Raw genomic sequence first — 72089 nt, 5'->3', positions numbered from 1 at the left:
AAGTTTCATCTGAATTTCCATTGATGAAAAACACAGACACACTATTTGTAAGGCGTGTCGAGTTACAGGATATCGACCACGGAGGTTCTCAAAATTAGAATATGGTAACATTATCGTGTCTACTACTGGCCCATGAGTGACTGACAGAGTTGTGCCTTTGGAGGCCCAGCCCTGGTCTAGGGGATCCACAGCATACACAACCCACCCAGCTGCATCGGTTTGCATTGGTTGGTTCCCAGCTCAGCACCAGGTCTTACCGGTCATCTTGTAGCCGCTGGCAGCCAACTGCCCCGCCATGTACTCCCCGTCTGAGTTGTTGTGGCTGCAGCCCCATGTCCGCATCCAGATCTTCTGGGTCCCGGGGATGAGGCTGCCACACACAACACAATATCAATAGGGTTATTATTATAGTCTGGAGAGAAGAACATTTTTGTTACTCATCTGGTTCAACCAAATAATAGAATTGTGTCTTTTATATAATGCATAAGAAAAGTTAAGCTCCAGTGTTGATCAAATTGGAGAAAACTATCTTTGTTGAGTAGATGGGTTTTATTAATCAATTATTAATTATTTTGTAGAAAAGCTATGACTTTTCTATGATGAAATTGCATAATTGTTATGTTCCAAATATTTCTGATTTTGAGAGAAATACAAGCTTTCAGCACTTCCTTCCTACACAAAGTGCAGGATTCAAATAGCAATTCCTCCGTTTGGCATTATATATGTGTTTGTTTGCTTCCATGCCCTATTATGATTACTTAATGGATAACATTAAATCCTCATTAACCTCAAAATGTACAGGCCAGACAAACAGATTAAATGTGTGCAAGGCCAGCTATATTTCTCTTCTCTCACTGTATCTGTGGTTCATCTTTATATAATGTGTGCTGTAGACAACTGTTTAAAAGATAATAAACAAATACAAATGATGATCAAAATAAATACCAGAGCATCTTCCTTACACTAAAATGTAAATACAAATGATGATCAAAATAAATACCAGAGCATCTTCGTTACACTAAAATGTATCAATCCACACAGCTTTCTGATTGATTTAAAGGTTGGTTTTTATGAACCTTACACCAATCCCTGTTTAGTGTACGGCCCGAAAAAGTAAAGAAGTTAATTATTCCAAAACATTGAATTATGCCAGCCTCATAATTTAAGATTCCTATCTCTTTCTACCTTAAAAGGTCCCACCACATGCCATCAGGTGTGAGTGTGATTACGGGCCGTTTTGAAAATCTGCCCCTTATGACATCAAAAGTGGGTGTGTCCCCCTAGTTGTGTGACGCATAGATGAGCAACGTTTGCTACAGTCCACTGGGTAGGCTGGTAGACTGATCTATCCAGCAGACATCTAAGTGGATCACTTGTTATGTCTTAAGGGGCAGACTTTCAAAACGCATTGTAGGGCTAATCACATTCACACCTGGTTGCATGTCATGGGACCTTTAAAATCAGTTTGGGTATTAAATCAACATCAAAACAATCAGACTGCGAAACAAATCGGACCTGTCTGCTTGGAGTTCCTCGGGGACGAGCTGGTCTTTCCTTTTCCTGGCTCTTGGGATTATACTCTTCCGAGCGTTCTGTCTATCCTGAGGCGTGGGGTCGTCCGCAGACACCATGTCCTCAATGTCGTCAATCATTGAATCACAGGCGGACGGCATTGTGGTCTGAAAGAACACACACATACTGAGGTCAGCAGCAAGCAGCAGCATCAACATCCACAGCCATTTTGGTCAAGTTATCATTGGAATGCTGTTTGAAAAACCCCAGATCAACTACCCTGTGAGCGTTATATAGGGTTTTCTTAATACTAATTTGAATACTGTCTGAATACTAATAAAGAAAAAAGATAGTGAAAGGGAAGGGTTTGTGAGAAATACAAGACGTTCATTAAATAAACATGAATTATTAAATATTACAATCTATTAGATATTAACATGGGCAACGGTAAGTTGTCCATCATGCATTCATATTAAGGGACCACGCTATCAACTGTGTGTGGCATCAACATCCAGTCTGTTTATCTACTCAGCTACAGTCGAGATGTTCCGTGCAGGCTATAAGATTCCCCCAATAGCAATCAATGCCATCCATTTGAGTTGCATTTAAAATACATTAAATTTCATTTGAATGTGCTTGAGAGTTGTGCTTAATTGCGATACATCACATATAGATACAGCACATCATAAGCACTGACAACATGATGCACACTAGGTGGAATAGACCAGGGAGTTGCCTATTCTATAAAGATCGGCTGATTCTATGTTTAACAATTACATAGCTAATGCCTCCTTTTACTTCCATTGGATTTTCTGCAACAATATTACGGAGGCTCTGCTAAAAAATGACTTGGAAGAAGTACAACTTCCACAAGCTAGGTGGCTACTTTCTTGATAGCTAACCTCAAGTTGACCCACGTGTGTACCTTTTGGACACGTAAGCAGTCCGAAATAGACCGTGTGCGGAACTCACCTGTTTCGTAATGTTGATGTTAATTACGTCGAGGAAAACTTTCGATGCTATTTTCTTCAGAAATACTAATTAATATGTATTTTAACAATCAAAACAGAGATGACAGGAGTCTCATGCCGCCATGCTTGTTTGGATACGATGTACGGAACGAACTGAGAGACAAACTGAGCGCGCCCGTGTTAGCGCTCTCAGATATAGGTTTTAGGTAAGGTAATGTCGTGCAGGAGTACGTTTTTTTAGTACTGTGAGAAACTATGTGGAATCAATAATAAATAAGCATTCATAAAATGCATTGCATAAACACTTTGATCAGAACTCTTTGATTTCCCTCTACCTAAATCTAAACCTAAACCTAAACTTAACCTCCGCCCTCACTTCCCACCGCCCTCACTTCCCACCACCCTCACCTCCCCCCTACCTCATCCTTATCCTCCCTGCTTACATAACCTCCCCTTCCCTCTACCCTAACTGTATATAATAACCTACAACCTCCTCTTCCCTCTCCCCTAACCTCCTCTCTCCATCCCCCCTCTAATAATAATAATAATAATAATAATGATCTTTATTTATACAGCGCTTTTCGAAACAGAGTTACAAAGTGCTTTACAGAAAAAAGAAAGACGACAAAACCACAATGAAAATAAATGTCTAAAAACAATTGTACTCCACCCTTACCCCCCTCTATCCTAACCTCCCCTCTCTACCCCCCTCTATCCTAACCTCCCCTCCCTACCCCCCTCTAGATATATGTAACGCACGCTATAAGCTCTCCAATCCAAACATCTCTACAACTGAGTACACCTGGAAATCTTTACTCAGTTTCATGGTTTAGAACGAAGCAAGTGAATTGTTGATTATTCAAACTCTAACTTGACATGTCCTCTCTTTCATTTAGACCTTCCAGTGGCCGTATACATGTACTGCGCAGCACTGTTTAGCTTTTAAAGGAGACATATTATACCACCAGGTGTGAGTGTGATTAGCCTTACAAGCCGTTTCGAAAATCTGACGGCTTGTAAGGCTAATCACACTCACACCTGGTGGTATAATATGTCCCCTTTAAGGGGACATATTATGCCACCAGGTGAGTGTGATTAACCATTCTTTTAAAAAGCAGTTTTAAACTCGTTCAGATGTTGCTGATCTATCCATCTTATGGTGCCTTCAAAACAGTCTGAGTTTCCGGGAATTTCGGAGGTTGGGACCTTAAGATCGGAGGAAGTCGCCTTGAACATTCTGAAGTTTTCTGGTTTTAGCCTAAGAACGTTTCCTGAACACTCTTATTTCGGAAGAAGGGAAGGTTTACGTAAAGACACGCAAGAGCTTCTGAACCTCTGAGCTGCTTTGAAGGCGGCATTACATCTAGGTGGACATTCCCACTTGTGATGTCACTAACACACAGGTAAAGGCGCGATCACTCTCCTGGTGATAACGAGACGGCCCGCCAGTGATGAAGCTCACTCTTACGCGTGTTCCCGACAGCGACCGTTCATGTGCAGTTGGGAAACAGCCGTTTGGGAATCGAAAAAGTTCTTCACAGCAGGGTTTTTTTAATCTGATAAAAAACAGTCAAAACTAAACAGAACATAGTAGGATCAGTTTCAAGTATGCATGCCTTTATTTCCTTGATGCCTATCACCTACTATCTTTTTGCTTTTTTTGATGAAAAGCACAGTATTGCCACTGTATGGTAGGCAACACTTGACCTTATATAGAGCCAGTACACAACGTTAAATATAACTGTGCAGTCATGCAAACAGATGTTACAACGTCACTCAATATTCAAGTATGTGTGAGATGGTTGAATCTTTTATACTCAGTAAAACATTCATGTTCCGCCATGTTCATACGCGTCACTAGTAAACCATACGTCACCAACTGGGCAACTCTGTTATGGTGCGTTCACATCGCTGGGTATTATCGGGAAAACATTTTCGCGGAAAGTTTGCGTGAAAGACACCTCATGACGCTGTCAAGAGTTGCCCAGCTGGTGAAGTATGGTTTACTAGTGAAGCGCATGAATAGGCGGAACATAAACGTTTTAGTCAACATAAAAGAATCAACCATCATGTCACATACTTTACTATTGATTGACGTGGTTACCGTCTGTTGGCATCGACTTTGCTCAGTTTTGTACGTTGTGTACTGGTAAACCAGCTCTAGATAAGGGCAAGTGTTGCCTTCCATACAGTGGCAATACTGTATGCGCTTCTCATCAATAAAAGCAAAAGGATAGTAGGTGATAGGCATCAAGGCATGCAAACTTGAAACTGATCCTACCAAGTTCTGTTTAGTTCTGACTTTTTTATCGGATAAGAAAACCCTACTGTGAAGAACTTTAAGATTCCCAACTGGCTGTTTCCCAAGTGCACATGATGTCGCTGTCGGGAACCCGGGTAAGCGTGAGCGTCATCACTGGCGAGGAGCAGTCTCGTTATCACCAGGAGAGTGAACGCGCCTTTATCCAAATTTGTCCCAAATTGCCGAAAGGAAGTAGAATCATAACAGCGTCATGAAGTGTCGTTCACGCATATTTTCAGACGGCAAGAAAATGTTTTCCCCATAATTACCAGTGATGTGAACGCATCATAAAAGCAGATTCTCAAACAGCTTGTAATGGCCAATTACACTCAAGCCGTCAACCCCTTTAGAAGGTGAAGAAAATGGGAGTAGAAGCATGCATAGGTTGTGGACAATAAAAATAACCTTCAGAGCTAGATTGCTTTTAATCAAGTTTTCAATTACAAATGCGCAAAGTAGAAAAAAATATTTTTTTCCAAATACATTTCAAAGGTCTCATTTAACAGCATGTTAAAGAAAATAAAACTTTTAATTGAATAACACACCTAGAACCAGTTTCCTCCAAATATACAACACCACACACTAACCTCATCCATGCACTCAAACCTAAAACCCGGAGATTAACCAGATTAGTTCATTTATTATGTACCAACTAAACCGATCAAAGACAAAAGGGCTGCTACAAGCGTGGTGCAACCTGAAGTGTGAAATGCTCATTTCGGGGGGGGGGGAGTTTAAATTAAAAAAGCATTCCTCTCGACCATTGATTGGCTGAAAGAGGGACTGAGAAGAATTCCCATTCTACACAACAGGCATATGACATTGACATTTGACCAATACCCAGGAATGTTCTTTGGGCTGTCACCCAAGTTTCACGCAGGCCTGATTTTATCTGCATCAAAACGTCCAATATTGCAATGCAATTTCACACCATGTAGCCCCGGGAATGACCCTGGAAAAATCAGGTCGTTCTGAGCGGGAGGGCTTCAGTCATCGGAGCCTTTCACCGCTGAATACTCCAACAGATCTGGCTTTACTTGGGACACGGTACTTTTAAAAGCACCACCTCATTTCATTCTTGTTCCAAAGCGTTACTTCAATGAAGTCACAAATAGGCTTTGTTCAAATATTTTGACCAGATTCCGGTCAACTAATCATGGGTGAAAAACAAGTAAGCCATAGACATCTTTTAGAATAGCGCACAAAAATGTTTTAACCGTCGGAAGTTCTGTATAAATAAAACGGTAAAGACGAAAGAGGGGGTTATTTTGACATCAAAGCAATGAAATATACCTCTGAATTGACAGATTTAAGCAGTCATGAAAATGTCACACCAACATATGGGATTACAGTGGATGAAGGCTAATGCACGAACCAAAACTCAGCCCTGATATGTTGTTTTTCCAGATCCCTTCCTGCTTTTCAGCAAGACAACAGCTGACGGCCCCACCTGACATTTCCTGTAATACGAATATTTCTATGGTCTAAAAAATATTATCTATAGATGAAACGTCTGAGGAAAAGAAAAGAAAATACACTTATCCAGATTTTCCTTTATCAGGCATGCACACACTTATGACCGTGATATTTCAGATTTGAAAGCTGAAACGAGCAAAAGTGACAAATCAAGGTCATCCAAGTCAAAAGTGCAATACGAAGACTGAAGCTCAAAAATGTAGGCCATTTTAAATTCTAAGACGCGCACGCACCCACACACATTCGGACTATACCTCCTTGATATCGTGAACATCAAGAGGCAGCCGACTGCATCTCATGAATAGAGTCAAACACTTGACCCTACAGACGGGTGTAGGGTCAAGTGAACAGAGCCTGACTTTCCTTCTACAACACACAGAACTGGGAGTTAAGAAGCCATACGGCCTATGGGGTATCCAACAATCTGGCTGATATGCAGATGCTCTTTCCTTCCAGCCCGTTTTGATTACATTAAATTCAACAATGTATTAAAAATTACACAAAGAACAAAAAAACACCTGTAAGAAATCTATGGCAGTTGTGGGCCGAATTGTTAAATCTTTAAAAAGTCACAATCTTTCTCAGAAATCTGTACCCTCTGCTCAACTAGTGAACCATAAACGGTTCAAATGTATTTTGACTAGGGATGAAGTTTCAGTGGGGGGTTGACAAATTATTTAGTATTTGTTGACATACCAAATGCGAGTCATCGTAAAATAAGGTCTCTGTGTGATGGACATGACCTGTTGAGAAACCGCTAAAAGTCTGGGTAGTTACTTTCCCAGAGGTACCAATGATACTTTGTCCCCAAAGTACCTCAAAGCCATATGTAGCAAAGCATGTTCTTTCCCAAATAAAACTTAGAAGCGTGGTTAATGAGTGGTTTTTAGTTTGCATAGCCTTGCTTTGAATGAACGGCAAACTGAGGTCTGTTTTGCCTGACTTGTGCCCTCGAGAAAATCATCCAGTACCGTAACAAGAACAGGTTCACGGTATGGAGTCATAAACAAGCAGTAGTCAGTGAGCCATTTTGTTCAAGCTAGCCTTGGATTTGCGGGCATTTATGTGTGAATACAGTCTACAAAACATCCATGGGACGCATCTGACAATAGCTGCGTTTCCATCTAAAAAGGTGATGCAAATCTTTAGAAAGTTCGCAAAAAAGTAATTCGAATTAGGTGCGTTTCCATCAAGTGGTTGGAGCGGAATAGGGTGATGACGTTACACGTTGATGTCGGCAGGTTTGCTATGGCCAGTCGTTATGCGGAAATCGGAAAGACTGTCAGTCCTGTGTGTTCAAAGTTCGCTACGTCACAGCTGATTCGCAAAATGTGTTTCCATCTCCCATTTTGCGAATTAACTCTGTTTTGCATTTCTCAAAAACCACCTCTAGCGAGCGGATAAACTTTTTTGCGAATTAGAGGATTTTGATGCGAATTTTGGTGTTTCCATCACCGTTTACTGATTCGATACTTCAAAGTTCGCATTCAATTAGGGGGATTGAAACGCACCTAGTGTCCTGTTCCAGGCCCTACTCGATTCCATCTCACCTAAGGATACCACCTGTCAAGCACAAGAGGAACAGAGAAAAACGATGCAGATGTGACTGAAACACAACATGAGTCTTGTCTTCCAACTGTAGAAAACATTCTATCGCAACTTTATCATTCAACTCGCACCAACACAACAAATAATTTAGTGAGGGAATCGATAAAACATTTGTCTGGTTTGAAAAGTCAAGAAAACGAGGCGTGTGAACAGCCGATAATGCCATGTTAGAGGTGGTGTCACTTCTCGTTTGAAGACCGTTTTAGGTGCGAGCAGGATATCAATTCTGCCCATAGAAGACATTGGACACTTCCTCGGCTAACTTCAAAAAAGTACCTTCTGATTGGGAACTGCATCAGGTCTCAGTAACTGATTTGGGACTAAGGTATAAGGAAGCACATAATTGTACTCGTCAGGCACGGGGGTGGCTAGAAACTACTGCAAACAACATACCACTACAGGATGTAGTCATAACACCAAACTATCAACTCATTCATTCGAACTTAGGAGGCGGTTACAGCAACTCATTGATCTTGCGCGGCACAATTAGCTAGTTTGGTTTCGGGTTCACAGCGATAGCATTCGTTATGTTTTTTTTCTCGTCCATGTTCGCTTTCAACACAACAGTCAGCAGTATCGGCTTTCAGACATAATTGGTATACAAGATAGGTAAGAAAAGTAACCGTTATCCCAACTGTTCTGTGTCACATGGCATCTCCCTCATGGCCAGGTATCCTTTAATCTTTTGAGAAGGACCGAGATGGAATAGGCTCTACGACGGGAAATACTCTCCTCTTTTGTCGGGTCGCATTCAAATTCTTGCTCCTAAAGGATAAACAAATCAACTGTACCCCCCCCATATAGTGAGACAACTGTCCATTTTCATCCAAATTTTAAAGATGCCAAATTCGGCAACACAGTGGGCAAATCGGTGAGCATTGTACAGGTGACCGAGTCTTCTTCCCTCGCATACTGGATCATTGATTTAAAAAAAGCTAGTTTCCAAGTTCCTTCCAGCCGCCCCTAGCTGCAGAGGAGGTCGTCCAGGGCCAGCGTTGGAATCTTGTCAAAGTCATAGGCGTCAAACAAGTCACTGATTCCCTGCCCCTCGCCGAGGCCCAAGAGGTAGTCGTCCTGGTCTAGGTTGGGGGGGCCCAGGTTCAGGAAGGGCCCCAGGGCTCCCCCGAGGGCCCCTAAGGCAAGCGGGATCTGGTCTTCCGTTTGCTGCAGAAGACTGGTGAAGGGGGAGGAGATGGGGGACAGTGTCGTGACGGAGACCGCCTCGTTCGAGGGGGGGGGAGGTGCGAGGGAGTTGCCGCCGGAAGTGGTTTTGGAATTGATGGGTTCTGGAAGCACAAGCACAAGACAAGGCATTTCCCAAATGAGTCCCAAATCCTGGGTCTGATAAGCATGGAGGTTGTACAGCCACCAAAGATACTCTTACTGCGATCTCTGAAGGACCCTTTTGATACTAGATGCTGGTGAGTGAATGTCACGTGTTCGGGTGGGCCAGTGATAACCATTCACTCATCCGCTCATTTAACATTTAACAACAGCAGGTCATTGCAGACAGATGTATGTACCCATCCGGTCATTGGCAGGTGACTACCCGGTCCACTTGGTAGTCAGAGGTAGCCGTATTTCACCACCCACCTTGAACAACCTTGACGAAGGGGGAGTTTCCGTTGATGTCCACGTTGCCGTTCTTGACTGGACTCTTGGGGTCGTTTTCCTCATCAGGACACAACAGAACTTCTATAGGGCCCTTCGTACTCGTCAGATGGATGGAGAGGCTCTGGAAGGGAGACCATGATGAGATGTTACATTAGTCACCTGGGCCCAGCTTTTCAAAAGTAATCCAGTTGGATTTCGGATCACGGATTGGATAAAATCTTTGAAATTCGTTTTTCAATTCAAAAGAGGGATTCCGAAATAAAATCTGATCATGTAATCCGATGTTACATATGATCTGGATCAAACCTGCCCTTTGGGTTTTTCAAAAGTTTGAACTCGGTTTGGGATCTATTTGATCCAAAAAAACTGGATTATCCTGGATTCAGTTGGTTGGTTATCCTGAAATTTGGTATTTGGATCACAGTGTTTCCATCCAATGTTCCTTTAAAAACTGACATATAAGTAAGATGGATCAGGTGATCCTGAATAGCAAAACATGGGATTTCAAACTCTGGATCAATATGATCCAGATTTTTTTTTTTTAAAGACTGGGATGGAACCCTGGATATCAAAGTTTAATCAAACAACAGACTGGTGAGAGCATGCAATTTATGCAATTGGCAATAGACTAAGCTTAAGATTTAACAAACAAGAGCACCAATGGGTTTCACCTTACAGCTACAAACAGCCTTGTTACCCTACAGTGGTTTATTCTTCAAATGCTGTCCAAGAACATTACACGAAAAAAAAAAAAAAAGGGACCTTTCAAGGAACTAAATGTGTCACTTTTTCAAACGCTACTCTGCATCAAGTCTAAACCCTCCCACCCTTTCCAAATCCTTCGGATATCTCATGCATTTCCAAAGGCAGTGGATGCAACACAAGACGCTATACATCTGCCCAGGACAGTGCGTTTACATACCTCCTCAGGGTCTGGAACCTCCAGCTTGGTTTCACTAGGAGCTTTAACCACTATAACCGTCTGGTCCCGGAGGTTTCCCAGTTCCCTGATGTCCTGGTAGGTGACATAGGCTAACGTGCAGTGGAATCAAGGAGTAACAACGGTGTCAGATCAGTGCGTGCGCATGCGTGTTTCTCTTTCGTCTGATAAATGTACTTATTGTAAGTTGCTTTGGATAAAAGCGTCTGCTAAATGCCCTAAATGCAAATCTAAATGTGCGCCCACACCTGACCATTGTCTTGAAATACAATGCATCTTAGAGGCTAAGTTAATTAATATTTCATGATGAGCGCACATGTTGAAAACATTGTTGTACCCGTTCTGGATAGTTTAAACTAGGGATGCACCATAAATTCAGCCACTGAAATGTTCGCCCGAAAATGGCCCAAAACATAATTTTCGGTTTCGGCCGGAGGAGTAAAAAGGCCAAAAAGGTTTCTATTTTTGATGATGTGAGAAAAAAAAAAGCAACCAGTGTGGAATGAGCCGGGTGCGCTTCATCAAAAGAGAGATTAAAAAAGAGCCGCACGTAAGTTTGTTAAGAACTAAATGACAATACACAGATGAAAAATGCGCCCAGCGCACCTGTTAAAACGAATGAATGTAAAAGAGCAAAAGCCACATTCAGTATGTTCGGTTTCGGCCAAGAATTTTCATTTCGGTGCATCCCTAGTTTTAACGGAACGTGAAGCATTTGGATCAATAGAAAGTTATTAGCAACCCATTGTCAACCAAGAGTTAATAAGGTTTGATGCACCAAATATGATAACATATATACAAATATACAACAGTATCGTCACACACATTGCATTTTCAAATCTGCAAACATAAATTCCTCGGATAGATTGAAGAAAATTGATAAACCTTCAGAAAGCACGAACAATGCTCCAGATTTTTTGACGGATGCGCTTCATAAATCAAGGCTGTTGTTTTTTTCCTTTTTGTAATGTCACAAAATGAAAAGGATATTTTTGGTTGTTTGGCATCTCGCTCATATGCCGCACATCCAGGCTGCATCTCTGGATGAGCTGCTCCAGCCTCTGCTCCTCTTCCCCCAGGGCAGAGACCTCAGACGTCAGCCTCTGCCTTTGACTCAAGGCACCGTCCACCTCAGACAGACTGCAGCCCCTGGACAAGAGACAAAATGGAGATTTTACGGGCCATCCCAGGAACCGCCGATACGGCTTAGTGGCTGTCTATACGGATTCTAGTACTATTTTTGGCTCGACTAATTTTCCTTACTTTGCCATGGTTGGATACTAACCAACTGCCTATATGTCTCGATTGGCATTAAGGAATTCAAACATAAATGATTACACACTTTGATAGGTATGAGCTTTGGATAAACTGGCACAAAAGGATAAACTGGATAAACTGGCACAAAAAACAAGGAGTACACAGTAGTGTGGCAAGTGACTGGCCACAACATGACCAAAATGTGATGATTGACACTCCAGGTCTTAGATACCCACATTAAAATCGAGGGCTAAAAATGCCATCTTTGGAAACTTTTCCAAATGGCCAATTAGCGCATTTTAAAAGAGCCCGTCCATGCATTTGCTGTCATGGGGATTTGCAAATCATTCATTCAGTAATCCATGCAGGAATCAAACACATGCAGGAACTTCACAACACTGAAGGAAACCGTATGGGACGGACAGGGGTCGGACGGACTTACATCCACTGGATATTGTTCTTGGATTTCTTCTTTATCAGGTGAATTCCCTCCAACACGTTGGTGATGTCATACAGTCGTCTTTTCTGAACCTGAATGCGGTAACGAGGCGATAACCAATGTAATGTAAATACATGCAATACAGCGGCCAATGGCAGCAGGCTTTGCATCCTTCACATTAATCTTAATACATGCAGACTACTGGTTAAACCTTTCCCACAATAATGCAGACAATAAAGAAAGATGTGCTTTATTTATACATTTGTATAATACTTTTGCTACCAAAAATGTGTAACATAATCTACTAATTTGAGGTTGAAACAATGACAGTGACTTACAATATTTAGACGGCCCTAATAAGAAAACTTTTACATTTAGTTGAGCAATAATAATAAATTGTATTTATAGTGCTCTTTTCATCTCAAAGATCTCAAAGGGCTAGAGGTTAAAAAACAAATAAAAACAGCAGTTTTGTAAAAAATAAAAAATAAAAAATAAATAAAAAGGCAATAAATGCCCCTTCTGCTGTGACCTATGAACCCACCTGCAGAGTCTCAGCTGCTTGGTTGAGATCCAGAACGCCATCCGACGACTGAGCGAGCAGCTCCACAAATTTCTTTGTGAGCAGACCCAGAGAGGTGTCATAGCGGGTCTTTTCCGTCGGAGACTTTGGAACTAGAACGCAAAAAATGGTGAGCGGGAAACTTGGACAAATGGTTTAGTTGTGTACACAAGTGTAAACATTACAGTCACCGAGAAGAGACATGCACAAAATGCAAGACTAAAATTTGTTAATGACCCCTTTAGGGATACGACTATTGCAATATCATTGTCAAAACATAAGTGACATCAAGTGTCCCGCATTGTGGGCAATCTTAAACAGGAAACTGGGCCGGAAACAAGAACCTGAAGGGGCATAGTGATGTCTTATTTTCTGTTTCATTAGGGAGATATTTTACTGACAGGAAATGATTTGCTTGAGTAACTGAGTGAATAAAAAGTCCCCTCCTAGGATTTCAGCAGGGTATGTTGAGTGGCCAGTGCGACACATTTGGATTTCAAACCTTTAGACCCTTTTTAACAGTTTGGTAGGGGAGGTCGGGGATGTGTTGCCAATTCAGGCCTAGAGATCACTGCGCCAAGCAACAGGATTGGTTGACCACATTAAGTGTAAGAAAGTGAATCACCCTTTTCACCCAGATTTGAGGTTGCCTGAAAATCAAACATTGGATATTGATCTCAAGTCTGACTTGTGAAAAAATGACAATCCAGGCCAAATAAGTAACCTAGTGTTCTTGACTTTACCGGTTAAGAGTCATTAGAACATACAGAATGGAATTATGCATAATAAGCAAAAAGTTCCCAATTATTAGGTTCTACTATCCAACGTTCAACAATGAAATGCCTCTAAATGTAACCTAGGGTCAAGATGATATCTGCAAGAGGGAGATTTAGATGGTGTATGCTGCCATCTACTGTACTAGTCATGAGAAACCAAGATAAAATACTCAGGCAGCCATTTTAAAAAAGCAGTCTGCTGAGGCTCTATGTTAACATTAACATTTAGTCTTTCCGCCCCAACCTTTCATCTATAGAAACCCTCAAGTGAGGTTTTGAACAATCAAAGTATGAATGCAATGTGGGGGAAACTACAAAAATTCATTAACTACAACCAAGTACAGAAAATAAGCTAAACGGAGTGCAGAGTAACTACAAGAATAAGAAATAAGGCTGGGTTTCTAATTATACAATCGAATGTGCCGTCACGTACTTAGAAGTCGATGCAAAGCATCAAAGATACAAGCCTATATACCCCCCCCCCCCCCCCAACACACAGACGGACACACAGTAGCAGATTCTTCCTACTTCTTTGCGGCTTTAGGTGTTTCCCATTGGCCACTGATGCAGCTCTTCCTCTGGGTGTCTTGGCTGGTTCTGCTAGATACTGGTGATCCGAATCGTCCAGTGCCAACCGCCTCTTCGCCTGTAAAAAAAGGTCACAAAACGTCCACACAATAAACACAAATATCTAAAGTATAGACATCTATATCAAAATACACTGTCCCGTCTACCCAGGTGTTTAGGACAAGTTGGAATATATCACGATTGCTACTCTTGCAACTATAATAGTCATAACTGCCAGCCCTCATATCGCTGGCCCAGCGAGTAGTGCCCATGTCCTGCTATTTTTGACGCAATTTAGTTCAGGATTCATGCAGGCCACATGTCAACAGCACCAATCGAGCTCATGGCAAACCTGGCTATGATTGTGCATGAATCATAACCTTGATTAAATTGATTATAGACAACGGACAGAGCATATAAATGAATGCACATGTAATAACCATGTCATGCACGTTTGAATGAAACCTGGATTCGTAAGGTTAATGAATGCCACGACTAGAGGACTCCTTGGACATGTGGCGTTCATGTGCTCACCACCCTAATAGGCATTCATGCGATCACCCCCCTAAGCCCAATAGCCATGTGTATCTCAGCTAGAACAAATAGGCTTAAATGTGAGATCTTTGTGAAAGCCAATCAGAAACATGCATTTGATTTTCCATGTCAAATTGGTAACAATGTATTGCACAGTTATTAGGTTAGGTAATGGCAAGATTGTACACCCCAGGAGTTCTCCATTTTGTTAAACCGCAGACCAATGAATTCACCTACCTTAAATAGAATTTTAAAAGTAGGTCATCAAGCCTGACTTCCTGTATTATTCGAATATGGCCTGGGCCATGACAGGCAGTAGGAAGGTTTGAAAATTGGGGACTTTATAGTCCATGATTGGTACAGGACATGTAGACGATTTATGGTTTCAAAATTATAGTGAAAGGACTTCCATTTTAAATGTGAACGGGGGGCAAGAGACCATTTCGTACCCAATGCTTTCATATTCCTGCAGAATTTAGGAGGCTCATAATCACAAACAAGTCAAAATGTAGATAGAACCAGTCATCATTCTGATAAAAGCAGACGAGACGTTTTTCAAAGTAGGCGACTTTAAAGACTCCAAACCCTAAAGTACTCCAACTTTGCATGAAGCCCATGTGAAGTCACTTTCCGATGCCAGCATCACAAAAACTTTATGATCAAGACCAAGGCCATGTCTGTGCCTCTCAACTATGCATAAGCTACTACTGGGCTTGCAAGCTAACTCGTTTTTTTTTCTTTTTTTATACACGTCCCTCCATCCAAGTTGGATGCATCTTCCGAGACGACTGCAGAACACAAATCTAAAAGTACTCGAGAAACCGCAGTGAATCTGCAGTGTTAGCTTATGCACTCGTGGGTCATTTTTGCATCATGTATATAACGTACGCTAGCTAGATTAATGCTGGAGCTAGTCGCCAACCACCCCACCAATCTCCCTTCCCCCCCCAACAAGACAGTAACAACAGGACTAGGCCACCGCTAGTCATCTCCGGGCTTTACAGCCGTCTGATCGCCAGGGCTGAAGCCCACCTCGAGGCACAGTCAAGTTAGCATTGTGTGCCTTTACGTGTAGCTTCATCCACAAAGTTACCCAACTTCACGGTGACCATCGCGTCGATCACGTCGTAGAAGCACTTTGTTAAGTGAGCTAACAGCAGTTAGCCACATCGCTAACTGAGTAAGCTTCTCCAAAACGAGTCCTGTGGACGGAGGGGCTAAGTAGCTAGCAGTGGAGACGAGCTCGGCTAACCTTAGCAGGCTACATTTGTTTCTTTATGGCTAGACAAAACTTCAACAAGCTGGTTCATTTACCGGTGGTCTTCCTAAAGCGGGTCGCTGTCCCGATCCATTGATTGCAGCTTGTTGTGGAGTTGAGTAAAGGTTGTTTATCTGAGGCTCTGATAAACATACATTGGAGGTCTGAGTGATGTTGCAAGGCGGAGGGGTAGTTATTATTTGGAAATAAGTTGTGTTGGATAAAGCGGGGTTAAGTCGATCTGAGAGGGTTGTTAAAATGATATTATTGTCCAGAGCAGAGCTTCCGACCCCCGCTAAAAACACTTTGTCCGGAGCCGAGGAGATCCCTCTTCTCATCTTGGTAGGACTCGGGTAACCCTTCTGCCTCCGTTCTTTTAAACACGTTTCACAGCTAATCGGCTGCAAAAATATAAAAAATAATCAGACCGAAGTTCAGATGGGAATCTGATTTATCGGCTGTTAATGCGTATTTTTCGATAGGCAATTGCATTTAGGCAGATGCAACGGATTATAAAGTAGCTCAACTCTCGACTCCTCCGTCTAGAAATGGCTTCAGGAAACGGACTGATGAATGAAGGGATACGGTTTACGCGCTCAAGAGCTCCCGCGAAACTCAGATTTCCCGGGAGTTTTTCAAAAATAATGTACAGGTCGAACGCGATTGGCCGTTCAGAGCCGCGACACCGCCTTTATTGATGCAGCTCTGGCCAATGGCGGCCGAGCGTTCACCGCGCCACGTGTTCATTGGGTGGTTGTAAACAGGCCGCGTCACTCTGGTCACGCGTGTGTGTTTCTGACAGCTCGGTAGATGGTGCCCTAAACTAACTTTACACCACAAGGAGATGATATGATGTGTGGGTTGTGTGTCACTCCGATGGTCACTGATATAACATACATGTAATATCATTGACTTTTAAAAGTCATTACATTTTTCCCTTTCTGAATTGGTTCTATGTGGCCAATATGATAACATCTTTCGTGTGTGTGCGTGTGCGTGCGTGTGTGCGTTTATGTGTGTCTGTGGGGGTCTGTGTGGCTGTGTGTTATCTCGTTGACAGGATGAACCACACACACATTACTCTGACCCCCAGACCATCATGTGCAGCCTATGACTGAAGTGTCTGTTAAACCCGGGAACGCGATTCAAAATTGAGTTGTGCTACATCATCGTATCTCTGCGGTCCTGATTGACTCCCATTTTCTAAGAGTGAGCTCCACGTTTTCGGTAATTTGGATGAAGGTTTGACTATGGGCGGGGAGGGCGCCGGTAGATCAAACGGAGAGATCCGGTCAGAGTGGCGGCCTGAACGACCACTGAGAGCCGAGGCGCGGACAGAGAGAGCGAGATCGAGGGAAACAGAGTGAGAGAGGGCTCCAGAGTACCACAGTCACTTAAAGGACGGTTTCACTTGTCCCCTTGGCGCCTCTGACAACCTCCTGCACAAATAAATTAATTAAACGATACGACACCCAATGTAGACGGATTCAAAGTAATATCTATAGGGGCTGAATGAAGCGATAAGCAAAGGTGGGTACCGTTTATTATCACTCAACTCAACCGTGGAGTGTTTTTGAGGAGAGGATGCAGGATGGGCGACCGGGTGGACGCGGCGTTTAAGACTACTGGATCAAAGCTGCTCCTGCCTGTCAGTGAATTCTTCGGGTTTCCTCTCGATCAAGTGGGTATCTGTTTCTACTTTTCTTTTGCTAGCAACAAAAGTGTTGAAAACTTTTCTCCTGCCCTCGTGTTTTTGTAAAAATGCAGTCATTTTGAGCCCGCTCTGCTTCAGATCACTGTTATTACCAACAACTAGTGCTTCAGGTCTGCTTCTGATACTAAATTGTGATAATCTCTCAGCCACCCGCCCATGGATCTAATTCAATTGAAAATCTGAGCCCTAACACTTTACATTTAAAGAAAAGCCCAACATCATATCTCCCCAGCCCTGGCTAAGAGAAGGGGGGTCAACACCCTGACCATTTTTCATTCGTCAGCCTAAACTTTTTTATTTTCCTAAATCCATACAGGTCAACTTTTTAGCCTGTCAGGTGTTTGCTCTTGCGGCTGCCTTCTGGTTCCGTCTCTACCTCGGGCCCCGCCACGCCAGTCCCCTGCTCAGGCATGCCGTGGCTATACTGTTTGGCGTTGCCTTTGTCATCTTCTGCTTTGGCTGGTGAGTTGTTTCTTATTAGACCACAGCAAGGCGACTAGGCGACCTAAAACCAAACTATTGTCATAATTAGATTTTATTATTATTATTAATTATATGCATCCTTCTAAATCCAAAACAGAAATTGTAAAATTGTGTGTGCGTTTCTGTGTGTGTGCTTCTGTGACTGTGCGTGGTGCTGCATGCGTGTCCCTCCCTCCAGGTATTCAGTCCATATAGTAATCCTCGTTATGCTGAGCTACACGGTCATCATCACATCGGACATCAGTAACGTACACCGGTAAGATCTTGTGAATGAAGTGGTGAATGTAGGAAAACCACACGCGGCACAGAGCACGGCCGTCTTCCAGTGGAACTCGTTTGACAGGCATGAAGGCCATAACATCTGCATGACTGGGACAGAGGAGAAGATGTTGTCTGGTTGAGTTCATACTGGTTCATTGAGTCTCAAAGGGCCCACTTTCCATTGAAATCTATTTTAGAGATGGTGTTCGGGGCTGCTATCATGCCTAGCAGTGCATATAGTGTAATATCAAAGTTTTAATTGAAGTGGTAGTCAGCACAAAATGAAGGACAATCTAAACAGAAATAATTCTTGAGCTTAGACCAATCCAATCTGAGCCGGCGGTTACAATTAAACCAATGCAATGTCTTCATGTGAAGGATATCTTTATTTGTATGTAAGTACATCACCCATGAGTCGTTCTTTTAAATATCTCCACTCACATCTCCCTGAGGGCTGCCTTTGTGCCTTTGGTCGAAAGTGGGTTTGTGACGCCAAAAGGTGCAGTCCCCGAACAAAGAAAAAGATCCAGCCAGTGATAGCCAGACTTTCTATCTGTGGTTCCCATTTTCTTTCTCATGTTTTATATCCTTTTAATCTTGTGTCAAATAGTATTATGTTTTAAAGGGATGTTTCCAGTACGCATGTGTGTATGTGTGCTGAGACATTTTCAGCACCTTCAACGTATTTAAAGGGTCAGCCATGCAAGTCAGTGGTAAGGCGTCTTGAAGCTAATGCTGGGAGGAACTGGGGAATGGACCAAGATAACACTCTGCTGATCTGTTTACACTGTCTAGTCGCTGCAGAAATTAACACTAATTCATCCAAAAAATGTAATCTTCAGTTTCATATCTGCATAAATAATTCAGTTTCCATGCACAAGGGAATGACTTGATGAGCAGTTAAATATTTGTGTTTAAATAATTCGTATTTTGTCGATCATTCCCAGGATACAACATTCTCACATCTTGGAATTTAACTGACTGATATTTTAACATTTTTAAGACTTGAGGATTGGTTCCTTGTTCAAATGAATACATTTTACGATTAAGATACAGTGTTTTACTGGTAAATCTGAGCATTCATAACCTTACTCGCACAGAACTAATACATATAAATATCTATGAATTGATTGAGTCCAATGTTGTTTACTCCACATAGGTATTCACTGGTGTTGTCCATGGGCTATCTAACTGTGTGCCAAATCAGCAGAGTCTTCATCTACAACTATGGGATATTGTCCACAGACTTCTCTGGGTAAGAAGATGCACTAAGTCACACACTTCTGAAATCCTTGTTGTGTCTTTCATTTCATGTCCTATTTGCCATCTCGGCACATCCCTGCGCATTAGTCCCCTGAAACTTTCAGGACAGTTTCTCTGTTGTCTCTTGATGTCCCTGGACATGTTCCCTGTCCGCTCGCACAGGCACAGTGGTTTGGGTCAGTCAAACAAGTTCACGTTGCTGCAGCTGCTTAACTATGACTTGACTTTTCATAGCAACACTGAAGTAGATGTTGTTGTGTTCTATAACGTTGGTGACTATATAGGCATGTGCAGTTTGGCTCTCTGCGGGGCAGTTTACCTATTTTGGTGCTAGGGTTTGATGTCTGTGCACTTTGACCCCTGTGGATGAACGTAGTGACTGTTATAGTTTATCACAGAGCAACAGATAACTCAGGCTAGGCAATGATTGTATTTGTTCCACTTTGGTTGTGTTGAGAAGATTTGACAGATTCCTCGACTTATGTCATCAATATACAAAGCAGTGGATGGATATCCGTTAAATATCCACGCGTTTCCCTCACTGATATAGTAATACACACACACTGATTAAGCTAATAATTAGGTAAAAATAATTCACTATTGCTCTGGACCTACACGTAGAAATGAGATAATCCTATTTACTGTTACGAAGCGTGCAAGAAGAACCGTGACCAGCAGATTCAAATGTTGGCATCACAACATGACACTCTTTATAAGGCTGACAGCACAAGGTCTCTGCTGTTGAAAAGGTGGCCCTCCTATTGGCTCCCAGTGCAGGACTCTCGTGACCAGCGAGGCAGCCGTTCTCAATATCCTCAGCACAGATGACAATTCAATACATTTAAGCATCACATGTTACCGGCACACAGTGGACAGTGGTCAGCTGATCCAGCACACAATTATACGACATACCATGCTATAACTGGGAGTGTTTCAGGTTGTTAGCATGTTAACAAGGAGGAATGTTACTAGTGTTCATCGCACACTTCACGACAAATTCTCACTTCATGTTAAACAACTTTTTTTTCTTTTCTGGGGGGAAAATCGATGCAGCATGTCTGACCTCACTTTCAACAGACCGGCGGCGACAATTTCAAACAAGTTTTCAATGCTGATGTTTGTTCCTTCCCATTCAACAAACCAGCCTTTTTGAACCCAGTCCACCAAGAGACTGCGTAGCAGCAGCAAGAGTAAAACCCCAGACTGCAGAGCGGGGCAGACTGTCACTGATGCGTCTGCCAAGCCCTTCAGTGACCTGGCACTACCAGCCACACTGCCTGCCTCACTCCGGCTGCTCCTTCGTCTGCACAAAAGCTCTAGCACACTGCCCTCTTTGTGAGTGTGTTTGTGCGTGCGTGTGTGTGTGTGCGTTGAGTGCACGTGTGAGTGTGTGTGCATGTGTGTGTGTGTGCGTGCTTGTGCGATAGAGGCAGGAAGGGGACAGATAAACAGATTGTATGATAACATATATGCCAGGGTGCTCATATTAACCAGATTCCCAAGATGGAAGAGACCATTCAATGGAGGGAGAATATAGATGGGAACAGATAAGGGTATAGTGTAGTGGACAGGGTTGTGTGTTCAGGGTGTGGTACCTGGGTCAGGGCCCTGTTGTCTGCAGCCTACCTGTAGAAATCCTTAAGTACGCTCCCTAACTTCCACCTGTTCCGAAGTGGCACCCATCTGAATAAAGACACCTTTAGATGCAAGTGTCTGCTAAGTAGGTACTTTGTAGTTGGCGACTTGTATAGGGAAAAGTAGAGTTGCTGAAAGAAAAAACGATGGTCTCCTATTGCTGCTTTAAAACAGTGGAAGAACTGAATCAAGGAGGCAAAATAGGGAAAAACATTGCATTGCTTCATCGTCAATTGGTCAGCCAATGAGGATCCAAGGATGCTCTTGTGACAAAATTAGTCTTTAAATGTATCTCTAAAGTGTGATGGCAAACAAGCTCCAATAGTTGGGAAGGGGGAATTTCACTATCTTTCGATTCAAATCTGTTTTTAGCAATCATGTGGCTGGTGATGATTAATTGGTTGATTGGGAAACACGAGCTTGGCCTGAAGTAAACTGTAAAAAGGCAAAAAAGGCCTTGCAGTTTCTGGTGTCATGCCCAGACTCTGTGCCGTCTCCCTCACAGAGTTCTGCTACAACATTGTAGGAGTGCTGGAGGTGAGATTATTAGAGTGGTAATACTTGAATAATTCATGGTTATAAGTAATATACAACTTTTCCTTTTCCTTCAGGCCCCTTATGATAGTCACCCAGAAGATCACCACTCTGGCTTTCCAGTTGCATGATGGTAACCCACACACACACACACACACACACACACACACACACACACACACACACACACACACACACACACACACACACACACACACACACACACACACACACACACACGCACAAACACACACACACACATAAACGTACACGTACACATACACATACACATACATACACACACACACACACACACACACACACACAGACATACACACACGTGCGTGCGGATACTTCAAATTCATCAAGTGGCTGCTCATCTCATTGACATTGAAATAGCCCCCCTCGTTTATGTTGTGATTCTATGTCATGTTATGGGTTTATGGTTATGGTTAGACGTTTCGTGAATTATGTAGTAACGCTATTCAATAACGTCAGAAGGCACATTTGCGAGGCCCTACAAAATTGTATCAGGAAAGAAATTCTCTGAATTTCCCGCAGGGAACGTAATGTTGTCTACCTGATGACCTTATCATGTTCATGATCTCATTAGTTGACCGAAATTGCTATTTTCTGGGGGAAAAAACTAAACTTTACTTTGGATAACATCAGTTTATTAATCCTGTGAGGGAAAGTCAATAAATAAACTGAAATCACATGAAGGAAAGCAGCCAGGGAAATGATAAGAATGCCAAAGAGAAACCTCTTAGAAAAGAGAACATGATGAATGATGACTACACTGCCCATGTCTTACAGGTATTGGCAAGAAGCCAGAAGAACTAACCTTGGATCAGAAGCGACTGGCTCTAATGTATGTATACCTCTTCCTTGATCCACCTCTGATTACTTTAGGATGAGGTCATTTCAAGTATAAGTCCTTTTATATGAGATTCCCTCTATGCATTCCCTCAATGCATTCCCTCAATGCAATGCATCAAGTTACGGATACAGTCTCAAGGGGTTACACAGGCCACACTTTACGCTTCCATTTAAAGCCAGTAAAATAACAGTTCGTTTTTACTCATTTTTTCTAAGCCCCAATGTCATGGAGAAGGAGATGCAGCTTTGGTGGCTAACTTGCATTTTTTAAGCAACAAATGCAAAAACATATGAAGTGAACCTGGAAAATAACCTTTGCATCTTTGCATCGCTTATGTTGTATCCATCATGCCATGCCATGCTAAGACTGACTACACCGTATTTCCAATTATTACAGCTCCGAAAAAGTTGATACTACAAACTGTAGAACTCATTCATTCATTCATTTTCTAGGCAATTATAAGAATTCCCAAATCCCTCCCCAATTAACTTGTAAATGGTACATTTCTTGAAATCAAACATGATTTGAAATTGGCAATTTTGTATTTTTTCTCATTTATTCTCTTCTTGATTTACATAATCCCTGTTCTGCGACCGTCCCATGTTTCCCTGCAGCCAGCGGCCGTCTCTGGTGGAGTACCTGAGCTACAACCTGAACTTCCTCAGCGTGCTGGTGGGGCCCTGCAGCAACTACCAGGACTACGTGGACTTCATAGAGGGCCGACACATCCACAGGAGGCTCAGGCAGCAGGCCGAGGGGGCGGGCAACGGCCACCTCAACGGCTCTGACCAGAGCCCCGACCTCTCCCCTCTGGTACGGACGACGGCACTCTGGAGACAAGTCAAGTCCCATTTTGAATTCAAGAGTGATTGAAGCAGCTTGCAGCTCTGGAGACCAGAGCTGCAAGCTGCTTCAATCAACTCTTGAGTTCAAAATCGGAAATTGACCCAGAAAAAGTTTGAGCGCCCGGTGCATTGCGCCTGGAAACCTTGTTGACAACTCTGGTCCCTTGTTGTGGTAGTTTTGGCCTGACCGTTGGAAAAGCTGAGTGTTGCCTGTTTACAGCATATTTTGATTATTGATGTGGTGGTAAGTAGGGCATATGATGAAAAATGAAATTCAATATTTTTGGAAGTGGGACATTTCGATAAAAACTGTTTAAAATGTGTTTGATAAGACTGAATTGATAGTATTTAACACGAATGCATTTGTTGTGATCCTAAATCAACATCATCTACTAATCTGCTCGGCACATTCATCCATCACTATCCTTACACAGTCCGCTATCTTTTTTCATTCACTAGAAATAGACCAAATTAAATGTTAAAGGGGTAGTTCGGAATTTTGGACATAGGGCCTGATTCCGAAGTGAGCATTGGTATTCTATATCACTGGAGACAGTTTTCAACACATTTCATTCAGTCCTTCTAGTTGCAGAGTTCGCTCGTGCTAGGCTAGCGCACGTCAACGGGCAATGCTAGCCTGCTATTAAAAACAGTCTTACCCACTCCACAGTAGACCCGAGGTAAATCAATTATAACGACAGACTATAAATCTAAATGTCTGTTTATAGAATAATGTTAGAAATAAAACCAACCTTGCATTGCATTGCATTTTGAGGGAATTGCGGGGTCTCAGCAGCAGTGTTTATATTCCCGTACGTAGGCTACGGCAGCGGCGGACTGATACCTAGGTTACCTGCCGCTGTCATTGCTACAAACACAGAGTACAGTGAACGAAGGTATTCTACAAGCGTATTAAATTAACAAGATATGGCCACGTTTGGAGGAGTTAGCGATGCATCTGCTTTTGAAGACGATTATGAGGAATTTGTTGTATCCAACGAACCGTACATGTACGAGCCGGTGTTTTGATGTCAAAGCCAGCAGCAACAAGCCACAGTTGAGTCCTTTCTGGATCTCGCACTGGAAATTGGTGGAAACTTTGTGGTGCCCATCTGTACCGTTTATTTCTACAATTTCTAAAAGCACACTGAACCATCATGTTGCCTAGTCGTTCAATTGCGCTTCTGTCCCACGCTTCTCTGTTTACGTTCTTCTGTCGTGATTCGGTTACAAACCTAACCAGCGCATAGTAGAATTCCGCTTCTGCTGAGAAAGTAGTCCCTCGATGATTCATGCGATGCAAGGTTAGTTTTATTTTAACATTATTCTATCAACACAGACATTTCAATCTATAGTCTGGCGTTATAATTGATTTACCTCGGGTGTACTGTGGAGCGGGTAAGACTGTTTTTAATAGCAGGCTAGCATTGCCCGTTGACGTGCGCTAGCCTTGCACGAGCGAACTCTGCAACTAGAAGGACTGAATGAAATGTGTTGAAAACTGTCTCCAGTGATATAGAATACCAATGCTCACTTCGGAATCAGGCCCTATGTCCAAAATTCCGAACTACCCCTTTAACCAAACATAAAAAAAAAAAGAGTTTCATGAAGACGGCGAGTTGCTCATGGTTATACAGAGACACAGGGCCGATGACACCTCCCTCCCTCCAGGGGGCAGTGTGTTCCAAGCTGCTGCTGTGCGGCGGCTGCATGCTCTTCTTCCTCACCGTCACCCGCTCGCTGCCCATCATGCACAACGTGGACCCCCACTTCATCAGCCACGCCCCCTTCCTCACCAGACTCGTCTACGCCTTCTTCTCAATACAGGCGGCCAGGCCCAAGTTCTACTTCGCCTGGACGCTAGGTAAAGGCACAGTAGTGTTACCCTGGGGCAAACACTTTTTCGGTGCGATGCAATGTGAGAGGTTTCTATGTGTGACATTTTGTTGTCTTGTTCTGCTAAATAGACGAACATATCACCCAACATTAGTAGATGGATTAGTTTGTTTAGATATTTTGGGGTTTTGTTGTTATATTTGCCCCAACAGCTATTCTAGTCGACTTGTAGTCACAAGTAGAAAGTCGTACAGGAAAGGCAATAGAATCGCTGGATGTTTTAAAAAGCACAGTTTTAGGCCTGCCTGTACATTAAGGAAGGAAATGATGCCTGAAAGATTAGAAATGTCTCTTGACTCAAGGGTTAGCCGATTTGCCAAGAACCACTAGGGGTGCAACACAAGGCAGTTTTCCATCCCTCCTTTAATGGTAAAAAAAATTGTCCCGCTTATAACATTGACATAAGTAGTCTCATCTTCTAAATAATGCATGTATTGTCTACCTAGATTTGACGATATTTCAACAGCATGTTCCCAAGTTATCTTCAGACAAGTACATCGCACAATTTGTGTTAATTGCATCACATTTAATTTGAACAATACCCCACCACCATAACGTATTCACGCATTTAACTGGCATGACATGAGTATTGATTGGTAACCTAAAATGTGTATCATTAATACCTCCTTTAAAACTGAAATCCTATTTTACCCTAATTTACAAAGTGGCTGCTGCTTTTCTTGGGTGTTTCTCCTTCAGTTAGCGACCTATTTCTTTTATGCCTTTAGCCGATGCCATCAACAATGCGGCAGGGTACGGTTTCAAGGGGATGGATGCCAACGGAAAGCCTTCCTGGGACCTGATCTGCAATCTCAACATCTGGGGAATTGAGGTATGTGGGCAGAAACCAGTTCATGTCCGAACTCCTCTGTAGAAAATGCAGTCACACTGAAAACAAACACCCATAACAACATGTTAAAATACATTGTCGTAATCTTGCAATGATCTTTGGCGCATATGATGTTTCATTTTCGTCAACTGGCAGTTTGAAATGTTGGAATAACATTATTGTTCTTGCAGGGTAGCATTTTAAGGTGCTTATAAGACACTATTGGTTAAAATCCCAAACCTTCTTCAGCGAATATCTCGAGGAGACATTTACACATATCCTTGTAACCCCCGTTAAATTGTTTTTCAGACCGCTACAAGCTTTAAGACATTCATAGACAACTGGAATATTCAAACCGGAGTCTGGCTCAAATCGTAAGTCATATTTTGGTTGAAGGTCATCATGCACTGATTAGAAGTTGTAATTACAGTGATTGTGCTTTGAGAAGTATTTTGTTTTTGTTTGTCGTTGGCCTCTTGTTGAATGAAGGTGAAATTGCCTGTGTCGTGGGTTCCCTCTTCAGATTTAACACCTCTCCCTTGCTCTACACCCTCTGCATGCTTGTATTATCCTTTATATCTAGGGTATACTAGGGATACCTGTACCTCTGAGCCTGAAATCAACAAAATGGGGCCATTTGTAATTTGGTGGTCCATATATGAGCCAAATATCTGATGTCATTTCTAAAATAATAAAGGGACATATTTACGTTTTGCCTATTTAAATGATGGTAACATCCTCAATGGTTTAACCTATGCATTGGTAACCTTCATTACTTGTTGTAATGTGTTGACCTGCACTGTCCTGATAGAGAATTACGTTATAAATATATTTTTGGTCCACCACTTCATTCAGTCAGTGAGTTATCGGTGCAAACTGAAACGCCGCCTAGCGTCTAGAACCAGGTCAGGGTCTGACCCGGTAATGAACATGCCCCTCCCTTACCCAAAACCCCCCAGCCAATCACCGGACTCCCTGCCCTCCTCTCTCTCCCTAGTGTGTGCTACGACCGAGCTCCTCACCATCCCATGGCGATGACCTTTGTCCTTTCGGCGCTGTGGCACGGAGTGTATCCCGGGTACTACTTCACCTTCATCACGGCCATCCCCATCACTGCAGCCGCGAGGGCCGTGAGTGGACGCGCTCGAGTTGAAGGATGATCAAACGCAGGATAAATACACGTAGTCGGTGGGACAAGGCACTGTCGGGGTTTTCAGTTCCACAATGACACGTGTTGGTTTTTGGTGGTCATGTGTTTATATGTGTGTCTGCATCGGACGGTTTGTTTCAAATATTGAAGTGATCACAGGTAGCATAATAATCACAGTGTTTAATTAGTTAGTAACTGGCTCACGTAACCAAAACAAATGAGTTGTTGGTCCTGATCTTTCCGTTGCCATCTTCCCTCCCTACCCTCCCTCCCTCCCTTCCCTTCCCTCCCTCCCTCCCTCCCTCCCTCCCTTCCCTCCCTCCCTCCCTCCCTTCCCTTCCCTCCCTCCCTCCCTTCCCTCCCTCCCTCCCTCCCTTCCCTTCCCTCCCTCCCTCCCTTCCCTCCCTGCCCTCCCTCCGTCGCCGTCTCAGGTGCGCCGGTGTGTCCGGCACCACTTCCTGTGCTCCAGAGGTGTGAAGCTGCTTTATGACCTCATGACCTGGGCGGCCACCCAGCTAGCCATCTGCTACACAGTCATGCCCTTCCTACTGCTGGCAGTGGAGCCCACCGTGGTTTATTACAGGTACGCTGCTGGGAGCGCAGGGACATGGAGCTCAGCTGGGATTTATGTTTCGTGCTTGGACCTCATTTGTTGTTCCTTATGTTTGTTGTTTTTGTCGTATGGGGAAATCTTCCTGCTACTTGAGCTTAGAGTTTCATTAACCCTGAATCAATTTTACGTTTGACTTGGGATAGTTTTTATGTGCATAGCCAAAGAAAACCAGTCTATTTAAATGTACTACTTAATTTTCTGGAGAAAAGGATGACGAAGAAAGTTTGTTTCATGCTTGCAGCACTTTTCCCTGTCTATTTTTCCTCAAGTACAGCCGGTCTCCGTCTGCCTCTCTTCCAGGTCCATGTTCTTCCACGTCCACCTCATCAGCATGCTGGTGGCGATCGCCCTGCATTCAAAACACACACCGGCCCCCAGACCACCACCCTCTTCCTCCAGCGCCCCCTTCCCCCTATCACCCTACCCGTCCCACTGCCAGGACCCTCATTCAAACAACAACCTCAAGGCAGAATGAACCCCCCCACCCACCACAACCACCACCACCACCACTGCCCCCACCACTGCCCCTCTCTGCCTCCCCAAACAGGGACCCCAGAGGTCCCCTCTTGGCAAACACAAACCCCTTCCCCATGAGAACTTGGGGAAGAAGAAGGGCTCTTCTGTGACCCGACACCACTGGGGAATGTGCTTGGGAAGCATCGCTGTAACCATTACTTGAAATGACGGAAATGTTAAGAATGGCAGACGTTGCAGTCTGATAGTAGGGATTCCAGCTTGAGTGCTTCGAATGTGCCGCTAATGTGCAACAAATGTTCGTCCGGGAGCAAACGCCAGCTCTGTTTCCCAGCATCCTCTTGGGGTTGAGCTTACCGATGGCGTTAAGGGTCCAGCTTTTTTTTCCAAATATGGTGCATTTTGTTAACATAAAGGAAGGGTGAATTCACCTACAATACCACTTTTGTTACGGTTGACGTCTATGCCAAGGGCCAGTCTGTTGTAGTACATTTCCTACTGTAGTCCATCCTAAGTGAACTCCTTTCATTTTGTAGTCCATCCTAGCTCCTGTCCATTTCTGCTGCCAATCCATATTGCAGTCAATTTTCTACTGTAGTCCACAACTTACTATAGTCCATTCCCTACTTTAGTCCATTCCTATTGTAGTTCATCCATATTGGAGTAAATTCCCTCCTGTAGTCCATTCCCTCCTGTAGTCCATTCCCTCCTGTAGTACTGTAGTAGGAAATGGACTACAGTACATCTCTCTACATGCCAGCCCATTCGAAAGGACAATGGGACAATGCGAAGACCTCTCTCTACTGCTGCTACTTGCTCTTCTATGAGTTGGGCGCTACACAGAATAGTGTCTGACATTAACTTATGAATACACAATGGTACGCACACACACACACACACACACGCACACACACACACCACAACACACCATGAACTCAAAAGACCATACACCCGGGAGAGTGCATGCATAAATTGCTCCTGCCAACAACAAAAACAAAAACACACACAGAGGAAGACACACACACACGCTTTGTGCGACTGAACAAAAAGGACTTGCACAGAAGAGGGAGACGAGGCTGTTTGTCTGCCTCCACTCGCCCCTGGTGTGCGTTTGCGTCATCCGTGCGTGAGCTAGTCTAGCACAGCCGTCCCTCGACGCCCCCCCCACAGCATACTCTCCCGGCTCAAGCCTCCCAGACTACTAACAGCCGCCCTTATAGACCTCTGAGGCTCCGGTTCCCTCGGTCAAATGTCTATGGGAAATAACATGGGGTTTTTGAATGATCGTACATAACAAGTAAAAGCTGCGTCACGTTTGACCGAGGGAACCGGAGCCTCAGAGGCGGGACTTATTCCTCAGAGGTGCATAAAGAGACACTCCTGCCTCCCATTGGCTGTGGCCTCTGGCGGCTAGGGGTCAGTCACCAGGTTAACACAGGTGTATCTCATCATATAATTATTCAATATACCGCATCTTATTAATTAGCGGTGTGTTCCCACCAAGTGAGCTGGCCAATCACCAGCAGACACTAGTGAAGAAGCTGCATGTTGTTCAACTTAATGGAAAAAAATAGGGGTGGAATGGTTCACAAAATTCACGGTTCGGTTCATATCACGGTTTTGGGGCCATGGTTTTCGCTGTGCCTAAACTTTTTTTTGACAGATACAACAAACCCATGAGTTGTTAATACACTCCTGGTTCAGCCAACTAACAGCTGATTGCTGATGAGGGTTCTCAGAGTAACTGTGGGTGTAATCTGGTGTGTGACTGGTGGATAAGAGAAGGAAAGGAGAGGACAGCGCACGCTCTCTGAGGAAGGGATTGAATGCCACCATGGTTATTAATGATAGAAAATCATGTTTTAAAACTCAGAAGACTACAGTAGAGTTAATGAGACGGACTGCAAACTGATGCTTGTGCCAATCAGGAGCGCTATGACCTCCGCTCAAATAAGGTTACAAGACGTTGTAACCTAATGTTACAACGTTACAAGAAACTATACACGTGTTTATTGTTTGACGGAATGCTACGCGTCAAATGCGTCATATAAAAAAACGAGGAAAAATTTAAATGTTGTCAGCGACCAGCACTGGATCATTTGATAGGATGTATGTTTTAAGCTCAGAGATGCATACTCGTCTGCACACAATATGGTTTGAAATGTTTGTTGAGTGGTTCAGCTTAGTGTCCGGAACATTGAGCTTTGTGTTTATGAGTTGGTGACGAACTGTGAGTGAACAGAACCATTCAACAGGGCCTTGACTAATAACTGATGCGAGTTTTCAGGATATGCAGCTATTTTAACTTAACAGATTAATATTTTTGTATGTTCATGCTGATAGGTTTAATACGAATGTGGATTTAAATGTTTAGAACTGTATCTAATGATGTCTAATAAAGTTGAATATGTTCATCAAAATCAAATTGTCCTCGAGGCCCCCGAGGGCCAAAAAAATGCAAAAAATGCAAAAATAAAAGGAAAAATGCTTGTTCTTGATAATTATTGAATCATTTAGATAATTAGCAGGTTTTATGGCGCATTTCACATTGCTGGGAATTAGGGGGAAAACATTTTCTAAATAAATAAATAATGTTTTTCTAACTAAAAGCTAGCTTAAAGGTTAAATTCGATTTTAAACCGCACACTGAGGGCATTTATACATTCATTTCTGTACTTGAAGTAAAGAACAGCTATTCCTAAGTTTCATAACCACTTATTCTAACCCCCACCATGAGAAATGAACATTGGAATTAAAACCTTTTGGCCACCAGAGGGATCAGCGACCTGATCAATGATGACCACTGACCACCAGGTCTGGGACTTTTTGACCAAGACCTTGACAGGCGGTCCCACAGAACAGTATTTAAAAAAAAAACAATCAAAACAAGACCATAGGTTTAGAAATTGTATTCCAGAACCCCCAACAGTATTGATTTATAAAATGTGGTATTTTGTATGTTATTGTGATGTACTTTTTATCTGTTGATTGTGAATCGACTGCATTGGTTATGTTCAAGCAACCCAAAACAAATTGTATTTAGGCCTATTATTTGGTTCAAATTAGAATCTGACCAAATTATATTTCTTATATGTTTTTATTGGGGGGCAGCAGGTGGGGCCCATAGGTAGTAAAGCACCGGGGCCCTTAATGACCTACATATGCCACTGTCAACAACTTGCCACAACTTATGACGACGAAAGGCGATTGACGTGCTCCGCGTAATTTAGCTTACGTCCAAAATGACTGTGGGCCGATCGGAAAACTAGGGCTGAAACTCACAGTGGTACAGCACAGTACTTTGGGTGTAGACTGCTCTGTCTGTTGGCAGCCAGACTTTTCATTTCACTGTATACCTGTATGCATGTGACAAATAAAATAAATTAAAACTCTTGAATCAAGGTCAAGTTACAAAGCCTTTTGCACATTTCTAACAGAGCCTGGGGCATCATGCAACTATATGCGGGGTTATAATATATAAAAAAATAAAACATGATATTATCCACTGGTCTTTTCGACTTGGAGGAATGGTGTCGAGGGGCAGTCGGACAAAATGTAGGAAACCTTCAACAACTGGTAGTAGATGTCCAGAGATGTCCAACGTGAAGCCTGAAGGGCTCCAACTTGACAGGGGGTACATTTTTATGTTAAATACATTATTAAACAATCAATATTTCTTTCCCTGGCACAATCTGTCCTCCACATAATCCAGCCTTGTCAATTATGAGCACAACTCATTAACATAGTCGTTTGGTTTAGAATGGATTATTCTGAAAATAGTCAAGTCCTTGTATCACAAGGTCAAAACTGAGAAGAGCATGCGCAGCAGATCAGTAATTACGGGCTCATCCAACTAATAGGCACAGTTTAATTAATAAAATCAGTGTGGCTTTACTGGCTTATGACGACTAAACTGCAACGCTTCACAATAAGGGTACACTTATCCATCATTGATTACCATTTTTTAACGCCGTGATAATCATTATTATATTACGTATAATATTAAGTATATATAATACCTTCGTTAACATGGAAACCATACCTTAGTTAACATGAACAGCATTAGTAAACACAAACACCATTAGTTAACTGTGAGTTAAATGTAAGTTAATTCTTATGGCATTAAATAAAGTCAGTTAAGGGTTAACACATGATGGACCCTTATTGTAAACTTCAGCAGAAATGTAACTATCGTTATTTGTGCAATATGTGCAATAAATGGTCAAAAAAATCCATTAAATAGGGTAGGCCTGGGAACCAGGGAAATAAATGGTGTCATAGGCATAGTCCACTCTGACCCACCCATTAGACCAAGCATTCGGCTTTTCTTAAACCAATGTAGGGCACTGAAATAACATGAAGGCTACAGCCATTGAGGACGGACCAGTTTTAAATAGATCATTTTTATATTTGAACTCCCCAATTCAAAAATACAACTCAAAGACTTTCTGGCAAGGCTTGTTTTATTTCACAAATAGGTGCCCTTTTAAATACAATTCATTGCTCTCAGTAATAATTGGGCTCTATGCTCCGTTGTGGTGCAAACTAATCCAGAATGGCCCAAGCTAAATTCCCCTGTCTGCTATCCGTCGCAAGGACTCCATCTGTTGGTGCAGAGTTCACACTTTACCCTGAAGCTAATGGAGAGCAAGTGTCTAACAAGACCTGTTTGGCTTCACAAACAACACTGCTCTTCTTGAGGCTTAAAACAAACATGATCACCTGTAGAAAGTCTGCCTTATTTCTTAGCCGTCTCCAGGACTGCTTTTCAGGACTATGTCGCTTGTGTTGGACTCAAAGCATGTGGGAGCGCGAGCATGTGCAACTTATGGATGCATGGAAACCATTTGTATCGTCAAAGTATAACTAATAAATAACTCCAATATCAGAGTTAGGCCATCCATACGTCATGAACGTGTCCAACATCAGATAAAGCTATTCCCTTACCTGTCACTAGAGGATCCTGGTGTCTTAAATAGTTTTACATCTCCTGGCTCTGTCCCTCACTGGTGCTTATCTGTGTGCGCCATTTCTCGTTAATTGTTTATGTTATCTGACATTTTAGGTCTTTGATCATTCAGCAGCAGTCATTCAGAAAGACAAGGGTGATTTTGTCTTTCTGAAAGAGATTAGGAGACTTATTTAATTCTGGGTGACTTATCCCAGTGTTTCTAATACATTGAGCAGGGGCTGTTTCACGTTGTGAGCCTCTGAACTAGGCACTGAACTAGGAAGATAACTGATTATGTAGCCACCAATGCATCATGGGAAAAGATTCCAGCAAAGTCTAGTTTTAAAAACATGTTTTGGGACACACACATCATGGTCCATAATCAGGTCAGCTGACAAGATCAGTGTAAAACTCACTTTTGTCTCTTAAACTCTGGAAAACACACAGGGAATGTTTTACAAAATAGACAAAAGGTCTTCGATTTTGTTTTAAATCTTTATTACAAACGATATACATGCACCATATAGTTCAGGGGGATTAGATGGAAGAGGCCTAACTAGTCAGTAATTCATGTTCCTCCTTCATTTATCATAGTGGATGTTCATCAACACCCAGGTCCTCAATAAATACCTTGTAACATCATGACTCTCTAAATGTAAATAAATATGTTTTTTCGCACATGTGCAGTGAGTATAGTATAGTTAAGCAGTGTATAGCTGGAGACCCCTCGGTCCTTCATGGGGGAGGACATGCAGGTCGACTCCAGAGCATCTCAGATTCCACTCAGTGAGGAATCAAGACGACAATCAAACATGAAATGATTATCTGCTTTACAAAGTGGATCTTGAGAACACTAGATCAAACTAGAACTGAACAAAACAAGACCTCTAATCCCGTACAAGACTTAAACATATTGAATATATTAAACGATTTAACGCTTAAAGAAACAAATGAAGGCAGAGATCCTTAACCTAAGGTGTTTATATATTTATGGGAGCATGAGGGATCATCGACATGTAAGCCTTGTATGTGACTCCAATCTTTAAGGTAGGACGTTTGCGTATAATTTTAGACGTTGGGTATCGTAGGAAGAATACAATTGTGTTATACTATCTGCCAAACAACGATTTGATCTAAAATGAAAGTTTGTTTTGGACTGATGTACAGCCTATCTCTACGCAATGACCCCCTCTGAGTTCTAGGTTGTATTGTTCTGCAGTCGAACCCCATGATGCCAATCAACATAATAAATAAAACATTTGGAAAATGAACGAGTTGTTTTGAGCGCATCGTTGTTTATGAAGCGCTGTGCAGTCAACAGAGCTGTACTTCCAACATGACCCCCGTGTTTATCCTTTCCAGTTTATTACCTTATCCAGTAAGCCAGGATATCCCCAAAAAAAAACGGTAAACACGATTGTGCTCATAAAGTACTGTCGTATTAGTGCCACCATTTTAACCTGCCATTTTAGAAGCAAACTACACCCTCCTGTTCAGCCTCCTGAAGAGAAGCATGGGAATTTGGAGCGCGGCCATACAAGCACTTCTTAATAAATGTCAGAGGGAGCAGGCTCCAGTAGTGTTAATCCCTCATGTCTTCAAACACCTGCTGCTCCCACACTCTTTATTGCTTGGCAACAATTCATACTCTTAAGTTGTCCCCCCTTCGGTTTTTCTTTTCCATCACTTTCAAAACCTATTTTTATTCTTCCATACCTCTGAATGTTTGATTGCGTATGCAAGGGAGGCTGTATTGTATAACAGTGCCAGTCATGCACATCATTCACTTCATGTCATTTAAGATCAAATATCATGTTTAAAAAAGTATAACACAGTATGGCCAAATGACAAACACATCAAAATCACTGAATAGAATAAATAAATGCATAAAAGCCTTTGTTTGATCAAGTTTGATCAGGAATCATCCAAGCAGACATTAGTTTAGTTATCACTCTTCAAATGGGGCAGCAATGTTTGGTCCTGTTCAAGACGTTGTAAAGGAAGCAGACATGCTTGGTATGTCGTTGTACTGTTTTTTAAGTTATTACAAAGATGGGTGCATAGTATCGATATGCAAAATAAATACTACCTGCTTCCGAGTCCTCTCTTTCAGTGAGTTGAGGTTCACAAGGTGCAGAAGAGGTAACAACGGTGTGTAGAGAGATGAATAAAAGAGTCACACACCATGGTCTATGGACCCATGTCACAATGTGTTGTCATGCTGTGCTTTTGTCCAGGTAACTCTGGTGTCAGGATGTACAGTCTCAAAATAATAGTCTTTGTTCAGTCAATACATCTTTGAAAATTAATATCTTTTTTTTTTGAGAATTATATCAGCCCTTTTTTTTTTTCCTTCCGCCGGGCTTCATATAAGATCTTGCTTAACACTTTTCAAAATGGATATATGTGGCTGTACATGTTTAAGGATTCTATCCCTCAATAAAAAAAAAGTTTGAAAAGCCACCGGTGACTATGAGCTAACTCCATGTGTGGAATGGATTCAGAGGTCTCTAGGCAGTAGAGACGGGAGGAGATACGTTTGTTCTTTTTTTATGATGATGATGATGATGATGATCAGGATAACTCCACAACCCCCAGGCGATGAAGGTCAGAGCCCGCGGTAAAAGTCCACCTGCCGCAGAGTAGCAGCAGTTGTCCGGGGAGCCATCAGTCCGAGAGGGAAGGGTGACGCCATGCTTGAGTCCCACTCGTATTACAAATCTCTTAACCAAGAATCAAACCTCTCTCATGGAATATCTCCGTCAATATCTCCGATTATATGTTGTTTTTTTTCCAGCAATCCATCTCCGGGCAGGATCCATCGATCCCAGACAAAAATGACCGTATAATGACAAAATGAAAAAATAAAAATGAAATAGTAATACGTCTCTTGTGCAGGCACGAAACCTCATTATTTGCCGACTTCTGCGAGAACCAGGGTTTGTGTCTCCGCGATGCCCGCCTTCGCTGCCTCCTCCCTCGCTGCTGCCTCCTCCTCCTTCTTCTTCTTCTTCTTCTCGTCGTCCTTGAAGAAGAGGAGGGGGAACATGCCCAGGATGCAGCCGATGCCCACGCCGATGCCCTTACCCTGAACAGGTGGAGAGGGGTTCACACCACGTTAGATAAGATAAGATAAGATACTTTATTTGTCAGACAGGTCTGACATTTTTCATGTCACACACCACAAACAGAAAACAGAAAAACACAAACACATAAACATAAAAGTCCCTTCACCTTCTCCTTGATCTAGAGCAGGGGTCAGCAACCTTTTCAACATGCAGTGCCAGTTTGACATTTTCTCGTTAATGAGTGTGCCTTAAGCAACAATATATTAAATATTAAGAATATTAAGATTTATGACCAAAAACATTTCCAGAAGATCTGGAATTGTTTTATTTCCATATAGTCCACAATCATGCATCCACATTTTAAATGTTTTTTTTGTTGTTATATTTGCTACATGGGCTTACAAATTATAATTACACATGTCCCATCTTAAAACACCACTTTCAGAAAGTCATTCAAAAACATATTTGCACTGTGAGTAATGTAAAAAACAAGAATAGATGAGAATATTGGAACCATCCACATCAATATCTTTAAGACATGTACAGCTTTGCAAACCAATGTGAAGGCGATGCATACAGGCCACTTGCAACAATATTTTAAATATTTTCTTCTCAATTGATCCCATTTCAATTTAATCATATTTGCACTGGGAGGAAATGCCCAAAACAGAATAAAGTGCAAGAAAAATCTGTAGTAATAATTATGCTGCCGTATTGTGCGGTGAATTTTTTTAATAATAATAATAAAATACAATTAAAAAAATCTTTTTTTTGTTATTTATTATGCTGCCACGTGCCAGGGGTGGCACTCGTGCCTAGGGTCGCCGACCCCTGATCTAGAGGTTGATTCAGTGTTGAGCATGTGGATTGATTGATGCACAAAAGAGTGTTTCAGGTTGATCTTGTTAGGACGGTAGGACAGATACAAGCTGCCTTTAAAGGGTTCCTTCACAGTGGCCCTGAGTTAGGACGGTAGGACAGATACAAGCTGCCTTTAAAGGGTTCCTTCACAGTGGCCCTGCGTTAGGACGGGGAACCTTGGCAAAGGTACAAGCTGCGCTTGATGGGTTTCTGCACACCTGGGCTTTTCTGGAGTTGGCTGCCATCTAAAGTTTGAAATTAAGTGTGCTAAAGAGAACAAGGCATTGGTGCATTGGCTGCATATCTAATGTGACTATCGATATAATAATAATAATAATAATAATAATAATACATTATTATAGTGTGTGTGATATAGTGTGTTTCATATAGTTTGTCTTTTTCAATCATATGTTTAAGAGATTAAACTTAAACAGATGACATCTATTAATTGACACGTTAAGAGCTTTTTTTTTTTTTCTATTAGTTATCTACTGGCAGCTTTTCAAAATGATTCATGAAGTATACTTTTACAAGAACACAGCCATGAGTTAATATTAACTTCAATTACAATCCAGAACTGCATGTATAGGAACAGTTGTACATTCATATCATGTTGCAGATCCTAATTAAACCAGCTGAATGACAGTGTACACTGTAGCACTAGCAAAGTCACACCATGTAAGAAATGTAAGCTCTCCTTTTCTGGCATAATGAACACCTGGTTACAAGGGCACTGTTATGTGGCTGCCCTGATTCTGTCCAAAATGCTGTGACTTATTTTGATGTTTAAAATGCGTTGCACTCGTTTAATATACTCTTCACATTAGTTTCAGTTGCTGTAAAATATCAGAACCCACTGCCGTTTGATCCTAGTACGTGCTGCTTGCAATGCAATACAAGCATTTCAGGACCTTTAATGACTTCCACTGTTGTGATTGTTCTTATGACTGAAAACGTGAAACTTGAAAGGCAAATGCTGCTTGAAAGGACATCAGATGGTTCTCATTTAACGGAGAATACCATGAGTTGAATTTGAGTGTTTTCCCCAAAAAATATAGGTTTTTAGTTGTATGAATTATACTCTTTGTGTTTATTTGTAAGAAAACATTTCATTGATTTGTGCTGTTTTGTGAGTGAATCTTGTATTTTCTCAGTGAAACTTGCTGTTTCCATTTTTATTGATTTAAATGCACCCAGGAGACATTAAACGCAGTGGCTAGTGACCTCACATGGAACTGAGCCAATCAGAAGGAGCCTGCACCAACAATGCGGTTGGAGCTGCCCCAGATGTTTATCAACTTTAGTTAGGAGGGGGGGTTATTTTAAGGGGACTCTGTGACACTCATGTCTGTCACTGCACCCCCCTTCTGAACCCCATCCTGCAACATTAATCTATTCTCTCACATATTGTTTTCCATTTGTTCCTCTTTATACTTTGAACTCTGCGAGCTATTTTATTCACCATTTTTGTATTTTATTATGCCCTACATTTGATCAATTAAATGATTCATTACTTTATAAATAGATTTTGAACTCATATTCACTGATAGACTTCATTTTATAATGATTCGAATAAGCCGAATAAACCTTGGGGAATGACATTGAGGAAAAAAGAAAAGTATAAAAAAAATCGATATCATGAGAAGAAAACGACAACAACCTAGAAACGTACCAGAAAATCAACAACATCAAACAAGCACTCGACTTGAGAGGGAAAACCGAAAAGAGCAGGAGCTCAGAGCTCAAAGACTCACTGCGTGAGAGCTGACTCTCGTCTGCCACATGTCTGCCTGCTTGGGGTTGAGGTCTGGGATCTGCATGCCCAGCCGACAGGCCAGCACCTCAACGTAGCCTGCCAGGCTAGGGAGACAAGAGACACACACAGGAGGGGAGGGAGTGGGAGAGTGACTAATGAGGGAATGTGTGCTGAGATATAACACGCCAAAACCGTCACTTCTCCACACCGAAGGCGAAGAAGAAGAACCTTGAGCGTACACATCAATCATACTGTGGATAGACTCAATAGATACAAACAATTTAATAAAACGGATGATATTTACAGTAATAGAATATAATGTACTATAAAAATAATATGAGTGTTTCTCTAACTGGCTGATGTTTAGGTATTAAAGTGCCTCTACGACAAACACATAATATTAAACCTTAAGCATACACACATCAGTCAAACTGTGGATAAACTCAATAGATACAAACAATCTGTATTTTAAAAATGTGAGGTTTGCGATAGACTACAGCATAATGTCGTAAAATGGCTGACATTTACAGTAATAGAATATAATGAACCATTATAATAATAACACGAGTGCTTCTCTGGCTGAATGCCTAACGCAGAAACACAAAATATACTCAAATTGTCATTTGTGAAGCAGGCACAATCCCTCAAATGAACACATACATACACACACACACACACGCACACGCACACACACACACACACATAATTACATTTCAGAGCGCCGCAAACTAAAAGCAGCAATCGGAACGGAGACGCCGGCACCAACAGCTGGTCCACTTGTGGCCCGTGCCTGTGGGGCTGACATTTTAAATGCCGACGTTCTGAACAGCGTGACGTCCTTCCCCGCGGCACAACAAGGCCCCCCGAGTTAACAATCAGGGGCCTCACTGACAACCCAACACCCAGGCGCCCTCATGAATATTGATATTGGAGAATAGATGCCGTCTCCCGTCCCCCCCAACCCCCCCAGCATCTGAGACGGATACAGCGGGATTTGCATGCACGCATCAAAAGGGGTGGAGGAACGTCCATCAAGGGTGTTATTGTAGACTTTTGCTGTTACTTTATACAGACGTGTGTGCATAGAGGTTATAAAAAAATCCAGCATTAGACAACGAGTAGAGAAAACAATCGTAGATCAGCTTGCACTGTCTGAGTAGTATTTAGGCCGTGTGGCTCGTCTGCACGGATAAACACAAACCTCACGCATTTAAACAGATGAGTGTGCTGAACGGAAATGTAATTAGGTTCCAAGAAACCATCTCCGATACGTCTGTCAGGAACCGATAGGGTATATGTCTGCGTTATTACTGGGTGTTCAGTGTTGAGTCAGCTGGACCTCTGAGGAGTACTAGGAGGGGTCTCTCCCCCCTACAGAGCCACTGGGGTGTGTCATTAATGTCTGGCTTAGCGCCCAAGGTGGAGGGGACGATATCTTTATTAGATCTCTACCCACAACCGCATCGTTACTATACTGCATTACCATACAGTACACACAGTCCTCAATCATACAACAACCATACCAGTACCATACCTCTACCACACAACCACAAACCATTCCGCAACCACACATCAACAACACTACCATACCGCAATCACACACCAGTCCATAACCCCACCACAACCACACCACTACCATACCTCAATCACACAACTATAGCACAACCACTAACCATACCGCAACGACACTACAATCACACCACTACCATACCTCAATCACACAACTATAGCACAACCACTAACCATACCGCAACGACACTACAATCACAGCACTACCATACCTCAATCACAGAACCTCAACACAACCCCACCACAACAACATAACAACAATAATCCAAGCCAGGACATCACAAACATACCACAATTCCTAACCAACAAGATAGTGTTTGGCGGTAAGCACACACATGCTATTGATCATTTCCTCATGATTAAAAGGAAGGCCGTCATCATTATTATTTCACGGGCTGTAATTAGGTATACTGGAGTGTTAGTACTTGAGCACCCTCACACAGACAATGGTTAACGGTGTTGGGCACAGCATAACGTAGAGCAATGTTAAGGTGGAAAAACAGCGGGCTAGCCGACACACACATTAAAAGATGAAATATTATAATGGACGCAATTGCAGGCGAATATACTTGCTTACTTTCCCACGGATTGGTGTCTATACAAGCCGCCCACTGGGGGGAGATCATAATGGATTGTTGGACCAATGTTCAAATATTGTGTTGGCTCTGGGTGTGGATATTAACTCTGATTGTTGTATAGCGGAGGGAGGGAGTGAGGACGGGCTCACAGATATAAAACTTTATCATCAATGGAGAAGGCTGCTGGCTCACTCATTGCAATGATGCTGAATCAGACACACACACGCGCACACACACACACACACACACACACACACACACACACACACACACAGAGACACAGGTGTGCGTGTGATACGGACACACACACTGTTTTCATAAACTCACTCTCACACACTAACACATTCTGACACACACACACACACGCGCATGCACACACACACACACACACATGCATACACACACACACACACACACACACACACACACACACACACACACACACACACACACACACACACACACACACACACACACACACACACACACACACACACAATCACAAAAGAGACACACACACACACACACACACAAACTCACACGTAATTTGCAGAACACAGTGTGAGGCCCAACCGTGGCTTTGATACATTTCGCCCAATATCTCAGAAACCCGAAGCTGAGAGAAGACAAAAGTATTGACTCAAATTCCATCTCCTAACTTATGAGCAGTTAGATGTCCATGGGTGGGTTTTGCTTGACGCATCGTACAGATTTAAAATGCTGCAGTTTGAGGCTTGATATTGAAGACGGTTGGGACTCATTTATTGCCGTTTGGCATCAGTGGTCAGCATGATCACTTCATGGTGTAGAAGGTAGTGTGTGTGTGCACCTTTATCCATGTACGTATATATATGTAAAATGTTCCCCAGGTTTACTACTGGTTTAGTCTCAATAAAATGAATATTGCATGACATTATTTCAATGCAATATGTTAACATGATGAAATTACATGGAACACAAGGTCCAAAAATGCCCAAATATGCATACATATGAACGAAACTTTCAGTAGGATATAAAGGAACGCATAGGCAGGCCTGCCTTAACCTGCCATTGGGCCCTGGGGCTGAAGTTTCGTAGGCCCCCTGAGAGGGGATCTTACAATGAAGATGTGTAACTTATTTCCGACATTTTGCCGTTGTTGGGGGGGGGGGGGGGGAGTGTGGCTGTGGTGTAAAGGGGCCACTGGCCCTCTTTTTTCTTGGCTGATGATAGGCCTCTGATCTTTGTAAGCCCCAGACAAAAAAATCACATTCTCTTGGGCCTTCGCCGATCTGGGGGCCTATCATGGGCCAGTATAATATATAAATAAAAAATATATATATTTTTTTTTTTTACTGCAGCTCATGATAGGCCCCCCGATCGGCGTAGGCCCTGGGGCTTCAGCCCAGGCAAGCCCGTGCATTAAGGCGGCCTTGCGCATAGGAATGCATAATGTATCGTTCTTCAGTAGTTGTTTTTGTGTCACTGTGCGTCTGTTTGGCCTGTGCTGCGTGTGTTTGATCTGTGCTTGTATTACATGCGTCGGTGTAGAGTTAGTTTGAGTGTGGGTGGGTGTGCAGGCACGCTTCAGACTTAATTATTCACTGCGACCGGTTAACCGTAAAGTTATTCAGGGTTTTATTTAGCTAACGTTATTTCACATCTATTTTTGGCAAATTAGCATTTCGACGAGCGTGTCTTAAATATCGTGAACTAGAGCGTCAACGAGGAGGGATCCATTAGTTAGACAGTTGCTCAGACGAACCAGCAGGGGGCAGTGTGGTGTATTATGCTTTCATACGAGACGGACTTAAGAATATAAAAGGCCATGACGCCGCGTCATCCATCCATCTTCTCAACCTGCACGTCTCTCGAGGTTACAGGGTGGTCAGGGGCATGGGGAGGGGGACGACCAGAACAACGATGACATTTAGAAACAGCGCCATGAGATGTCCATTTTCCGGCTTGTCACAGCTGTGGCCCACTAATTAACGGGCACACCCAAGTGCTTGTTTTTTACCTTGAAGCTCACGCGGGAGTCGAGTGGAGACGGAGGGTTTTCCAGCGTCCCGGCATTTACGCGCACAAAATGCTTCAGTTCATGTAGAAAAGTTTGCATCAGTACGCTAGATCGTTTTTTAACAATTGTTTTTATAGAATACATTTTTCAAACGTAAGTTATATTAAACAAATATTAAAAAGTCGTGTTTTTGTAAAACATTTTTTTAAGAGTCCATCAAACACAAACAAAAAAACGGACAGATGAGTTAAATTAAATGCCAGAGCATCGTCAAATTTATGCAAACCACAGAAGTTGAACAAATTATGGTCTGGGAGGAATCTGGTCTCTGGAGCTCCAGGTGGCTCTCATGGCTAGAGTCTCCTCGTCTTGGCGCTCCTCTAATCTAGTCCAGCCTCCAAGGACTCTGGTTCACCTGGGGATCTGCAGTCTGACATGATGGATCGGCCCCACACCATCCACAGTCATCATCAAGAGGCACAGCCCTGCATACCGATGAGTAGTGGGTAGTGGGTCCACTTCAGGCCTTCAGGCCCTCTTTTTGTTTTACTGTTTAGTATTTATGACCATTCTTATCCTTAAACACAAATTGCTGTCGTTTTCAATTTGAGGTTGGCATGATGAATAATTTATCAATTGATTGTGGTGGGTGAGAGACTTTGATACTCCCTCTGGCCTTGCACACTAACGCAGACAGACAGACAGACACACACACGCACGCACGCACACACACACACACACACACACGGACACACACACACACACAAACACAAACTTGAGCTGAGGAGCCACATTCATCCAGCAAGTTGCGGTGGATGAAGAGACTCCTACGTACTGGTCGTGGGAAGGACTGGCCTAATGGACCTCCATCCAGCCTGAGTGCCACTCAACAAGCCCCTTCGGATTTATACCGCAAGGGTGACCCAGAATGGGTCTGTTTGTGTCGGCCTGTAGGTCTAGGTGTAGGGCTGTCTGTCTGAAGGTAGCTCTGTGGTTAGAGTGTGTGTGCGTGTCTTACCCCAGTCCTGCAAGATCCGACACCAAGTTACCCAGGGCAGCGGCTACAGAGAGAGAGAGAGAGAGAGAGAGAGAGAGAGAGAGAGAGAGAGAGAGAGAGAGAGAGAGAGAGAGAGAGAGAGAGAGAGAGAGAGAGAGAGAGAGAGAGACAGAGACAGAGAGAGAGAGACAGAGAGAGAGAGAGACAGAGAGAGAGAGCCAGAGAGAGAGAGAGAGAGAGACAGGGAGAAAGCCAGAGAGAGGGAGAGAGTGAGAGAGCGCGAGAGAGAGAAAGAGAGAGAGAGAGAACAATAAACAGGATTAATGAACGGCTCACTAAATTGTGTATGCTGTGAGGGAATCCAGACAGGAAACAAGTCATTGTTTATCACTTTGAAATCTAGTTTTAGACTCAGTTTCTAACCTTCACAGCTATGGGCTATAGCTTTGAAGGTTAGAAAAATATAAAATAATTAGTCGAGACCCAGGCATGTAGATATGTAAGATTCAATCAGTTGTTTTTTTCCCCCTCTTAAAGTCTACATTGCCAGACAATCCAGCTCGCTCTGATTAAATTTGGTTTGTTCTCTATATACTTAACTTATATAAATATATATAAAATATGAGAGAGAGAACGTCTGAAATTATCAGAATTCAAGAAAAACCCATAAAACATCCTTCAAATTATCTGTTAATTTCTTACCAAGACAGTAGGCTCAATCAACAAGAGCTCAAAGTGTTCCTGGAAAGCTCTGCATGTCTGAAAGCATCCATAACTCCAAGCAGTCTAAGTGGCACAGTCTGTGGCACAGATGCTGTGGTCAAAGAGTGATGTACAGATCCTCTAACCTGACCCTTTGAGTAGAATCTAGCATTGGCCTCCTGGGATACGGATAGCTTCAATGCTAATAAAGCTCCTTCAGCCATGGGGTAGCTAATGGAGGAGGTTAGCTCGGTTGTGCGGTCTGGAGCTAACCTCCAGCCCACCAGGCCGTGTGTGAAGTCATTGGAAAGAGACACAGAGGGAAGGGAGGAATAAAAACGTGGAATAAATACCTACTCGGAGTACCGAGTGTCTGAATACTTTTTGACTGGTGTAGAATCGTTAGCGAACAGGTGCATCTTCTTTATCTACGCCCCCGAAGGCTTAGTTAAAACGACATCCTACCTCTGGGAATTAGAGTGAATAATTCAAAGAATAAAATGAGAGCAAAGACACACCGGGCGGTATCTCTTGGCTCATATCCTTCTCTCTCCTAAACACACACAACACCCACACCCAATGAAATGTACTAATTGGAATGCAGATGAGTTCTAGCAGCAGATGCAGTCCTCTCTCTGTCTGTCTGTCTGTCTCTGTCTCGTGGTCTGTCTGTCTCTGTCTCGTTGTCTGACCCAGGTAGTCCTGTTTCTTTTCCCCGTCGTGGACTCTTGAATCTCCCGGCAGCTGCTGTTACTTGGTTTGTGATTTCAAGAAAAAACATTTAATCTTTGTCGGGTATCAGTGGAGCTAAACACTTACTGGCTGCTGATAAAAGCTGAAAAATAAAGACTTCGATTCTGAAATGAAAGTGTAAAATCGGATAGAAGTGTGCATTTTAGATTAAAAAACATCCATCATGTACGCTGTGAATAGTTAAGAAAAGAAAAACACATAACCGAAAGGCACAACCACAATCAATACATCACTACATCATCCGGTAGTGAGTGGGCGAGATCTATTGGACCGATAACCTATAGCCGGAGAGCTTTGTGACTTCACTGTGTTTTCGCACTAGTAATCACCTTTCCAGCCGGCCAGGGCTTGAAGCTTGAGGGCTTTGACTCAGCGGCGTGTCTGATTCAATACAAACCTACAGCTAGCCGAGCAAAACACTGACACACAAACACAAACACACTTTGAGGAGTAATGGGAGTGTCTCATGACAGTTTGCCAGAGTGAACGGTGGGACATTTAACGTGGTTAGATGACTCCATCACTCGCACTAATCAAACGGTGAGGGCAAGGGAGAGAACAAGATGGAGACAGAGCTACCTCCATCCTTCTCCTGCCTTTCCTGTTAAACAACACAGGGTTGGAGGAAGGTTGGCGTTTATGTGAGAAAAACCTCAGCCACAAATAACTAAACCGGGCAGATAACACAAACACTTAAGAGTTGTTTGTCGACCGGATGGATTGGATTGTGTTAGTTGCTGCCCAGTAAAAAATAAATTCATAATACTATAAATAACAGTCTGTCTTAAAAAATGGTGGTGCATTTCTATTGCTCATTATAACCGAGAGCTGCCAGGGACAATATGTAAAGGGTTATGCAAACACATTGGATCCCTTGTCACCCTGGTTCTAGATTGAAACACAAAATCAACTTAATATAATAAGAGTAAATGAGCTTTAGTAACAGCACATTATCTATGCACCAAATGCATTTTGTAATTTGATCGAACAATGAGGCGGTGAGGACATGATTGGGTCAAACCAGGCGAGAGGGTCTGTGTGTGTGTGTGTGTGTGTGCTTGTGTGTGTGTGTGTGTGTGTGTGTGTGTGTGTGTGTGTGTGTGTGTGTGTGTGTGTGTGTGTGTGTGTGTGTGTGTGTGTGTGTGTGTGTGTGTGTGTGTGTGTGTGTGTGTGTGTGCGTGTGTGTGTGCGTGTGTGGGTCTGTGTGTGTGTGTGTGTGTGCCTGTTATCTTTGCACCATAGGCTGTGAGGACATGATCAGGTCAAACCAGGGGAGTGGGTCTGTGTGTGGTTGTGTATGTTTTTGTTTGTGTATGTATGTCTCTGTGTGTGTGCGTGTGTGTGTGCGTTTGCGTGCGTGTGTGACCTGCGGGAGGCACAGAACCCAATTGCCGTTGAATGTTTTCAAAGGAAGAGATTTCCCCTTCATGCCTCACTCTGCTCATTTTGTTTTCCATCACCCATTCATTGTTCATCTCCTCGACCATCCGACCGTATATCTCCCATCACTGGCTTTATTTATGAAAGGTAGTGAAGAAAATATAAAGGCCATCATTTCCTGAAATGTCCCCTAACAACTCTCTACTCAATGCCAACATATTAACCTTGAGGCCAGTCAGGATTGTTCTCTGATCTTCTCTCCCCCTTCGTTAACTCCCTGATGAGGCAATACGCTGTAGATTAGTCCTCCCTCGATGGCCTAAAGGCCCGCTATTCAAACGAACATCAGTGCAGTTGCTATATTTCGGTATATGGCTGCTGGTTAAGACCGTCCATCGCTGCGGGACTGTGTGACTGAATGATTACACAGTTCGGTTGTACTTATTTTCTGCTGAAAAAGCCAACCTTCAGCAGATAGTTTTCCCTACGTGTGTTCTGGCTTCATGGTTTTGGTCATTCGGCAAGACAAATGGACAAAAACCTCCTAAACAGACTTAGATGATGTGAATCCGGATTTCCCCACCTTTCGATTTTATAACTAGCAATACAGGGATTGGATATATTAAATCCCATAAACCATAGGGGATGACATTCCATAACCTCAAGCCACGAGCAAACTAATGTATGCATGAGATGGAGATGAAAATAAATTGTAAATCCATGCAGCTGATCTGGAGGAACCAGGAGAGATTTAAAGACTTAAAGGTTCCGAGCAAGAACCCACTGAAAATCTTCAATGGTTTTTACCCAACGTTTTCTACCACCACTCGTCTGTCGGATCCAATAACTGAGCGCTCAGTCCAAATACGTCGGCTCTCCTCCGTTATTGAACCCTGGCCATAAGCCTCCACTTGCAATAATCCTCCATACCTGCCTTATTGTTAACCTAGGACCTTTCACAACCATGACATTCAAAGGCTCATCTTTAAACCCATCCCCCTCTGTAGGCCAGCTCTACCGCTGGAGAGTAGGAATGCAGAACACAAAATGTAAAGGGTTGCAGATCGGGAATTGAAGTCTTAAATGATTGCCCTCTCGGTTCAATGGCGTATTCAATCAGTGGTGGTGGGAGTCACAGCTCCGAAAAAACCCTGATGTTAAATGTGTTGGTGTTTGTGCCCCAGAGCACATCATTTCTGTGTGACTGACTGGCTGTAAGCTATCGCTAAAGAATGGAGTCAATAATCCACTTACTCTGAATTCTATACTTCTCCACCGCAATGAAAGAAACCAATAAGATAACTCTATGAGATAGTGTGTGTGATTACAGTTGTCTACTTCTTTTCCACAAACAAATTGTCCACTGGGCCTAAAAAAATTCCTGCAGATATTGGTATTAAAAAAAGACTATAGACCACTCTTTCACCACTTAAACTCACTTCACGCCAAACGCCCAAGGGTGTACTGCAGTTGAATGCCACTGCGTACCCTTAAGAAGGCTTCATTGACAATAACATTATTAATATAATGTAATAGGGTATTATGCATGCGGTTATCTTACCTGCCATAGTTGAAATGCCAAGGATCACTCCAATAGACAGCTCAATCTGAGTGCCCTGGGGAAATACAACAAAGGGACAGTCAATTTGACACGCAAACATTCTCTCTTACACACACACACACACACTCACACACACACACACACACACACACACACACACACACACACACACACACACACATACACTAACAGGCACACACACCCACGCACGCACGCACGCACGCACGCACGCACGCACGCACGCACGCACGCACGCACGCACGCACACACACACACACACGCACACACACACATACAGACTTATTGAGATCACATTGGCTTCATTGAAATGCGGTTCATTCTGTGATATCTAAATAAATTGTTTCATTAAAATGGATTCTGTTTGTTTTACTGCTACATTCTTCAACGGTGTCACACCGGGATCACCCCTTACTATGTCTGGGCACCAAGAAGACAACGGCATTCAAAATAAGAGACTGCAATCAACATCTGGCATCGTTAGGCTTCCTATTCCGTTCCGATGTGCACTTGGCATCACAACAGGTCTCCCTAAGTGCTCTGAGCAGACAGACTCGTACCCACAATCTGGAAATCATGCGTTAACTAGGTTCTGCCTCAGTTCTGCTGTGGTACCGGGGGCCCTTCTCCAATGGGCCCACCTGCGCCCCATTCAGTTCTACTTAGGATGAAATTCAATTGGAAGTGGCTTCAAAAATGTGAGACCACAATTCTAGCTCTAAAGTGCACATTACCTGCGCATGAAAAATGATTGTATTTTTATTTGCGAAGCTAAATCCCAAGGTGCATAGCTGTTCATTCATTGTCATCCAATAGAGAGGGTCTGGTACTTACAGGTTCTTTATGCAAAGGAAACATCCCAGGGTGACATTTTACATTGAGCAGACGCTTTAATCCAGTTACAGACTTACAACGCTTCATATACCGATAGCGGAGTGAACCATGGAAGGCCACAACCAGCTCTTCGGGAACAATTAGGGTGAGGTGTCTTGCTCAGGGACACCTCAGCACTCAGCTGGGAGAAGCCGGAGATTGGACTAGCAACCTTCCGGTTACAAGCCAACGCGCTCTACCTCCGGGGCTAAACCATAATCCAATCGATAAGCTTGTGTATGTTGCCAATACACGTCACACCGATAGATTTACGGCACAAGATTAGTGTCCACATTCCCCCTATACTGACTGACCAGTTCGAACACAGCCAGGATCGTTCTAATTGTCATGGTTACTGCTACTGCTTCTGTGTCCACTGAGCCCAAACACCTTCATAAGTGGTTGATCAAACATTATAGATAAATAACTAGGTGTGTGTATGTGTATTTGTTTGTGTGTATGTGTATGTGTGTGTCTGTGTGTGTGTGTGTGTGTTTAATCCGTACTGTTCTCGGCCTACTCATCTGCTTCGTCGCAACAAGTGTGTATCGCGTCGTTATAAACTGATTAATATGCCAGATTAATTGCCCAATGCTTGCTGATATGTTATGCTAATTAGGTTCCCACCCGGGGTACATGAAACGTGATTTGACAAACAGCTATGTGGGGATTGTTTGTCAGTGAGGTTGATTTGTGTTTCGGCGGAGCTCAGCAGACAATGGGGTTTATTGGGGTCTCAGAAGGAAAATACACAAGGAGCCTAATGGAGACAGAAGGGCTGAGTAATCCTAACGAGAGGTTCACTGAGAGAAATAAAGAGACAGCTCTGTGTGCAGATGTAGAAGGCGGTGGGCGTGCCGACATAATGAGAGGCACGGGGGGCAAGAGATAAAACTAAATGAGCAGAGGGAAGAAGACAAAAGACGCCAGTCTTTTTGTTCTCTAAATGGCTCCGAGCTTCCTGTGTCACGCTTTTGAGTTGCCGGTGAACACCGAGGTACTGAGCTGAATGGGACGGGGGACGGGGGACGGGGGACGGGGGACGGGGGACGGGGGCTGAGAGCACATCAGGAGTTGAGATACTTACAGCCACAATCATGATGGCATTGTCCAGGAATCCAAAGCCCACGAAGGGGATTGCATTGTGCAGCAGAACTGGAATAAAAAGGTCAAGCACATTGAAATCCATTTAGAAATAGCATTGCAATATATAGTTATGAATATGCATAAAAGCTGTATTGAATGTCAAAACAGTACAGGAGTAGAAGTCACAGCAGGTAAACATATTGGGGATTTTTGGTGATGGTAACCATGGCAACATAGGAGGGACGTTGCCCTTGTGTCGGTTGAACGGAAAATGTCTCTGGGAGAACTTGATTAATTTAGTCTCTAGAGAAGTTCCTGTTCAGGAAAGTTAACAGGATGAGGTCATCAGTAGGTGATTCTCTCTCTCTCTCTCTCTCTCTCTCTCTCTCTCTCTCTCTCTCTCTCTCTCTCTCTCTCTCTCTCTCTTTCTCTCTCTCTCACTCTCTCTGGAAAACTGAATTAGAGGTGTCTGTGTGAAGGAGAGATAACTGAAAAGTCTGAAAACAAACAAAGGGTATTGTAAACTTTTGGGAAAGTGATCTAATCATCTCAAAAGTTAATCACACATCACAAAGAGATGTCTTCATGTCAGAAGTGTGTGTGTGTGCTTGTGATTGGATTGTTGATGCCGATAACAACACAAGCAGCTTATGCACTGCAACTCATAAAGTTGTGCTTCAGTTGTTCATCACTCACAATGAATAATTTGTGACGGTGTTGCTTACAACTGGTGGAAGGCATTAAAATATCATTACAGACACCAAGATCATTCAAGCTTGTAGAAGCCTGAAAAAAAAGGTGCCAGTTAATACTGGGGGCCAATCAATTTGCGAAAGTAAACCAAGTTAAATTTAATGAATCAAGTGGACAGCTTGGCTACACCAAGAAATAATATATGAGCCTTGGCAAAAGGTAAGGGAACCTCAAGTTGAAACATGAAATAAGTAAAAACAAAAACAGGAACAAAAACTTTAGCAATAGTTATTTTAATGGAGTTTACAGAGGCAACAATGGCTTGATTATATGAAAGATCAGGATGTGTTCAATGTGAAGGATGCTGTTGCCTATCCTCAAAGAAAAGCCAATATTAAGATGAACGCAAACATTTCCTAACATTATTTACACTTTTTGTAACTCTACTATTTAACATGTAGTTTCAACACTAAATAATACATAAAACCACAAATGACAACCAACACTGCAGAGCTCCTGAAAAGGTTGGGGGGTGAGCATACACACAAACAAGCAGCATAGCAGGAGCCATCACACACAACTAATCGTCTTCACCAGAACAGGTGTCAACAACATCTGTCTCTTACCGTATCTCAACTGGGCCCGGGTTGGTGGCGCTACCTCCAGCTGTCCTGAAAAATGGAGAGAGAGCGCGAGAGAGAGAGAGGGGGGGGGGGGGGGGGGGGGGGGGGGGGGGGGGGGGGGGGGGGGGGGGGGGGGGGGGGGGGGGGGGGGGGGGGGGGGGGGGGGGGGGGGGGGGGGGGGGGGGGGGGGGGGGGGGGGGGGGTGGGGGGGGGGGGGGGGGGGGGGGTGGGGGTGGGGGGGGGGGGAGAGAGAGAGAGAGAGAGAGAGAGAGAAGAGGGAGAGAGAGGGGGGGGGGGTAGAGAGAGAGAGAGAGAGAGAGGGGGGTGGGTGGGAGAGGAGGGGAGAGAGTGAGAGGGAGAGAGAGGGAGAGAGGGTGAGGAAGAGAGGAAGAGAAAGGGGAGAGAGAGAGGAGAGGGAGAGAGGGAGAGAGAGAGAGGGAGAGAGAGAGGGAGAGAGGTAGAGGGAGGGAGAGAGAGGAAGAGAGAGATATGGAGAGAGGAAGAGAGAGAGAGAGAGAGAGAGAGAGAGAGAGGAGAGAGAGAGAGAGAGAGAGAGAGAGAGAGAGAGGGGGGATAGAGGGAGTGAGGAAGAGAGGAAGAGAGGGAGGGAGGGAGGGGGGAGAGGCAGAGAGAGAGAGGATCCATTAAAAACCTTGGCGTCACCTGTTCTGTTTAGGTGTCTGTGTGTCAGCGGGGGGTTGGGAGGAAAGTCAATTTAAATGTCACTTTTAACGACCCAGTCCTGAAATGGCAAAGCCGAAGACTCAGGGGTCTACTTGAAAGCGAGAGAGGTATAAAGCTAAGGAAAGAGATAAGAGAGAGAGATAAAGAGCAAGAGAGAGCGAGAGAGCGAGAGAGCGAGAGAGCGAGAGAGCGAGAGAGCGAGAGAGAGAGAGAGAGAGAGAGAGAGAGAGAGAGAGAGAGAGAGAGAGAGAGAGAGAGAGAGAGAGGATCAAGGTTTGAGCCCTTTTCCCTCCATCCTTGTTCCCCAAACAGCCCAAAGAAGAAGCCTGTATCATGCCCGTATAAACCTAGCCTTCCCTCCCTACTGACCTATCCAACGGTCTGAGAGTTCAGCTTCACAGTGTAAGGGAGAATCAACATCAAAGGATCAAAAAGCAGCGTCAGTGTGAGTGTGTATGGGCGCGTTTGTGTGTAAGACACTTGCAGGTCGTCGATACATGCTTAAGACGTCCTTACGCGCTTACGCGGCTGTTCATACACACTTCCAAGTGTGTATGAACGCATAAGTGCGAAAGGACACCTTAAGTATTGTATCGACAACATGTACGTGTCTTTGAATGTTTAAGTGTTTAAGGATGGGTCAGTGTATTATCACATCTCAAGTGTGTATCGACTTGTGAGTTTGTATGGATGCAAGCGTTCGAGAACTAAGCATTAAGTAGACTGAACGGGTACCAAGAAAGCGTGTGAGAGAGAACGAGGGAAAGAGAGAGTGGATGACTGAAAGGTTGTCGCGCCTGCAGTATCTAGCCACAGAACAATATCACTAAATTCACCTAGAGCTACTGACAGAGCAGAATCTCAAAAATATAAATATGACCATATATGGTCACTTGAAAAATCGAGAAATAAAAGCGCGTAGCAAAAGCCTAAAACCCCTTTTTCCCAAATCCATGAGTGTATTCCACCTCGGGATTGCAGCTGAGCTACAATTGTACAGATATTGATGTGCCGGGGGGGGGGGGGGGGGGATATATCACATTTTCAAGCTTATTAGCTTTACCCATCCCTCGGGGGTAGCTCCTAAACTGGGCAGTCGTATTGGTCTGAAGTAGTAGAACCAAGCCTCATATCGCTGACGTCATAACGTGGGGGGGGATCAACTTATTTTCTGATGAAAACACATCATCAATCATCACCGTGGACACGCAACGGACTGATTTGTAAAGGTCAGCGTTGAGGGCTCCTTCGTGATGTGAGCGGACACGAAGACGAACGACGGGGGGGGGGGGGGATGAGGACACAGTCACACAACACATGTATCTCCATTAACCTTTACAGGACGCAGGGATTCAATTTGAGGAGAAGTCTCGGGTGGCTGGTCCGGTGAAGTTCGGGAGGGGATACAGAGTAGAAGGAACACTGTCAGAGTTAAGGGGAGAGTGATCTATGGAGTGGGGAGGAGTCGATTGAATCACGGCTACTAGCCCTTGATGAAGTGAAGTAGGGGATGGACACTCCCTGGAGTACCCTGGCTCTCACACTTAACCCCAGGCTCTGACGGCCTTCCACTGAGATTAAGTGCTAGAGGCGGAAGGCAGAATTGAGCCGGTACCCGATTTATCTTTTTTTTTCAGAACTTTTAACCAAAGTTAAGGTTATAAAGTTTTGTAAGACTTTCGTCCTCAGATTCCAGCAGTTTGCTGGAAGAGGTGGACTAAAGTGACCCCTAGACTGAGGATTACAGATGGTGGCTCAGCATGAATCGGTTTAATACAGTCGATGACATGAATCTGTGTATATTTTTGTTGTACTGTATCTCTATATGGTTTGCGCTGCACGCAAATTACGCAAATTACTAAATGCGAATAAAATCCTGATACTTCATGATATAATATATAACCCTGCTGGGATATTATTACACCACAGGGAAGGGGAGCAACGCTGTGTCATCTGCATGAGTGGTGGCGTGACCGCCGTCGTATTAACGCGGATAAGGTCGTCATTACACGGCTGAGTGAATGTCGAACCTCTATGGAAGACTGCCCCGGTCCGCAGAGGACACAGTGAAATACTGCTGACTGCTGTGCACACACAAACAGGCTGCATAGCACATAAACAACACACACCACACAGTGTTTTGATATTTCTTGAGTAAAGGCTTGACCTTTGCGGGACATTTTTAAAGTACGTTTATTGTAACTGATGATGTTTACATGTTGCCCTCTGTGATTTAGCATTATTATTTTGCAAAGACTTTTCTATAGACTTTAACTTTTTTTTTTTACAGCCCCCTAGTAGATGGGACCAGTTGAAAGATTAGGTGTAGCAAGAATGCTGAAACATTGAGTCGAATCTGCAGTGAATGGGAAGCATTTGTTGGCTAATTAGTCTCTCCAAAACACTAAAAGTGCATTAATGTCCATGAATGCTTTGGTACGTGAGCAGGGGGACATTCTAGTCCCCCAGTACAGCTCCGGTGGGAGTCTAAGAAGCAGGGTACCCTTGCAGTTTGACTGAAACAAGAAGTTGTTCCGTTTTCACATTATGGGCCTTTTTCTGTTTTCGCCATAAAATGCATAAAAGATGTATGCAGGAGGGTTTTATCCACTTCTGTGTACACATGGAGGCGGTTAAGACTGCAAAAACATTATGTACTTTCAACATGGTCTCTCTTGATTTGTTTAAAATTGTGTTGTAATAGATATGAATTCCTTTGAGTGAACTGCAGTCTGCTATAGCTCAGTCTGGCAGTTGGTTCTATGTAATTAACGGCCAGATTGGCCGTCAAGTGCTCTGGAAATGATTTCAAATTCAGTACCGTTACAAGTTACATCCTTCGGAGAGACGGTTGATAGTTGAATTAAATAAAGTAAAGAAATTACAAGTCTATTATACAGAGAAGCCGAGACACCTTATCCCTGCTTGTGGCTCCGCTCTTATATTCATTTGAATAACCTTTAGACATATTTTAAAATATAACCACTGTTTGTCCTGAACAGCCTGGGGCCACTTGCTTATGACCATGGCATAAAGGGACTACGACGCTCAATGAAGCGTGCAAGGCAAAAACACAATGCAAGCGATGGAAAATGTGATATTAATATTTGATAATGTCAGAGCAGACACCATGGGGGGGCACTTCTGAACCTTAGAGCCATTCTGACTCCATCGACGTATATTCACATTTTCTGAGTGAATATGGCAGATAAAGTCCCCCAGTACAATCACTCTCACACATTCTCTCCAAACTGGTTCCAGCACTGAAGGGTGATGGCTACCAGCTAAGCGGGAACCAGTAGGGTATAGTGTTTAACTTCAGAACAGCCAAATGATTTTTCTCAGCAAAGAGAAAAGAATCTTAGAGGTTTTCTTTTATATTTTCTCGAAAAAGAAACCAAGCACAGCGTCAAAAAAGAGGATCTCTGAGCTTACAGTTCATTGTTTGTTTCACTTGGACTAGCAGTGTTTGGTCAGTGTTCAGTGTCAGTGGGGAGATAGACTCCAGGCCAGCGCGACAGAAAAGCATTTGGAAACAGAAGGAGACTGGTGATCACAAACCACAATACCATCTGGTTGCTATGGAAACTACACCAACCAGAGAAACACTCTAAATCGCAGGGTCACACATGAATTAATCCCCTCGAGAGGAGATTTAGACATCTTGTTGTCTGGGGATCATTCCTAGTCGTACAACCTTAGGTTTGATGTCCAAATCCACGACTTTTAAAGCAGTTTTCACACACTTACACTGAATTTAAATGCTGCTCATTGTTTTTTTGGGAATTGGCACTTGGTACTCACTCTGCAAATCAGTGTTTCGTCACGACGTTATGTGACATGATTATGGCAATCCGACTTAAATTGAACCACAAACCTACACTTTTAAATCAAGAGATGGCAACAATGATACAGAACCACATTGCAATTTGTGACAATTCGATAAACAGATCTGTATTCGAGCACCAAAAAGGGCAACACATTTTTCATATGTTCCACTAATTTAGCTAATTTCCATCAGCCAGTGCCAGCACTTAGTGGTGGACACACCAACTTTATCAATTTTAGAATGAGAGAGTCTGGCCTACTTTCTCGCCACAGAGGGCCTAGTGGTTCATAAATCACCCTGGCCCAGAATATCTCTGCTTCACCTCTTCCTCAGCACCATGCCACAGGACACATGCTGGTGAGTCCCTGGCTAATCTCTGTTTTTTAATTAAAATCCATTTGAGGTAAAACATGGGAGTGAACAGTTGGATCTCTGCTTTGTTCCTCTCTCTGGCTGCCATGTTCTCTTAGAGAGCGACCATAACGGCAGCTGTCATGGACGGATGCTATTCCCGTTTCCGGCAGAAACGATTTGTACAGAGTATTGATTTCCTTGTGTCCCAACCCCCACTCGCTCCCCCCTCCCCCCATCCCCGGTCAGGGGAAAGAAGAAAGAACAGAAATGGCGTGTCTTGAGGAGACACTAAAGAGATGTTCGCCCCTGAGGACCCTGATAGAAGTTTGATATAATATGTTTTAATATATGATTTGGTTGTAAGGGCTTATGATGAAGAATATGACCATATACACACATATTCATCCATATACCATACATCCGTACATCCACACATGCACACACACACACACACACACACACACCACACACACACAGTTCTGGAAAACGGAGACACAAATCAATCCTAGGCCACATGCTACCACATGTCGATCCCAAAATAAGAATTTTGACTGATATTGAGGCTTACCTCTCCTGACGCATTAAGCAAGCCAGATGGCTTTTAAGAGGACCGTATCTAGAGGATCGTCCCTGGGACTTTCTTTTGGATTTCACATTAATAAATATGCCATGCCTCATTTAGAAATTGGCATGTGTGCCGAGAAGGGCTTTGGGGTTTTCTGCTTCTTGATTAGAGTTCACTTTACTATAATTTCCTCTCATTTCGTATGGTGACATTTCGTTTTATGTGATAACTAAATCATAGAGCCCTAATGCTAACACTTGGTGTCACTTTTTAAATAAATGTATGATGTGTAATTCTCCAGTGTTTTATATTTCTTCTTCATCACACAGATTATTAATATTTTTTTCAGAGGGAATAAATTAAATGTGCAACCTTCTACTGACTACTACAGACTATGGGAAGGGTAAAGCTGAATGGGGGGGTCAATATTTTACGATGGAAATACTTCCCCAAACTTCTAAATGCAAATTTCTCGCTCAGCAGTCTTCAGTTGAAGCCGTTTTGTCTACTCGGCTTCGTACTGCCAAATGGAAAAATGATTTTGGCAATCCCGCTGCACTTGCTGACACAAGACCTATAGCTGCCAAACACATTTTAGATCTTCATTTTATGGAACCATACTGCAATGTAGCACCATAAAGTATCCAGTACATATATGTGTCTTATGAATATGAAATATAGACTCAAGCGTCGATTCCCTCGAGGCAATATAGATTTTTATTCAAAATGATGGACACACATTTTCCCCTGATCTCCCTACATTGCATAGACGAAGTAGTGTTCAGCTTTACTCAGGGGAATATATTCAACTTTAAAGAAAAGCATCTCGGAATACCACTGATTTGATTTGATCATTCTGCTGTGTACAACCAGCCCTGAATATAAATAACGATACCCGACTCGCCTCCCCCCGAAGGCAATTTCAAACTCTGAAACACAAAAAAGATTCTTTACCAACTCCTCAAATAGGTTTTCCACAAAGACAATGTAAAGCGCCAGACCCCGTGACCCCTCGAAGCACGCAGACGGATAGTGTATCGCACTGCTCCGGCAATTAAGCTAAGCATTTTATTCATGTTGGGAGAGCGAACAGACTGGCAGGGAGAAAGAGAAAGAGCAATCCCCCAAGTACTAATTAGGCTTGCATGCCGGAGTCTGAAAGCAGAACAAAACACACAGAAATGATTCCCCATGAACCATCCCTCCAGTGATCGACTAACCAAAGAGGAGGCAAGAGAGGAAGGGAAGGTACGAGGAGGAAGGAGGATTGGTTTCCTATTCTCGCGCCTGAGGAACTCTTAAGAAAGCTGCAGAATTTTTAAGAATGCTTTAATAGGGTTTGATAAGATAAAAGAAAATTCAAGGCATTAATATTTTACTTGGGTGAAGTAGGAGATTTACTGGTTGCTTTTAACATTTTAAGACACCAATTTCACACACTTCACGAGATAACGCACATTAGCGGACAAGCGAGCTATAAGGGTTGCACATAGTGACGTCCCAACGCAGTGACCGCCTCCATCTTGGAGGCATAGGTTTAGGTATGTATGGTATTATTTGACATTATGGACTGATATTGTTGAATTTGAAACTGCCAATTTATTTCAGCTGAGACATGCAGTAACAACGTTTTGATCAGCCAGGGTTACGGTATACTTTTATTGGAAACAGTATTGACATCAAGAAATCCCATGACACATTCTGAAGACAAATGGCAAGTGAGCTCAAAATAATCTCTCATTACAAAAGCAAAGGGAAATGGGCAAAGTGTCGCGGGTTTAAAGGTCAGCGATGGAGGCACCATGTTCTTGTTATTGGTAATGTTATTTGAGTTGGATTTCACAATGGACTAAAATCCAAAAATAAGTATGGAGACAGCCAAAGAGAAAGATTTTAATATAATCAAAAATACTTTGCCTGGGGTCAAAAAGGCCCCATTTAAACTTGGGAAAACAAAACGCCAAAAGCTAGAATACTCATTACGCATACGGTAAGTACTGGTGTAGACTCAGTCCCAGTCTAAATCGAACTTCTCCGAAGTACACACCACACGGGTGAGTCAAATGGGCCAAATATCCCAGGGGGAATTACTTGAAATTACCTAAAAAATGAATAACACCAAAACTTGTGACACACTGGAACCAAAAAAAGTCACATACTCTTGAAAAGAGTATGAAGTATATTGCCACTTTCCTTAAAACAATCGGGGAAAAAACAAATATGTATTTTACACAGATAAGCAAAGAAAAGCCTCTATTGGGTTTTGAACCCGGAACCTGCAGTGAGGTAAACAGTTAGCGGGGTGCCAGTGCCACCATGGCGGAGTGTTTTATCATCCAACAGCTGCCATTTCTAACGCAGTCGCTCCATGGAGCCCAAAAAAAGATGCTGTAAGCTCAACGCATCCGGCTGCGGCGCTACAGGCGTCACCTGACCACAGTCACCAAACTCATTACTCCCTCCATCTGTCAGTCTGAGCTTTCCACTGCGACTGATAAACATTCCTGCTTTCAAACCGTGCCTGGTTTCAGCCCAAATGGATATCGCTGCCAATACTTCATCTCGGACGAAAGGAGCTTCTTTTGTTGTGCCATTTTTCCTTTATCATTTATTTACTTTTTATTTTTATGCGTCTTGAAACGCCATTAAATGTGGAATCATCGATACACAACAACCAGACATAGGACATTGATACCCTTGAGTTACATAATAGTTACCGCTTACTTTATATGATACGTATAAAACCATATACCCTTGACATAAATGCACAATTCCTTGGTGTAGCTTAGTGTAGCTTAATACCAGTGTAGTTTAGCAACAATATTTACTGCTAATAGCTTTATTTAATGCTAGCCTCATAAAATCAATGCTACCTAAGTGTCAAATAGGGTCAGTTACACATTAAAATACCCCTTGTTAATACTACACAACCTTCACTTGGATAATGATTTAAGACTTTTTCTTCGACAGCATGACCGATGCCTTTTTCCATTCATCCAGGTAACAGGAGACCTCATAAGACCTTGATTAATGAAACGTTCCACAGCATCGTCTGGTTTAAGTCTGATTTAGTTATATTCCTGTTCCTTGTTGTTGGAAGATCGACTGACCATCTGTTGCCGGCCAGATTACATTAAAGTGTGCGTCTGATGTACCAAGACCAAGAAATCCGGATGACATAGGTTACACAGGTTATATTAGCAATATTACCATCAACACCACCTGTTGTTATATGACAAATCAAAGGAGAGATACACACAGTAGTGGCACTGGTACCCCTGGGTTCTTTTGAGGACGCAGACTCCAGTGAGAATGTGGACCTCAAATCAAGAACGAAGAGGAGACAAACGTTTCTTGGTCAGTCTTAAAGAGGGCAATAAATTGTACGGTGCTGTCTTGAGTCACTTAAGGGAAGAACGGAATAAGGTCAAAAAGATGAGTTGACTCTCACCCTTTTTCTCACCTGTTTTTCTCTGCTCTCAGGCGTGCAATTTCCTTAGCCAGACTTTACTTTAAAAAAAGAAAAAAATAGCAATACGTTTTCTAGGGGAAAGCAATCAAGAGTAGCCAATAACCGCATGGTCCTATACTGAGCTCCTAACATCAATGTTTCACGATGAATTAAAGCTTCATTATGGATTGAGAGCAAAATGTTGTGCATTAAAGGTCCCTCGGCATATGTCCAACTACTACACTGCATCCCTTTTACACATGCACACGCGCACCCACACACACACATACGCACGCTCGCACCCACGCACACAAACATACTCACGCATGCGTCGTCAGGATTTGCAATGAATACTTTAAGGGATTTGTACATCAGTTTGAAAATCACCGTAGTTGAATTTGCAAATAAGGTAGGAAATGCCTCTCAAAAGAATAATAAAAAACATATCGCTACATCATCCAACATAACGAGAGCTCATAATTTATTTAAGGATTGAAAAAGTCAATCTACAAGCCACTCAACTTCTCATCCATCAATTTAGGTTCTGACGCAGTGTACCTTATGGTGGTGATGTGAAAACTCTCAGGAAAGACAGACTGACGCTGTGGGTGTTAAATCCATTTTAGTGGTTGCTGACAGCAGCTTTTATAGTTCTGATTTGCAGCAGTCATAGAAAAATGCTAGCTTGAGCTTGTTCCTGGAATCATTGTGCTTCCTCCTTCCGAGGAGATCCGAGATTAAACCGATCTGGGAAAGAATGCTAAAACACTCACGAGAACTATCGAATAATGACTTCAGTTCAGTTGATTTTACATTTAACCTTTAAGTTAATTTCTCGTGACCAAAACTTTCACTTCTGCTTACGCCAATAATAATTTGACTTCATAAATCTATGAGTCGCCATTAGAGGATATTCAGGAATATATTTGTCCTGTCAGCGTTTTCACGTGAGATCATGAGTCATATGATATTGTTGAACGGTCTCTGCATCCCGTGATTGGAAGTCGGCCAATCGATGGGTGTAAACGGTCTGGAAAACGTAATGGCGATGCCCTGTGTGACCGCGCTCAAGGTATTAGCAACTCATCCCCCTTTCAGTGACCTTCAGAGAGCAGGCACTTTTCTTTTTAAACAGTCCACCTTCCCTCATTATTCAGCCTCATGTCTCCTCTGCGGTCCCTCTCTCCCTCCCCCCTCCCTCCCCACCAATAGCGTTCAAGCAGGGCTCTTTTCACGCCTACACCTCCCCCTGTGCGACGGTGAAGTCGCTTTGTCATTGACAGAATACCTCCCCGGTCCCCGAGGTGTCCATTAAAAATCTGGGACGGCGCGGTTGAAGAAGACGAGGATGACACCGATTCCATCGTTATTGCCATTATCTAACCAGTCTTAGTGAAGCTTCTCTTCACTGTAATTGCAGCTGAAAAGTAGCCGCAAAGGAACATAGTGGCAGCTTCCCACAGCCTTTTAGTCATCTCTCTGCATGTCCTTTCGGTTGGAAGGCAATCATTAAGAGAGCCTCAGCACACATTTGGAAGGCATCAAAGATCAGCCTGGCTTTCAGAGCGCTCTCCATCGGCTATCTCCAGGGTGCATCCATTATTTCCTGAACAGCTCTTGAGAAAGCTGTTTTCTTTTTCATTTCGCCCTATTTTTGTTCTTGTGGAATCCCTTCCACTGATACCCCCGCCCCAGACGTCTTTGGCTGGTTCTCTTCATAGAACCATGCAAAAGCAATGATTGAATGTCCTACCTCAACTTCGAACACATTTTATTTCCAGCTACAAGCCACTCTGTATTAGAGCCGTTCATTGGAGCATGCTGAGTTATAACGTCCCAATAAATAAATTTGTTACTGAACCTGTTTTAGTGTGTGCATTTTAGTGTGTAGTGTGTGCAACTGGTTGAGTGTGCCAAACCCAGATTTTTTTTGTAAAGTGAATGGATAAAGAATGAGCTCAGAGGTTTTGCTGTAACGTAAATGAGCGGGGTAATTAAAAGGTATTTTTCTGTGTCATGCTGTCTTTAAAGTCGAAATGTGTAACATTTTAACTAGCTCGTAGCTCATAATAATTACCTGGAATTAGGTGTAGTCAATGCTGATGGAAAGGGATTTCAATAATGAGATCAATAAAATTCCATCGTATAGTTGCTTTATTCTAAATCTTCAAAAGGCTGGCCAGCCAGTAGCTCTTTCAATAAATACAAGAATCTTCCTATTGACACGCCCTAAACTGCTCCCATTTATGCAACCCAGCCAGTCGAGTTGCAACCGTTCACATCACACAGTCTCACAGCTACTTAGTGGAAAAAACACTGCTGTTTAGGTTTGAATTCTGAAAATCTCCCGACTATTAACTGGGAGGGGCTCATCTTACACATTGCGACTTTAAAATGATTGTAACATGCATTTGAAGGTCTCCTGTGTTAACCTATGCCATTGTATGTTGAGTGTGGTTCCCTGAAGCAACAGAGCTTGGTGAGGCTTCACTCGGTGCTGTGGCTTCAAATGGGTCCAGTGAGGAGGAACGGGGTCAATAGGTCAATCATACAGTAGGTATGGGTGGGAGGAAAGGTATTCATGTTGGTATCAGGATTCTGTCGTTCCAAAATCCTTGCATCATTAGGTTGACTAACAATGTACAGAATGTCAGTGTAATCTTAGTTAAACATATTAATGGTGCGGTCCTTCCGTGGGCGTTAGAGTGCATTCGCCTATAGCTGATTCTCATCAAGTACATTCTGTTCGGTTTGTCCACTTTCATAGAGAAAGCAATGGCGGACAACGACAGACACATAGAATCCCAACCCACAAGTTACACCCAAAGCTCAAACCTCTGAAAACATAAAATTGCACCTTAATTTCTTTTTAATTGTGTCACAATATTTACAGAACCATGATTCATTTAGTACCTCTAATACTACTATTTCCATAAACTAGGCTGTCAGCTAACTAGCCAGTGTGAGGACAAAGCTGTCGACCCGTAGCCATTAAGTCAGAGGAAACATAATTCCATGAGGGACCTCACAAGGTGAGTGTGTCAGCAATATGCACAGGAGATACAGCACACACACACACACACACACACACACACACACACACACACACACACACACACACACACACACACACACACACACACACACACACACACACACACACACACACACACAAACACTAACCGTGAAGAGAGATAGGGGGGGAACAGACTGTCCTTTCAGTTATATTTCACTGTCACCTTGTCAATCATCAGCAACGAAGATGCTGCAATCTTTGACACATGAGAATAGATTGCTTTGACGCAACACAACTTGAACGCAAACGTGTTCAAAAGATTATTCCTGACTTAAATGAGACCCGGTTCTGTGCGGCGTCTGTGATCACCACCTACTGTGAATAAGATGACGAATAAATCTACTTATTCGAGGCAAGACGGCTCGAAAAATGAAAGCTGGATTTCGTTATTCATCACAGATTCCTGGGACTTTTTCCAAAGTTATTCCAACAGCACACTGAGTGATATTTATTCATGTTCTGTCAATTTTGGCCTCCATCCTCATTAATATATTCCGGTTTGATTCTATGTTTGCTTTGGTGGCGCTTCTCTAACCTTGATATTAACAGAATATGATGAGAATCAAAACAGGACAGCCCAAAGCATCTGTTCAGGAGCGTACCATCTGGCCACCGTCTCGCTCTGAAAAGTAATAACGTCCGGCGAGGATCGCGTACCCCGACATGGACGATCCAAAAACGTCTCGATGTGACGATGAGTCATCCTGCATTTTCCGGATGATTCTCAGCTAATCCCCCATTATGTACTAACGAGGACTGGGGACAATCATTAATCTTCTGATTGAATGTCCTGTCAGCAGAAAGAGAAGAAGAAGAAGAAGAAGAAGAAGAAGAAGAAGAAGAAGAAGAAGAAGAAGAAGAAGAAGAAGAAGAAGAAGAAGAAGGAGGAGGAGGAGGAGGAGGAGGAGGAGGAGGAGGAGGAGGAGGAGGAGGAGGCGGAGGAGGAGGAGGAGGAGGAGGAGGAGAAGAAGAAGAAGAAGAAAATAATTGATTCCTGTGGATCAAGAGAAAAATTACAGAATGGGGTATAGGATGGGGATGGGACTGGGACCCATCCGTATGTGTTGCCATGGTAACCCGTTATGAAGCAATAAGTCATTCCCCTTAAATCGACCAGTGCAAAACAAACTCTTCTGAAGAGTCCTCTCAATAAAACAAATACGGTTTTGTACCATTATGAACTATGAATATTTAAATGACAATCATTATGTGCCATGATCATATCCATCATCATCAAATCTCTAACTTCCTTGATAGAACCGTCCCAGCCTTCTGTCTTCGAGTACACATACTGGTCCATACTATTACATCAAACTAATCATCCATACTATACTACAACACTCATGCATACAGTTTGTACCATTTGTTATGTTTTATATGGGCCTATGTCTGCCCACCCAGCCCGGTTTATCTCTCCTGGAAGGAAGATTAATCTCTTGAGTATGAAAATACTCTTCTAGGCAGTCAAAGCAAAACTTGAGTTGGACCATCTATTACAGCGTACATCAAACTACGATCAATTCCATGTTTGTCGGCAGTGACATCCTTCATCTAAGGGCTGCTGCTGCTGCTGCTGCTGTGGGCCAGAACATGGTGTGGGCAGATCAACACTGTATTTAATCTATAATTCTCAGTCCCCATACTGCTCCCCGTTCATAACACACTAAATCATGTGCAATGACCAGTGACCATCCACATTTAATCATGTGTGTCCCTTAGCAATGTTCCAGTTGTTGTGTGGTTCATGTATCCCCACTAGAGAGAGATTATATCCTGAGATGAATGTATCTTGTGAGAGGAGTTAACACAGATTTTTGCCAGGCTTCTGAAGGTATGCAGACTTTCTTTGTTCGAGACTGCAGACGATAGAATACTGCATTGTTTTTACTAGTCGTCCTATCCACCACGAATAGAACAAATGTCCGTACCGAATGTGCAACCATAACACAGGTGAGTGCCCACACACACACACACACAGACACGCCACACACAAACACACACACAACAAACAGTCGCCACACACAAAAACACACACACATACAAATGCACACATACAGACACACAGAAGCACATACACAGACAATCAGACACACCACAGACACAGACAGACACACGTACATACACACACAAACAGACACACGCACACACACACACACACACACACACTAACACACACAACACACACACTAACACACACTAACACACAATAACACACACACCTCACACTCCCAAAGTAGCTTGCTGCCGAGAAAAGGGATATTTTGGATCACATGTTCTTTTGGCTGATGTGACTTTTTGCTTATCTCGCTGCTCTGTTTGTACGCCACTTCCATAACAACCAAGACCTTCGCTTCCAGGGTGGAAATAATTGCCCTAGGTCAAAGGTCAATAATAAAGCGCCGTAATTGCTCAAAATGGATAATGAAGGGAAGATTTGGAATAAACTCAGACAAGCATGGACCCATACAATCACATGTAGGCTTCGACAACGAAAAAAAGGGCGAAGTCTTACTTTAAGGCCAGGTTAAGACCCCATGTGAGTAAGGCATTCCAGTGGGAGACAATGCTCATGGAATGTCTGGTGGGTCGCAGTGCTTGCCGTTTAGTGCGTTCCACACCCACATTAACGGGCGTGGCACCAGAGACACGTGTATCGAGTATGGAATTTGAGTACTGTACCATGTGCATTTCTGAGATGAGTGTTACAAGGGATTCATGTTGAACCAGGGCTTGACTCACCCTTGTATAGGGTGAAGGGTGTATTCACAAGTTATGCTGAGAACAGTGAGAATAAGCTGAAAGCTGCAAACCAAAATATCTGTGTTTTGGTTAATTAGCAACAGGAAACTTAAGTACAATGGCCAATAGTAGCGGGAAATACAGATTTATCCCAGAATGTTGTATATTGGCACTGGCATGCTTACAGACCCATAATTAATTACCTTTGTGAGCTACACTTGTTCAAAGGCAGTTGTACATCAATGATAAATGGGAATTTCGTAGGGTGCATCAAATCTGATCAGCATCTGAAAGAATTTGTGGTAGCGTATATGCAAGGGATAGCAGGTAACAAGCCACTGAATAAATCACACTATTTATTAGTATACAAAGTATATATACATACAGTATGTTTATGAAAGACAAACAATCCCAGAACCAACTGTATTTTATTGGTTTCATTATGCCATGTTATTTTCTCGTCCAAAGTGACTACATGAGTGTAGTAGTGTTCCCTGTTCTAGAGGAGGACCAGAGTCTATGAATGTTATGACTTAGACTTCCATTAGTGTCATGCAGGTCCACCTGAGGATACACAGAACACAGCGCCGGCTTGCTTCACCCAGCTGCTGTCATGAGACTGAAACTGACTCCAACAGAGCAGCATTGTGGGCTACACAGAGTCCCAATCTTTGGTGTCTTTTGATGTCTAATAACAGCAGTTCTTCCTTTACAGTAATGAAGACAGGAATTATTCATTATATGCTTGTGTGTGTGTGTATGTGTGTGTGTGTGTGTGTGTGTGTGTGTGTGTGTGTGTGTGTGTGTGTGTGTGTGTGTGTGTGTGTGTGTGTGTGTGTGTGTGTGTGTGTGTGTGTGTGTGCATGCGTGTGTGTGAATGTGTGCAGATGTGTGTATTTGCATGTGTGTATGTGTCTGTGTACCTATCCTATTCTTTTTCTTCTTCCGTCAGTGGAAGTGAAATGTACATCATCTTCCTGCGCAGGCTTCTGTCAAACCAAACCATCCCAGATAACGAGGACCATTCCCTGGGAAAACGAGAGCAGGGATCTTCGCTATGAAAAACCTGTGAAAATCCTCTGTATATTTTCACAGTATTCTTCATCACTCTCCCCTCTCTTACATAATACCATACGCTATGCCTTTTCTCCCAATTATCGATGTCGCAAAATGTACCATTCTATCCCGTCTTTTTAATGAGCTGCACAGTTATGGGAAACAAACCCTGAAACCAATGCCTTTGCAAGTCATCCACACACACTCTGTGTAATGTGTTCATCATTCTAGTTAGCCGCTAATTATCAATTGTGTTAATCAACACTTTGTCACGAGCCAATAAGCAGAGAAAATCAACCAGTTAAGTGATTCAGGTGCTATTCTTGCTCGAAAGCAAAGAACTCACAAGCTATTTTGCTGTAATATTATCTGGTGAAACTAGTGGTATGAGACAGAGGCTGAAAACTATTTTGGAAATTGTGTGACGGTCCAACGGCATGGACTGGATAGCTGACCTATGGATAATACATCATCTATCTGCAATATACTGAGTATATACTTCTTAACTATCCATCTGAAAGAGTAGAGAGGTGAAGTTGTACACACGGTTATCGTCACTTCATCCCCCTCACAGAAACACGTTTCTATTGAAGAGAGAATACCTTCCTTTTGAACCCAAACCCTGAGTCCCCTTGTAAAATGGATCCCATTAGACACCTCTCGAAGGTTAAACGTCTTCTCTTGACCTGCTCATTAAGCGCTGATGCCATTCTCCACTAATTGAACCTGAAGTGACGGGGAACTTAGAGGGGCTGGCGGCCAGCGGACACTCCAAATAAAAGACTACATCCAATTTAAGATAACCATTAGATGACTTGAAGCACCAGTCGTCTCTGTAGCTTTGATAAAAGACACGGTTTCTCAGCAGTACGTTTGCAACTTTTTCAAACACCCGTTTCGATTTTCTAAAACTGGGGCGCAACGCGGGAAAGAAACGCCTCAAAGAACTGTGAAGTGATGCATGCTGGGCATCCATGGCCCGAGTCAGTGGTGCTTTCTGGTATTCACAATAGGTGCAAATGGCCCCGGGTGGAAACATGATAGCCAGCAGAGCACAAACTGTTTAGTATGAGGCTGCACTTTCTGAGGCTGCTGCTGCTTTTAACCCTCGGCCATTCCTCTCTCTGAGAGCTGTGTGTGTACTGCAGGACCGCCGTAGCCAGGGTCTCATGGTTCAGGGAGGGGGGCGATTCACTCAACACCTGCGAGGGCAAAAGGGGGCTGAAGAGTCCGTGCCGTAAAGAGTCGAATCAGGCCACTGTTGCTAATGCACTACCACAATCCTATCCCTGCTGCAGTACCGTAGTTGCGTTACAAACGGTACAGGGCATGGCATTAAATGGCTAAAAAAAGCCGAAGTGCATAGGAAACGAAAATGAAAAGTGAGTACGGATATAAGATCTTTCCCAATGTTATTCCCAGATGGACAGTTATGAATGATGCATTCAAATTATTATATAGAACCAGTCCAAATTCCCTGGCTCAATATAAATATTGTATTTTATCACAATATTAGAATTCATTGTATTATATTACAATATATTATTGTGTTGTATTATTGCATTATAAATAAAACTTAATCAATCAATCAATTAAATAGAGGAACCGAATATGATCAAACTCAGGGGAAGAGAAATGGTAGTTCTGGGCAATGTGAATCAGACTGGCTCTGTGGGGTGGAAACATCGCGTGACCATGAGTCAGAAGTTCTGTGTTTTCATTTCATAACCCGGTCAAAGAACTCCATCCCGTGGAATTCTTAGCCCCCTAAAAAAAACGTAAGTTTACTTTTTCCACCAAGCTTATTCCAAAGTAGCAACCAATAAATAACATAATAATATTAAAATCACCATAACACACCATACATACCTTGCGCGATGGCCATGGACTCGAACCGGTGTAGTTCTCGCAGCAGAACGTTGCGCTCTGACGGGTGAAGGCTATAAATAAACTCTTTGGCGCTCTGCGGTGAGTTCAGGGGCTCCATGGGCTCCTTCAGAGGATGGGTCCCCAGGTGGCGACTCTGCACGGACGACGCCGACACCAGCGCGCATGGCGGCGGCGGCGGAGCGGCAGCCGAGCGGTCCGGAGTGGTGTGGATGCAGCGGGCAGTCCTCACAAGCCCGCTGCCTGACGCAGGCGAGAGAGCCGACCGCAGTAGAACTCTGTGCAGACAGGGCAGCATTTCCGAGGGAACGGAGTAGCCAGGCGCCGAGCAATAACCTAGGAAGAAAGGGCACGAAGACGGGAAGAATGGATTACTAATCGACCACAACGCTGGTGGATGTCCCGTTCACGGTCGATGTGTTCATGGCTGATGCATGTCCACATCACCAGGTCAGGTAGAAACACAATATGTCGCCCCGGATGGGTGATACTGAAGGGTTATTTCAGGACAAATCCTCAGGCCTTGTAAACCGAGAAAGAAGACTATAACCCATTTACAATTTGTTCAAATTGCGGCTTAGTTGAGCCCCGATATGAACAAAGCGGGCTAAAAACTATCGGTGTGGCGGTGTGATGCCTGTCAAAAGCAATGGCAAGTTGTCGTAGGACGCACCTTAGTTGATGCTGTGCCGTCCCGTCCAGATGTCCAACGGTAACCTTCGCAGTGCGTCGCTGATCCGCTGCATGCGTTTGAGTTCAGCTGCTCTATTACTCTGGGAGAAATATCAGCTGGCAAATCGCTGCGATGGATTGAACAGCAATGCCATTTTCCAAAGGAATACACACATAAAGCGTTACCTCTACAGCAGCTCCGGAGGATGGGAGGAGGGACACTAGTGCTGGATCCCGAGCAGAGCCTACTGTACAACCCCAGGCTTGTTGTCCAATCAGAGCGCTCGTGTCATCCCTGCGTCATCGTGACGTTGATGTAAAACGTACTGACCTACTGACGGATGATCATCAACGTATACCGTGTTTTTTTGCCAACAGTTTATTGTCAAGGCACATCACATCGAGTAATATACATCGTCAAACGTGGAGGAACAACGTAACTGCATAGGTCCTCAAGGGAAATTTAGTTAACTTTTGGTTTTACCTAAAACCCTGTCAGCGCTTTAGATAAATAATAACCTCGGGATGCTCAGAAAGAGGGTCATTTGCTTGAGAATGGGCGGCACTTTCAGTTATATGGGTGAGGTACGAGATAGGGGCGGGATTTCCGGTTGGGGATATCCGTTTTCGTTTCTGATGCGTCCTAAAACTCCATATTTATTGTCCCTTTCGTCTTCGTTGTTGTTGTTTACGGTTTTTGTTATTTGTGGGTCCTGACACGTTGTTATCCTTTTTCACTCCACGTCCCGGTAAGGTAGCTGGTAACGGGTACACAGCTCACAGGAAGTTAGGTACACAGCTCGTAGGAATCAAGTTATCCCGAGATAACCGGGAAAACCCTACAATGCAGGATCCCGTCCAAGCGTAACTACATCCTCCGCTCTCTTAACACTTTGGCAAGACAACAGGCCTGAGGACATCCCGGAGAGAAAGATTATACCCTGTGGATTTCCATGTTTGGACACTTGAGCTCTTCAAGAAAACCACACTCACTCATTATTTCTTAAAGTTCATTTCTGAAATGAATACGTTGAAGTAAGTTAGTCCTTACTACTGTGGGTATAGGTAGGGTAAGTAGGCTAGGGTGTAGCAGCATATAGCCTACTATTATACAGGCGTGCCACACAACCATCTGTATTTACATGTAGGCTTTCCGTGCAAAGCAGGTGTTTTTTCGCCAACTCGACAGATAGAAAGATTATGACGTCAGGTCTCGGGGCTGTTATCACCCCTATCACACACTACAGACCAACCCATTCCATCCGCGTCATTTTATTGCCACCTCATAGAGAACGTATTTATTTAAATTATTCATTGGTGCTGCCTCGAGCGGGTCCTAGTGGGCAAAATAAAACATTACATTTTAGGAAAGCCATCTTCCAAGGCTCATCCATATAGGCCTACTGCATCCATTAATTATGTCTGTATAGGCTACACGGTGTAGTCCTCGACCGTCCTAGACCGTATAAAATACATTAACTGTCTACCCATATGAATGCACATTAATACACTAACACACATAAGCCCACACACATAAAACACTCCTAAATATGAAAAGGTGGAATCCTCAGGGAACAATTAAACCTGAGATGCGACTAAGCCTGCACAGCATTCTTCTGCGTTTCGGCCGACCGTCCAGACGGAGCCGGCGAATCTGGTGCCCGAAACCGCACATTTCTTAAACCACCCTCGGAGTTGGTTTCAAATCTATCCGGACCTATGCGGTTTCGTTTCCCCCAGCAACTCTGACGTCCCCCAGCTCGGGGACGTAATGGTTGCGTTGAATTATTTATTGTAGCTTTAAATAAAGCCCCTTGATAAGTTTAATTACTAACTGTACATTAAAAAAGTATTTCTGCTCAATTTAAAAGGTTGAATCTCCTCGTCACTGAATGACAGCGCGCAGGCTGTATGC

The 72089-nt window shown here is 43.2% G+C and overlaps 4 protein-coding genes across 4 annotated transcripts in view; 1 reads left to right on the top strand and 3 right to left on the bottom strand.

Annotated features, from left to right (window-relative positions):
• Nucleotides 1-2664, bottom strand: part of cdkal1 (CDK5 regulatory subunit associated protein 1-like 1) — a 367816-nt gene extending 365152 nt beyond the window's left edge. The window contains exons 1-3 of the mRNA XM_056602814.1: nt 2485-2664; nt 1516-1679; nt 258-370 (exon numbers count right to left, since the gene is read on the bottom strand). Coding sequence (XP_056458789.1) covers nt 258-370; nt 1516-1673 — 271 coding nt within the window. The 5' untranslated portion in view covers nt 1674-1679; nt 2485-2664. The remainder of the gene's footprint in view (nt 1-257; nt 371-1515; nt 1680-2484) is intronic.
• A 2515-nt stretch (nt 2665-5179) lies between these two features.
• LOC130392069 (transcription factor E2F3-like) lies at nt 5180-16469 on the bottom strand. The gene is made up of 8 exons (XM_056602492.1): nt 15873-16469; nt 13986-14103; nt 12664-12794; nt 12123-12211; nt 11414-11572; nt 10406-10520; nt 9463-9604; nt 5180-9155 (listed from the first exon to the last, which is right to left on the bottom strand). Exons 1-8 carry the CDS (start codon nt 16152-16154, stop codon nt 8833-8835), a joined length of 1359 nt encoding a protein of 452 aa, XP_056458467.1. The 5' UTR covers nt 16155-16469; the 3' UTR covers nt 5180-8832.
• A 612-nt stretch (nt 16470-17081) lies between these two features.
• On the top strand, nt 17082-28394 carry mboat1 (membrane bound O-acyltransferase domain containing 1). The gene is made up of 13 exons (XM_056602813.1): nt 17082-17497; nt 17847-17992; nt 18192-18269; nt 19434-19529; nt 21784-21839; nt 22523-22577; nt 23201-23399; nt 25103-25295; nt 26056-26159; nt 26466-26530; nt 27154-27286; nt 27738-27889; nt 28220-28394. The coding sequence occupies exons 1-13, from the start codon at nt 17408-17410 to the stop codon at nt 28392-28394; spliced, it is 1542 nt and encodes a 513-aa protein (XP_056458788.1). The 5' UTR covers nt 17082-17407.
• A 6358-nt stretch (nt 28395-34752) lies between these two features.
• tmem65 (transmembrane protein 65) lies at nt 34753-70418 on the bottom strand. Its single transcript, XM_056602059.1, has 8 exons — nt 70176-70418; nt 69485-69838; nt 51865-51909; nt 50547-50614; nt 48569-48623; nt 44194-44236; nt 39028-39133; nt 34753-36432 (listed from the first exon to the last, which is right to left on the bottom strand). Exons 2-8 carry the CDS (start codon nt 69798-69800, stop codon nt 36256-36258), a joined length of 810 nt encoding a protein of 269 aa, XP_056458034.1. The 5' UTR covers nt 69801-69838; nt 70176-70418; the 3' UTR covers nt 34753-36255.
• Between the last annotated feature and the right edge of the window lie 1671 nt (nt 70419-72089).

This window comes from Gadus chalcogrammus, chromosome 11, assembly GCF_026213295.1.
Source record: "Gadus chalcogrammus isolate NIFS_2021 chromosome 11, NIFS_Gcha_1.0, whole genome shotgun sequence".
Taxonomy (NCBI): Eukaryota; Metazoa; Chordata; class Actinopteri; order Gadiformes; family Gadidae; genus Gadus; species Gadus chalcogrammus.
Note: the sequence above shows the minus strand (reverse complement) of the source record. Positions and strands in the feature narration are given on the sequence as shown.

What these genes read in the sequence shown, in the direction of transcription:
- LOC130392069 (XM_056602492.1), bottom strand. Translation starts at nt 16,154, where the DNA reads ATGAGAAGAGGGATCTCCTCGGCTCCGGACAAAGTGTTTTTAGCGGGG. An exon ending in AAGAACAATATCCAGTGGAT is followed by an intron (nt 11,573 to 12,122) that starts GTAAGTCCGTCC and finishes TCTCTTGTCCAG; the next exon opens with GGGCTGCAGTCTGTCTGAGG. An exon ending in GAGATGCCAAACAACCAAAA is followed by an intron (nt 10,521 to 11,413) that starts ATATCCTTTTCA and finishes ATTCCACTGCAC; the next exon opens with GTTAGCCTATGTCACCTACC.
- mboat1 (XM_056602813.1), top strand. Translation starts at nt 17,408, where the DNA reads ATGGGCGACCGGGTGGACGCGGCGTTTAAGACTACTGGATCAAAGCTG. An exon ending in TCAACATCTGGGGAATTGAG is followed by an intron (nt 26,160 to 26,465) that starts GTATGTGGGCAG and finishes ATTGTTTTTCAG; the next exon opens with ACCGCTACAAGCTTTAAGAC. An exon ending in TCACTGCAGCCGCGAGGGCC is followed by an intron (nt 27,287 to 27,737) that starts GTGAGTGGACGC and finishes TCGCCGTCTCAG; the next exon opens with GTGCGCCGGTGTGTCCGGCA.
- tmem65 (XM_056602059.1), bottom strand. Translation starts at nt 69,800, where the DNA reads ATGCTGCCCTGTCTGCACAGAGTTCTACTGCGGTCGGCTCTCTCGCCT. An exon ending in GTCCATGGCCATCGCGCAAG is followed by an intron (nt 51,910 to 69,484) that starts GTATGTATGGTG and finishes TCCATTTTTCAG; the next exon opens with GACAGCTGGAGGTAGCGCCA. An exon ending in TGGCATTTCAACTATGGCAG is followed by an intron (nt 44,237 to 48,568) that starts GTAAGATAACCG and finishes CTCTCTCTGTAG; the next exon opens with CCGCTGCCCTGGGTAACTTG.